At 40.9% G+C, this 72,089-nt stretch overlaps 3 protein-coding genes across 5 annotated transcripts in view; all 3 read left to right on the forward strand.

Moving 5' to 3' along the window:
- Nucleotides 1-621: 621 nt before the first annotated feature.
- On the forward strand, nucleotides 622-1,313 carry LOC122129054 (GTPase IMAP family member 9-like; the record flags this gene model as incomplete). Its single annotated transcript, XM_042704076.1, has 1 exon — nucleotides 622-1,313. A coding segment is annotated over one exon (692 nt), but the record flags the coding sequence as incomplete, so codon positions are not given.
- An 8,872-nt stretch (nucleotides 1,314-10,185) lies between these two features.
- LOC122129051 (GTPase IMAP family member 9-like) lies at nucleotides 10,186-30,679 on the forward strand. Its single transcript, XM_042704071.1, has 6 exons — nucleotides 10,186-10,207; nucleotides 10,482-10,706; nucleotides 26,663-26,752; nucleotides 27,196-27,820; nucleotides 29,135-29,255; nucleotides 30,674-30,679. The coding sequence occupies exons 1-6, from the start codon at nucleotides 10,186-10,188 to the stop codon at nucleotides 30,677-30,679; spliced, it is 1,089 nt and encodes a 362-aa protein (XP_042560005.1).
- Nucleotides 30,680-58,313: 27,634 nt separating this feature from the next.
- Nucleotides 58,314-72,089, forward strand: part of LOC122129052 — a 120,399-nt gene continuing 106,623 nt past the window's right edge. Inside the window, exons 1-15 of one of the 3 annotated variants that reach the window (XM_042704072.1) lie at nucleotides 58,314-58,332; nucleotides 59,450-59,803; nucleotides 60,143-60,292; nucleotides 60,500-60,730; nucleotides 60,968-61,072; nucleotides 61,342-61,581; nucleotides 62,002-62,089; nucleotides 62,410-62,441; nucleotides 63,191-63,517; nucleotides 64,648-64,785; nucleotides 65,799-65,885; nucleotides 66,201-66,431; nucleotides 66,604-66,626; nucleotides 67,041-67,159; nucleotides 67,880-68,409. In XM_042704072.1, coding sequence (XP_042560006.1) covers nucleotides 59,489-59,803; nucleotides 60,143-60,292; nucleotides 60,500-60,730; nucleotides 60,968-61,072; nucleotides 61,342-61,581; nucleotides 62,002-62,089; nucleotides 62,410-62,441; nucleotides 63,191-63,517; nucleotides 64,648-64,785; nucleotides 65,799-65,885; nucleotides 66,201-66,431; nucleotides 66,604-66,626; nucleotides 67,041-67,159; nucleotides 67,880-68,088 — 2,295 coding nt within the window. In that variant the 5' untranslated portion in view covers nucleotides 58,314-58,332; nucleotides 59,450-59,488 and the 3' untranslated portion in view covers nucleotides 68,089-68,409. Of the gene's footprint in view, nucleotides 58,333-58,767; nucleotides 58,967-59,449; nucleotides 59,804-60,142; nucleotides 60,293-60,499; nucleotides 60,731-60,967; nucleotides 61,073-61,341; nucleotides 61,582-62,001; nucleotides 62,090-62,409; nucleotides 62,442-63,190; nucleotides 63,518-64,647; nucleotides 64,786-65,798; nucleotides 65,886-66,200; nucleotides 66,432-66,603; nucleotides 66,627-67,040; nucleotides 67,160-67,879; nucleotides 68,410-72,089 lie in introns of those variants that run through there. The other 2 variants (XM_042704073.1, XM_042704074.1) reach the window with 2 other exon arrangements.

Raw genomic sequence — 72,089 nt, forward strand, 5'->3', positions numbered from 1 at the left:
ACCAAATTCTTGGTTGGATCCACCTTGTGATTCAGATCCACTCCAAAATGTAATGACCCATGCTACACCTTTTTTTCCGTAATCCTGCACCAAAAACATAACCTCATTGGTGGAGATAATACTATTGCTACTACTACTACTACTACTAAAAATAATAATAACTAGTGATGCATTTCTGCAAGAAAAGTGTTATTGCTCAACAGTACCAGACATTTGCCCAGCAAATGACAGATTATACAAACATGAATAAAAAGCAGAAAATATGATTGAAGGGAGTGTTATCTGTGTGTTATGACATTTCTTGTTTTTGCTATTTTCAGTGGACAAACAAATTCACATTTGTCCTCATCATTGGAATATTGCACCGAGACAATGTGTGAAATATTGACAGTTATTGATGGCTTGTTTTATGCAGAAATAATAATAATAATAATAACAGTTATGCACATTATTGAAACAGACAAAGAGAAAATGGAGAAAGAGAAAATTCACTGGCAGTAGGGATACAAATACTTGAATCTGAAATACAAAATCTGTACAATGGTGCGACATGTGTTTGTAAAACTGTTGTCAGATGTTTCCAAAAGCACCAAATATTTGTCTAACTCTTTGCTTTCACAGTGCCTTCATCTCCTGCTGACCTGAGGATGGTGCTGGTGGGGAAGACTGGATCAGGGAAGAGTGCAGCAGGAAACACCATCCTGGGAAGAGAACGCTTTGAATGTGGGGTTTCACCTAACTCTGTGACAAAAGAGTGTCAGATAGATGAGGTCATGTCAGGGGAGAAGACCATCTCAGTTACTGACACACCAGGTGTGTGTGACACAGAAATAGGTGATAAGTCTTTGAGGCATGCGCTGGAAAGCTGTATTTACATGACAGCTCCTGGACCCCATGTGTTCCTGCTAGTGATCAGTCTTGGGGTTAGATACAGCAAGGAAGAGAAGGATGCAGTGCAGTGGATCTGTGAGAACTTTGGGAAGGAAGCTTTACAGCACGCAATCATACTCTTCACCCACACTGATGGGCTCAAAGGCACAACCTTAGAGCAGTATGTTGATGAAAGTGGTTATGATCTCCAGAACCTCATTAGTGAGTGCGAAGGAAGATTTCATGGATTTAACAATAATGACATAAATCCACATCAGGTCACTGAACTGCTGCAGAAAATTGAAGACATGGTGGAGAGCAACAGAGTGAAGGGAAGAAAGCACTTTACCAATGAGATATATGAGAGAGCCCAGAAACATATTGAAAAGGCCAGGAGACTACAGAAGGCAAAAGAAGTCGCACTGAGATGCACTGTGCAGTAGCTGTAGGAGTGATAGTACCTGGAAGTTTTGTTTACAGAGTCACAGAACTCCTGATCCTTCTGTTGATTGGAGAATGTGGTGGGGTTTTTTTGTTGCAAAAATAGAGTAGATAAATAACATTTAAGTAATATCTAGATATAATTCTTCTAGAAACTGAAAGAAAGAAAAACCATGTGTGTTTTTGCAGAATGATATTTGATTTTTCAATGCATTTACAAGAGAGTCCAGAGACAGATTGAAAATGCCATGAAAAAGGACAAAGGCTAAACAAGTAGCTCTGGGTGTGGCTGCAGGTGTAGGAGTGGCAGCAGCAGTATCTGGGGGAGTTGTGATTGTAGTTACAGAACTCCTGGTCCTCCCATGACTGTTGATTGGAGCAGCAGTAGGAGGTGGCGTCACGCTCCTTGGAAAGAAAATATCAAAACAATTATGTGAAGAGAAATAATGTATGACTGGCTTCAAGCAACTTAAAGCAAAGAAAAATCCTGACAGGTTTTTGCAGAATAGTATTTGATTTTTTGTTTTTAGCCGATGGGGTTTTTGTACATCCCATACATAACATCTGTAAGACATTTATAAATACTATGAATAGAAAAAATGTATTTGTGTGATGTTGTTATTTTGGGGGAAGGTAAAAAAAAAAAGAAAATACCAATGATGTGTACAAGAGAGCCCAGAAAAAGATTGAAGATATCAGGAGTCTAGAGGGGACTAAAGAAACCGTTCTGTGTGTGGTTTCAGCTGCAGGAGTGGTAACAGCAGTATCCGGAGCAATTTTGCTCAGTCACAGAATCCCTGATCGTCTCAGGAATGTTGATGGGAGAAGGGCTCGTAGTGGCAGTGGGAGGTGGTGTTGCGTTCCTTGAAAAATTTGCAAATAAATCAGAAAATAAGAAACCAAATAATCAAATGAGAAATAACAAGTAATATAAATATATGTATGTGTACATAATTCTTGTGTATATAATCCTGCATGTTTTTGCAGAATCATTTTCGATTTTTATTTTGTAGCTAATAGGGTTTTTGTTTACTTCCCATACAAAAGGTTCTGGGTATGACTGTGTATACAAAATTGTGTTTCATAAAATAAATAAAGAAAATATTTCACGATAGTATCCTCTGTAAGACATTAATAAATATTATGACTAGAAAAAGGAATTTGTGTGATTTTGTTATTTTGGGGGAAGGTACATAAAAAACCCATCTCACTTCTGTTTCAGCTGCTCAGTGCAAAAAGTCTAAAATGATAATGAAAAAATCTCTGCTATGTTCCATGACTACATACCCACTGTAGGGGCTCTGGTGGGGACAATATGGGGACAATATGACTGCATACCCACAGTAGGGGCTGTGGTGGGGACAATATGGGGACAATATGACTGCATACCCACAGTAGGGGCTGTGGTGGGGACAATATGGCTGCATACCCACAGTAGGGGCTGTGGTGGGGACAATATGGCTGCATACCCACAGTAGGGGCTGTGGTGGGGACAATATGGGGACAATATGACTGCATACCCACAGTAGAGGCTGTGGTGGGGACAATATGGCTGCATATCCACAGTAGGGGCTGTGGTGGGGACAATATGGCTGCATATCCACAGTAGGGGCTGTGGTGGGGACAATATGACTGTATACCCACAGTAGGGGCTGTGGTGGGGACAATATGGGGACAATATGACTGCATACCCACAGTAGAGGCTGTAGTGGGGACAATATCGCTGTAGGACAAAATTACATCATGGTCACACAGCACATGCTGCACAGTCAAGGACAAAAGGGCAGATTGACCCACTGTGGCATTTGTACCATGGAAGGACTTGCTTGTGCTACCACGTTCTGCACTCACCCATATACACTACCGTTCAAAAGTTTGGGGTCACTTAGAAATGTCCTTTTTTTAAAAAAGAAAAGCACTGTTTTTTTCAATGAAGATAACATTACATTAATCAGAAATCCACTCTATACATTGTTAATGTGGTACATTTCTAGGTGGAAACGTCTGGTTTTTAATAAAATATCTACATAGGTGTATAGAGGCCCATTTCCGGCAACTATCACTCCAGTGTTCTAATGGTACATTGTGTTTGCTAATCGCCTTAGATTAGAAGACTAATGGATGATTAGAAAACCCTTGAAAACCCTTGTGCAATTATGTTAGAACAGCTGAAAACTGTTTTGCTGGTGAGAGAAGCTATAAAACTGGCCTTCCTTTGAGCTAGTTGAGTATCTGGAGCATCACATTTGTGGGTTCGATTGTACTCTCAAAATGGCCAGAAAAAGAGAACTTTCATGTGAAACTCGCCAGTCTATTCTTGTTCTTAGAAATGAAGGCTATTCCATGTGAGAAATTGCGAAGAAACTGAACATTTCCAACAACGGTGTGTACTACTTCCTTCAGAGAACAGCACAAACGGGCTCTAACCAGAGTAGAAAGAGAAGTGGGAGGCCCCGGTGCACAACTCAGCAAGAAGAAAAGTATATTAGAGTCTCTAGTTTGAGAAATAGACGCCTCACAGGTCCTCAACTGGCAGCTTCTTTAAATGGTACCCGCAAAACGCCAATGTCAACGTCTACAGTGAAGAGACGCTCCGGGATGCTGGCTTTCTAGGCAGAGTGGCAAAGAATAAGCCATATTTTAGACTGGCCAATAAAAAAAAAAAGATTGATATGGGCAAAAGACCACAGACATTGGACACAGGAAGATTGGAAAAAAGGGTTATGGACAGACAAATCAAAGTTTGAGGTGTTCGGATCACACAGAAGAACATTTGTGGGATGCAGAGCAGGTGAAACGATAATGGAAGAGTGCCTGACGCCATCTGTCAGGCATAGTGGAGGTAATGTGATGGTCTGGGGCTGCTTTGTGAAAGTGGGAGATTTGTACAAGGTAAAAAGGATTTTAAATAAGGAAGGCTATCACTCCATTTTGCAACGCCATGCCATACCCTGTGGACAGCGCTTGATTGGACACACACACACACACACACACACACACACACACACACACACACACACACACATATATACACACACACTCTCTCACACACACACAGAGACAGAGTGTTTGAGAGAGAGAGAGAGAGAGAGATACAACCGGCATGAAATGCCATACTCTTGACACAAGTTAGGGGTTCAGGCAATTCATGAAACTTAAGTTAGTTACAAATACAAAAAAAGACATGAAAAGTAAAGTATGAAGATGTGGAAATATATTTTATGAATAATTCTAAGTACATTATTTTGATGCTGATAAATACATAGATGAAGAAGATAAATAAATACAAATAATTATTTTTAAATGTTCATGGTTCAGTGTTTATAGAATTGGTCAGGTCCAAAGGCTTGTATAAATAGCAGTAAAAGAAAGATGTATTGGGTTTCAAGTAACACAATTACAATAGTGAGTGCTCGCATAGAGGAAAATCATCACAATGTCCCAGTTGTTCTTCATTGGGTCGTCTCATCCAGCGTCTGAGACACAGCAGAGGAGAGAGAGAAAAGTGGCGTGAGGGGTTAGACAACTCTGCCAGTGTCTGCTCCTGCTTCCTCAGGTCTGCTTGGATGCCTTCTCCTCCCTCTTCAGCTTGAGCTTCCTGCTGTCATGTTCTTCCCTTCCTCTCTGTCCAGTAGAGCAGAAAGGGAGAGGAGACATCCAATGAAACAGCAGCATGGCGCTTAAAGGAGAACTAATGGGCTTTTTGGTTTCAAACAGCCTCCTGCTCTGCTGACCTCTGTGCTCACGGACAGCATCTCCTGCTTCTCCTGCTCTGCCTCCTGCTGCTCTCCTGCCCACTAGAGGGAGCTCTATGATGCTGATTCCAAACAGTCACTCAGTCAGTCTGCTCACCCACTACCTTCTCCCGTGAGGGCTTGATTACCTGTAGCTGTGCCAACCCAGTGAGCTTTTTAAACTTGATATGACAATATGATGATTAGTAATAATACATCTGTCTGAAAGTGTACTGCTTGTTCATCAAGGACTTATCTGAGTTCACAAAGGAGCCTCTTTCAGTCATCCACGCATCTGTAACACCAAGTCACAGTAAACATGACCTTTACCTTTACCTACCTTAACCTAATGTACATTAGAGTCAGAAATATGGGTCAAGTACACAAGTACACAACTGACATGATACATTCCAAACAACCATCTTCTCTCTGCATGAAAATGAATACATGGAAGCATATAACTGAAAGCATGAATAATATTTTTCTTAAATCATCATTGCCACTGAATAGCACAATAGTCACACAATAGCCCTCATAATTAAATTGTAAAACATAGGTATGCATTGTACTTTGCAACAAAATAAAAATCCCAGCTCCGACCTTTCATAAGCGTTTTATCTTTATCTTCATCTTTATCGCTTGATCTTGATCACATGCAGTGCGTCACTCAGCAGTGTTTATGGTCACTGCATGAGGTCTCTGCTCTGACTAAATCACATGCTGCTCTTAACACGTATAAACACTCCACTGAATGACAATGGAGAGCATTCAACATATTTATATTATAATGGCTTCTGACACATGCATTCAAGATATTTAATTCTAATGACTATTGCATACACAATGTAACTATACTAGAACTAGTGGCGTGGCAAGAGCAGAGATCAAAACAGATGAACCATGGCTCAGTTCTGGTCATCAGTTCTGGTGTTTCAGTAAATGGCTCTTGAATATGTAACACCAGTATAAAACTGACCATGCTAACATTACTGACTGATAACCCTTCTAGTAGAGTTGGAAGAACACAGCTCCAAACAGATAAATGATGCCTCAGTTTGTCTGGACATGGTGGTCATGTGCTTAAACTCAGAGGACATGAATGGATGCTGCTCCACATCTTGGATGTATTTGATCTTCTTCAAGATTAAAAGAAAGTAGTCTAGAAAATTCTAGCAAACTGCCTGAATATTTAACAAATGAGATCTGCCTTTTCCAAAATAGAACTGTGTCTTAAGATTTACAAGAACAGGTCCACATGTACGTAAGTGTTACTGTTAATATCTAACCAGAAATACTGGTGTTATGAAAACCATCCACAAATGTCAAGGAGGTTGGGAGAGTGACTGCGTGACTGTCTGCTGGTACATTGAGTTATAAAACAGTTGAGGAGACGACTGTGGAGTGGTTTACCAGTACAGCAGCTTGATCATTAACAGAATGGCGTCGTTCAGACTTACTGCTTTTGGAGTTTCAATTCATGGGAGAGAGACTGCGTGACTGTCTGCAGGTACACTGAGTTATAAAACAGTTGAGGAGTCGACCGTGGAGGGGATTACCAGCACAGCAGCTTGATCATTAACAGAATGACGTCGATATATGGAGTCAAAGACTCAAATCAACTTGTGGTTGGCTGTTTGGTCTTCGTAGGGATTGGCCTTTGATTTGTAAATACATTTTATAAAGGAGGAAATTGCACACATCAGGCCACAACTCTGCACACTGCTTCAGAGCAACTGGACATCTGTTGAAGATTAACAATAGGAACCCTTCGTGTGAGTACAATCTAAGTTTTCTTTGTACCTTTTGCATTCCCAAATACAGTTTTATTGCAGAACCTTTTTAACTTACTCAGACAATGTAATCTACATCAGCTGCAAATACATCAACATTGGGGCTATTGCACCTGAGATCATAGAATTCAGAGCTAAATTCTTAAAGGATTTATTTTGTTTTGGCACCATGTCAGAGAATTTCTTATTGTTATTTAATCATTTAAAGTGACAACAGACAGCCCATAAACCAGGGATGGGAAACTTTAATGATGGAGAGAGCCACAATTTTTCTTCATCGCTACCAGAGAGCCGCATAGGACCGCACACTTCCCCTAATCGGATATGAGAAAACTACCATTTTAAATAAGACCAAAATATGTGTATACACATCTCTGTATGTTTATTGAACTAACATACAGTACAGTAGCTTCATATGTTTTTTTTTTTTTTTTTTAAGATTTATTTTTGGGCTTTTTGTGCCTTTAATCGATAGTGCAGTGAAGAGTGGGACAGGAAATGAGAGGGAGAAGAGCTGGGGAGTGGACAGGAGAAATGACATCGGGCCGGATTCGAACCCGTGTCCTCCATGGGCGTCAAGCCCGAATGTGGTCGGGGCTACTGCTTGCGCCACAGTGCCCCCCAGTAGCTTCATATGTTTAATGCTCAAATGCATTTGTATCATTTCTACTCTTCTTTAATCACAAATACAAAACGTTTGTTTTAAGGAAACAAAAATAACCACTCCGCTCTGTTGGAGGACTCCTGCGAAACGGGTGTGTCTCCCCTGCATCGCTGGTGCACCCTCCGAACAGCTGACAGCTTGTCAAGCCACTATACACACTTGCAACACTATTAATGGTGTTGAAAATGTCCATGCCCTTAGTGGTATCATACAAAGACACCAATTTGAATAACTCCTCATGCACTTCAAAAGAACTGGCAATAGTTCTTATAAAAATCAGTAGCTGGCTAACATCTATCATATCTGTACTCTCATTCAAGGCCAAGGAGAAGTACTTGCAGTCATGCATGAATTGTTTCAGCTTCCCCTCGACATGATTGTGAATGTCACTCTGCGAGTCACCGTGCGACCGGACAAGGAGACCGTTTCAAAATTTATAACCAGGTTATCGTCACCAAAAGCTTTGGCCATTTCTACGGTAAACCTCTACGGTAAATTTCTCCATGTGACAAGGGCTTCTTTGATTTGGCAAGCTCAAGTGCAACAGCATAAGATTCCTTGACTGCAGACTCTTGTGTGGTTGTGTTGGTAAAAAGTCGCTGTTGTTGGTGTACTTTTGATTTGAGGTCAACTACGACAGCAGCCCTAAAAGCTGCGGTGTACTTCTTGCGCAAGGTGTTGTAGTGCTGACTTATGTTGAAATCTTTCATGGCTGATAACGTTTCTAAACAAACTAGACACATGGGTTTGCCTTAAAATTCTGTGAACAGATCATCTGCTTCCCATCTCGCCTGAAAGACAGGATTCTCTTTCGAGAAATGTTCTCTTTGCACTGCTCACTTCTCTTTGAGGCTCTATCTCTCTTCCTTGCTGAAGGAAGACTGAATTGTTTTGTTACTGATTCGAAGTGGTAAAGGAAGCATTTTTAAGATTTTTGAAAATGTATCTGCAGGCCGCACTGAGTGAGAAGGCACCAGTTGCCCATCCCTGCCATAAACAGTCATATAGCAAGACAGAGTTGCCAAGCTGCTGGCATAATGCTCACCAATGTTGAAAATCAGTATATTCTCAAATACGAGTAACTTCATATGATGACATTCTTACACCTTTTAGGCATACATATTATATTCAAATGTGCTGTTATGCACAAAATATACAATTTTAAAATGGTTTTCTAATAAACACAACGTAACATAGCCATCTGCATATTCAGTTAAATCAATAAAACATTTTGAATAAGCCAAATGAAAAAAAAAGAAGATTAATAAATTCATGGTTAAATTGATTTTTCTGGCCATTCAGTGCGCTCTGAAAAAAGATACTTAAATCAAAATAAGTGATATTATTATATAAGTTATGAATATAAACCCCCTAGCATAATAATATGTAAATAATAACACAAAAACAATAACACAAATGTTAACAGAAACAACTAAAGCAAATAGAAGGCTTATGCCTTACAGGGTATACAGATATTGTCTTCTTCATTCAGTTGAAACATATTTTGTACATACTTAGTTTCTTTCTGTGTATCTTTTTAACATATAGTCACTTTAAGATATTTGGTTCAGACTACGTTCTCATATTTTGACTTTTTCCAAGATGATAAATGGGAGGACTATTTCTGCAGTGTATGGCTGGGACATAGTTTTTTTTTGTTTTATCTTTGTTTTATTTATTTTATTTTTATATTCATATAACAAAGCATATCAACAAAGCACACTGATGTCAACAGGTCTAACATTCAAATTAGTTATTTTTCATTATAATGTCCTTCAATTTGGAAATGCCATTGTTCCAGGTTGTAAGTGTCCGTGGGGTTGCACCATTTACTTTGGAAGAGGAAAGTTCAAGAAAAAGAATGTCCAAAAGGGTATTCAACCAATGTTCGAATGATACATTGTGGGGTGGCACCCAGACTTGTACAATAACATTGCTGTTAAACCGGCAAGCCAGATTTTCCTAGATTTTTCATTCATACAAGTTAGAGAGTCATCAATGAGAAGGTGTAGAGCAGGGTCTATGGGAAGTTGTATACCGATCAGATCAGACAAACAATCTAGTAGCTGGGACATAGTTGAAGTGATGTGAACCAAATAGGCTACTTCAAAAGAGGGTCCATTCAATATTGCACTAAACAAAATGGAGGTGTGTCTTTGTTGAATTTAGGAGTACTACAAGTCATGTTATACTTTAAGGAATGACAGATTAGATGAGATGCTGAAGTTACATCTGAAGCAGGAGAGATAAGATATAGGCTATGAATAAACCACTCTCTCACCACCTTAAACACTGGCTAGCGTTAGTTTTTTGCCCCAAAGAAAAGACTTGTGAAATGAAATTGAGCCAATAAGATCTTAAGCTTTCAAACATTAGCTAGTTAAATGTTGACATTTCTAGTCAGGTCTGGATCCAGTGTTATGATGTGCTTGACCTTCTAATCGCCTAGTGGGTTCCCCAGAGTGGTGACTCCTAGGGATTCAAGGGGCTTAGGAGCAGGAACTGGAGACCCAGGAATATAGCCTCATGCAAAGGGGGAGCCTTTGCCTAATACCTACTGGGTCATATTCATACCCTAGCCTTTTGTTTATTCTAATGTGATTGCAGAAAAAATAAACCGAAAGCATCTGGAGTGCATCCCACACAGATTACAACTGAAGCTTGTTGTGACTCTAATCACCACGTGATGGCAACAAAGGGAAGCAGAGGTGAGTGCTAAAGTCCAAACACACAAGTCACAGTGATTATGTGTGAAGTTATTTGCAAATGCATAAGAATGTAGCATGTATGACACTGAATTGATCCTTGCAATATGGGCGGCAGTCTGACCATGGTTTCATTGCAATCCAAAGTACCTGCCATATTGTATCATTTGACTAGCCTAGTTGTGACCTCTGTCTGGGGAATTCCCAGATAACCAAAGGGTTGGGGGAGGGAGTATGTCAGCTAGTGACACTAATGCTATTCCACCTCCCCCTACAGGTAGTGATGCTAATGCTATTCCACCACCCCCTACAGGTAGTGATGCTAATGCTATTCTACCTCCCCCTACAGGTAGTGATGCTAATGCTACTCCACCTCCACCCACAGCTAGTGATGCTAATGCTTCTCCTGACGATGCTCCAACTGATATGGACTCAGAGTTTGTCTGCAAAGACTTCTATCCATCCGAGTATAGCTCTGAAGAAGATAGAATTAGAAGGTCCGGTACTGGTTATGAATATGAACATGAACATAGAATGGGGTGACCAGATTTGAGTTTGTGAAAAAGAGGACACTTTGTCGCGGGGGAGGTGGCGGGGTAGTGTATAGCATGCCGGACCCCGCCCCCTGCCAAGTTTTGACAGCTTTTTCAAATGCAAACATGCAGATGACCCCGCCCCCTCCCCGGCAACGAAGTTTTGACAGCTTTTTCAAATACAAACATGCAGATGACCGCGCCCCCTCCTCCCGCGACAAAGTTTACCAAAGGCTCAGAATGATCGTATTTAGAGGATAATTATCGTACATCTGCCAGCACTGACAAGGCTATCGACACAACAATGAATGTAACTTAGAAATGCATGCTGACTGATTTAAAAAAAATACTTAGAATTAGAATACGTTTTGATTTTGCAGAAACTAAAATGTATAGAATGAAGTTATGGCCTGGCAGATTAATTCCTAAATGTTTGTATGCATTATATAAAGTATTAACTTTTTTTAACTGCAATCTTGACATTTCTGAAAACCCGTCACTCAAAGCGCTAAATTCTGCACATGCAAAACCATAAGCTAATTCTCAGCCTTTGGGATAAGTGAGTGAGCTACAGCCACGGAAAGATGGTTGGAATCGGGTTTTTAGATGGCCATGGTCAGGCATATTAGCAAAGCTCACTGATATATAATAAGGCATATTAGTGTTTAGATGGCCATGATCATCTAGACCCCACCTGCCTGTCATTCACACCTCCCATATCCCTTTCCATACACGCCCCACATCACACCTTGATCTAACACCCCCAGACATACCTACACCCTTTCCTTATGCTGTATTTCCTTACACCTTTACAACTATCCAACTACACTCAAGTAGACCTATTGTCTACATTCTCTTCTCCCACGGAAAGAGTGATACATTTATCCCTGACATGCCCCCCAAAAAATAATGTTACCAAAGGAAGATGGCTGAGAAAGAAGACAGCGGTGAACGACAGCGGAAGACAACGACAAAGAGTATTCCTGTGACTTGTAACTTTACGATCTGAGATTACTGTGTTGTGCATTAGAAATTCTGAGGCTAAACTTTGTTGGAATAAACAGATTCTTTCTCTAAGCCGCCTTCCCGAGTTCTCTTACTTACTATCAGCTAACTTGAACAAAGAAAACAACTTTGCCATTTTATCAAAGATTCAAAGACTCTTATTTGTGATGTTGATGTGTTACTGTTACGGGACTTCAATAGGAGGCTGGATACGATCACACAGTCTCTTTTTATATAATCATGTCAAAGGGTCCAGTTTGTTTTTCTATACTTCTTACATAGCCCACTATAAAATACTGTGTATGATGTGTTTCCATACTGAACAATCTGAAATGCTGTTTTGGTAATACACTGGACTGTAAACCGTATGTGCTGCAGTACTGTTACAGCCCTGGCCTAGCATTTATATGTTGACTACTGAAATACATTTCAGATTGCTGTAATCACCTTTTTCAGACAAACAATTTTTATATTTTGTACATTCTAGCACTGAAAATGAAAAAGGCAACACAGTGTTTTTGAAAATGGGAAAAGGTACTGAAATTTGTGAAACTTATCTATTTGTGTTTAATTTTGAAGTGTTTCATTTTGAAGGAGAAAATTGCGTTTGAGTCATCCAATATGTTTTACGGTCTAAAGGGGCTATGGAAGACGCTGCTCCTGCTGCACCTCTCTCTACTGTTCTCCACCAGCCATCCTACAGACTCCCTCTCTCCACCTGCTAGGTCATAAAAAATTGTGTTCCATACTTCCATAAAAGAAAAAAAAAGAAATATTATGCTCTAAACATAGTGTTAGGCCTCAGCTGGAAAAGGACCCAATCGCAGACCAGATGTAGACAAACTTAGGATTTATTCACAAAAACACAGAAGATCCGGGTAAAAACTCAGTATTCCAAAAGCACCACAAAGACAGAGTCTCTCACCATATTAACTTAACAGGACTGAAGACTAACATTCAAGTTACAAACCGACAGGGGACACAAGACAGACTGAACTAGACAGGCACCTGAAAGCGCACAAGACAACCCTGACATTTATGCCAAGGTAAATTAGCTAGTAACTGTCAATGATAATTAGCTAATGTTAACTAGTTATTAGAATATATTAGCCAACGTTAAGTTAACTTCAAAGGGGCAGTCGAGTGTATAGGTTGTGTCAGCTTGGATAACTAGCTAGTCATTTTTGATTGAAACCTCCCGTTTGGCTTGGCAAATGAGTTACAAAACTTTTAGCTGGCTAACGTTAGCTAACTATGAGGTAGCATAGCTAAGTTATACTACCTATCGATAGCTAGCTAAGTTATACTAGCTATCGATAGCTAGATAGTAAACGCATTGCAGAATGGACTATAGGACAGGCCACACATGACATTAATCAAGAAAAAAAGAAATGAATATGTGATTAGATATGCAGAGATAAGATACTAGATAAATAAATACAAATAAGTATTTTTTAATTTTCATGGTTCAGTGGTGACTGTTTATAGGTCCAAAGGCTTGTATAAATAGCAGTAAAAGAAAGATGTATTGGGTTTCAAGTAACACACTTCCAATAGTTGGTGCTCGCCTTGAGGATGAGGCTAGTGAAATCATCCCAGTTGTTCTTCATTGGGTCGTCTCATCCAGTGTCTGAGATACAGCAGAGGAGAGAGAGAAAAGTGGGGTGAGGGGTTAGACAACTCTGCCAGTGTCTGCTCCTGCTTCCTCAGGTCTGCTGGGAGGCCTTCTCCACCGTCTTCAGCTTGAGCTTCCTGCTGGCATGTTCCTGCCTTCCTCTCTGTCCAGTAGAGCAGAAAGGGACAGGACACATCCAATGAAACAGCAGCATGGCGCTTAAAGGAGAACTAATAGGCGTTTTGGTTCCAAACAGCCTCCTGCTCAGCTGGCCTCTGTGCTCACGGACAGCATCTCCTGCTTCTCCTGCTCTGCCTCCTGCTGCCCTCATGTCCTCTAGAGGCTGACTTCAAACAGCCAACAGCAGAGTCTGCTCACCAACTTTCTTCTCTTTAGACTGCTTGATGACCTGCAGTAGTGCCAACCCATTTATAATACCAATAGGCTTTTTACACTTGATCATGTGTAGCTCAATAGCCCACAGGAGAGTCTGCTCACCCACCACCCACTACCTTCTCCTGAGACTGATAGATGACCTGCAGCTGTGCCAACCCATTTCTCACATCAGTAGGCTTTTTCAGCTTGACATGGCAATATGATGATTAGTAATAATACATCTGTCTGAAAATGTTCTACTTGTTCATCAAGGACTTATCTGAGTTCACAAAGGAGCCCCTTTCACTCATCCACGCATCTGTAACACCAAGTCACAGTAAACATGATCTTTACCAATGACCTACCTTAACCTAAAGTACATTTTAATCAGAAATATGGCTCAAGTATACACAAATGCCATGGTACATTTCAAACAACCATCTTGTCTCTGCATGAAAATGAATAGATGAAAGCATATATCTGAAAGCATGAATAATATTCATGTTAAATCATCATTGCCACTGACACAACAATAGCACTTCTACCCTCATAATTACATTCTAAAACACAGCTATGCATTGAACTTTGCAACAAAATAAAAATCCCAGCTCTGACCTTTCATAGCTGTTTTATCTTTGTCTTCAAATGTATCTTTATCTCCTGATCTTGATGAGTCACTATGCAATGAGTCACTCAGCAGTGTAAATGGATACACAATGAAACTGAATACTAGAACTACTGGCGTAGCAAGAGCACAGGTCTGGGGATGGGGAAGAACGTGCAGGAGACGTGCAGGAGATTTGGATTTTCATATAAAAATATATACATTTATTTACAAGGGCCTCTAGGTTGACCCCACAATGCCCACACAATGAACAAAGAAATCAAAATACAAACAGTACTTACAGTAACTCAGGTCACTAGGCAGCCAAGGCACCTGCTTGGCCCATTTAGGCCAAATACCGGCACACTCAGGGCACAAGCTAGGCCCCAAACTAGGCCCAGAAACTAAGTACATACACTAGCGGCACAAAACAAGGCATAACACAAGGCAAACAGTGTCCACACAGCTAGATACACACTTAACCTCACAGTAGGTCAGCACTACACCTTCAGGCCTCTCTAAAGTTCTCTCCCATGCTTGCATGAGTTATTGCGTTAATTTAGTGTGTGGTCTCAGATGTATGAGTGTACTTGATGCAAATGTGTCACTCTCTCTCTGGGGGAGAGGATGTGGACAACAAAGCATATGTGAAGAGATGAAGATGTGTCTGGGGGTCTTAGATGAAGGTGTGAGGTGGGGCCGTGTAAGAAAAGGGATATGGGAGATGTGAATGGGTATATTGGCAGTTCACCACTAGGTGGCGCCTGTAGGTTACTGGAGAGAGGGATTCCATGGGAACAGGAGGCCATGACAAGTGGGGTCATGGACTTCACTTGGAGTTTAACTTCTGGCTCAGTTACAAACAAAAAAACAAATAAACAAAACTGATTGTCGTATGATGGAATATAAATGACAAAATATTGAAATATGTCACACTGACACTAGTGGTGCAGTTCAGTTACCCTCTTTTCATTCATTCATTACAGCTTGACATATCACCATGACAACACCAGTCACAAGGCACTATTGGCATCTGATTTCATATCATTTGTGACACTGATTTACTGCTGTAACAAACCAAGGAGCAGTAGGTTACATATCATGAATATTTCTAATGTCTAATAAATGTCAACAGAGGCATTCCCAAAGGGGGGACAATTTAAAAGAAAGAATCATGTACAATTCATGACTGCATTTGGCAAATGTGTAGTTCACTCAGTGTGCAGCTGTGCTGTATGAAACTAAATAATCTACTTTCAGATGAAAATGATTAGAGGTATTTTGCCATAACATGCCATACTATAACAAATGAGGTAAACACAGATACATATAAAATATATATAAAATTGATTATGAGCTACAAGTGAAGCCTGTAAACAAATGACAACATGGCTGCCTGTCCATCTAGGCCGACCAGATTTCACTAATCTGTTTCTCTGGTGGATACCTGTGGTAATGCAGGCACACTCAGACACACATACACAAACACACACACACACACACACACACACACATACATACTAATGCACACACATATAAATACATACACACATACTAATGCATAGACACACACACACACACACACACACACACACACACACCACACACACACACACACACACACACACACATAGAAATACACACACACACATACAAATACACAGACAGACACACGTACAAATACACACACACACACATACTAATGTTCAGACACACACACACACACACACACACATAGAAATACACTCACACATACAGTATTAATAAACACACACACATACTAATGCACACACACAACTACGACCTCTGGCAGGACTGCTACTATAACAGCAGATTTGCCCAGTAGCAAGAAAGAGGAAACAGATGACCATCTACGGCAACAGCAGGATTCCACCAAAGCTCCCTGACTTTAAAATATCTTGATGTACAGTAATATTCTTTCATATTGTAACATTTTTATTTGTAATCTTTTGCATATGTGTTCGCTGTTAAGCATCCCTGTACGTGAAACAGATTGTCTACGCATTGTGCACCCGCCTATGTATCTATATTACGCTACTATCTTTATAATATTCCTTTAAAATAACAGTGAAATAATTAAATAATAACGTTTGTCAATTGCTTTTTGCTGCCTCAAGGTGGCAATGTGCCAACGTGTCTGAACAAGCCTAATTTTAAGACCAACAAGCCCATGGGCGCTCAGATGGTGTAAGATAAATTCAGTTCAGTACAAATTGTATTTGTATAAGCGCCATAACAATACAATTTGTCTCTAGGCCTTTTACAGAGACCAGAGCCTAAAGAAGAGCAGTCAGTCAGAGACAGTCAGCGAAGTCAAGCATGGGCCGAATGCACTGTGCTAAAGGGAGTTGAAACTAAGTTTCAAGAGAAACATTGTTGACAGCAAGAAGTTCTGATAATGGACAAGGCTAGCATTTACAAGAAATCATGTGTTATTACTGAACCTGGATTGGACGAGATGATCATGCCACCAGCTCGTGGTCAGCTCATGGGTACCTTGTGGGTACCTCGTGGACCCAGAGTGACAACATGGATACATCACTGGGCTGGGCCTTAAAAGACTGAACAATTTCTGAAGCTGGCAGAACGCGCGTTCTCCAGCTTTCAATGTACTTGACTGTACTATACACTGCTGTATTTGTGTTGCTATTTGCCAGTAAAAACGTATCTTGTAACAACCAAATGCTTCGTATGGTGGTTCCTCTCTAAACCAACACGCAAGAGTGAAAAACTCTTACAATGGGCACACCTGTATTTGCTATTTAAACAATGTGGGCGCTGAACAAGGAAATGACAACTGTGTCAGTCTGAAACAAGCAGACACTCACTCCGCGCTTGCGCCGCTTTGCACCAGATTAAAAGAGGCAATGCAACCCAGGCAACACGTTTTTCACATTATCTTACATTTGCTCTCATGTTCTTCAATGCTAACATGTGTGTCCACCTTCTCTTTCTATGAAGAGGAGCAGTTTACAGGAAATAAGTGTGATAACATCCCATTTGCATTTCCATGTGACATGCAAAGTATTTCTGTTTTTGTCAGCCAAAGGAACAAGTGCATTAGTGTGACAGTGACCAAAGCTGACTTGACAGGCTCACTCTCCCATGTGGAACAACAGTATCTTGATCCATAGTTGGTGACAATAATAATAAATATAATCACCAAACACAGAAAGGATCCCTTGTCAGCAAGAAGACTCACCATTGGAAGGCTATGGGATAATTCATTTCGAAGGTGCCGTCTTGTCAGGGCAACTACATTCTTGTAACTTAGGCCAATTATCCAAATGATACTATGACTTAACCCTCCTATTATCTTTGGGGTCAATTTGGGCCCATTCAATGTTAACGTCTCTAAATAAATGATTGACATCATTTTTTTTGCTTCATATTTAATTACTTTTCCTAATTTAATGGGGACAACTGGGTAAACACAAAATTAACATGATGATATGTTTTCAATGTCCTGTACACATGCTTTACGCATAGGTGTTGTTTGGAGTCAATTTGACCCCAGGCTGTTTTAATTGTATAAAATATATAAGAAATATCTACATTTTACAAACATTGTTACTATTCTTGATAACAGAAATAGTTTTTCATTCCAAATGTTATAGATAACAACAACATGTACTATGTAATATTAAGCCATGAAAACACCAAAAGGTTATCTCTTTCCAATTTTAGGTCAATCAGTGAGATTTTATGGTGATCTGCATGTTTCTCTATAGTCGCGTAATAGGTATTCTGGATGTATAAGGGGGGTGGGTGGGGGTATTGTTTTATTTAAAGGGATATTTAGGCAGCAAACAAACAAACATGAAGTACCTACTTAAGTACCATAAGTACCCACAGTGGCCAATCCTCTCACTATCACATGCAAGTACTCATAGCCAACAACCTAACCTAACTTATATAACAACTGCCCAACCACTGATGATGAGCTCTGCTCTGATTGGCTGATTTACTGCGAGGCACCGTGATTGCTCACACAGACAGTAACCTGTAGAAATAAATGCCAAGTACTGTGAGAGTTGAACCATTGACCGTTTTGGGCATCTAACTGTGCATGTTTGAGCTTTCACCAGAAGAGGAAACAGAAGAACAGCCAGTTGCTCAGAGATTGGAAATTAACGCTTCTGAGTGGTAAGTTTTGTCATTCAGTTTTTCCAGTAACAATCTGCGCCACATTCATTTGCTGTAATACCGTCACTTCAGCATATCCACAACAACGAATTTAAGGATATTCACAACTTTGTTTTTAGCATTGTAACAAGAACTTTGTAAATATTTTGCAGCTCTGTCAACAATGATTTGGCGATGCTAGTTTGGACATGCAGTTTTCATTGAGAACTCTGGTATACCCAGTAATAATCTGTCATATTGTAATATTTTAATTTTTTAATCTTTAATTTTAATTTGCGCTCTGTTAGGCGTCCTTGTATGTGTAACAGAGTGTTTACACATTGTGCACCCGCCTATGTTGGTGCATATTAGGCTACTATCTTTATTATGTGCCTTTAAAATAAAAAAAACACTGAAATAATGTGCAAATAACTTCAGACTAAGTTTGTGTTGGTCAATCATGCAATTGCTGTCTGCTGCCTGAATATATGTGCCAACTGCCAACGTGTCTGAACAAACCTAATTTTAAGACCAACAAGGGCGTGAGTGCTCAGATGGGCACACCTGTATTTGCTATTCAAATAATGTTGGCGCCGGACAAGGAAATGACCACTGTGTCAGTCTGAAACTAGCGAAGATACTCGCTTCACTCTTGCACTGCTTTGCACCAGGTGCAAGATAAGTCCCAAATGATTAAAAGACACAATGCACACACAGGCTAAACTAGTTTTTCATCCATACTGATTTTTCTGTCATGTTCTTCAATACATATATTGGAAGGGGTTTACTGGCACATAATGCAACCAAGATTTGTTGCAAGTGCATTAGTGTGACAGTGACCAAAGGTGACCTGACATTTTGCAGCTCTGTCAACAATGATTTGACGATGCTAGATTGGACATGCAGTTTCCATTAAGAACTCTGGTATACTCAATAGTCATATTGTAATATTTACATTTGTAATGTTTTTATTTTAATTTGCACGCTGTTAAGTGACCCTGTATGTATAACAGAGTGTGTTTTGCACCTGCCTATGTAGGCCCATAGTAGGCTACTATCTTTATAATGTGCCTTTAAAGTAAGAGTGAAATATTGTGCAATTAACCATTGACCAACAAAAATTGACCAACAAGAAATTGCTTCCTGCTGCATCAAAAAAGCAATGCGCCAACGTGCCTGACCACACCTCATTTTAAAACCAACAAGCGGTTTACAGGAAATAATTGTGATGTTATGACAGATAATGTTCCATTGGAGTTTCCATAGAATCACCCTTAGCTGTGCACTCTGTTCCTTTTGTCTTTTCTCACTCACTCGCATCTCACTCTACCAGTTTAGCCAAAGGAACAAGTGCATTAGTGTGACAGTGACTAAAGGTGAACCGACAGGCTCAAAGAACAGTATCAACTCATACAAATAAATGATTTATATAAAACCTCAAAATACACAAACAATATTTCTCACCCCAACACCAGAAATGTATCGTAGTCACAGGAAAACCTTAACATCCTATACAGACACAATTCTATTATAATATGTCATTTTAAAGTACATCTGTCCACTACACTGACTGTGTAGTGTTTTACTGAACCCTTCAGAAAGATTAAACATATTTACATTTACATTTAGCAGATGCTTTTATCCAAAGCGACTTAAAAGGATGTATACACATTTTTACATTTACACTGATGGCACACTGCACATCAGGAGCAATTAGGGGTTCAGTGTCTTGCTCAAGGATGCTTCGACAGGGAATTGAACTGAACAACAGAACAACCTTCTGATTACTAAACACCTTCTCTACCTCCTGTACCACTGTCGCCCAAGTATAGAGAATATACATGCAAGCATGTGGTTTTCCCCAAGCAACAGGAACCCCATGGCCAAACATTTGCTTGAAACAAGTAAAGCACACACACCTATCTTAAACAAATACCACGACCAAACTAACACAGTCACAACAGGTTGCAGTGAGGGCTACAGTCTCAGAAAAGATGCTTACTTTGGCTCTGTGTAACGGCCTTCATGCTTCATGCATACAGGTTAAACAGGTTAAGCATGTGGTTTTCCCCAAGCAACAGGAACCCCATGGCCAAACATTTGCTTGAAACAAGTAAAGCACACACACCTATCTTAAACAAATACCACGACCAAACTAACACAGTCACAACAGGTTGCAGTGAGGGCTACAGTCTCAGAAAAGATGCTTACTTTGGCTCTGTGTAACGGCCTTCATGCTTCATGCATACAGGTTAAACAGGTTTAGTATTCATGTGAGTGAAAATGGGAGTTCTTATCATAGCATCAGATGACAGGATGGTCACACCCAAGGTGCATCCTTAGGGTTTAAATAGCGTCTCAGTAATATTAATCACCAAACACAGAAAGGAACCCTTGCCAGCAAGAAAGACTCACCATTGAAAGGCTGTGGGTGCATTTATTTAGAAGGTGCCATCTTGTCAGGACAACTACATTCTTGTAAGGCCAATTATGCAAATGGTGATATGAAGGAAATAGTCTACACAGGAAAGCAGAATATCACAACACAAGATTGCTATATTGGTTCAGGAGGATCAAAAATATGGAAGCATTCTTACTTGGTATCTTTTTAGCTTTTTAGCCCCTTTTATCAGACGCTGAAACCTGCCTTATTTTAGATAGATAGGTTTATTTTAGTTATATAGATAGATGTATAGATATATAGATAGATAGATAGATAGGTTGTCAGATGCTGAAACTTACCAGAGATAGGTAGATAGATAGATGTGTAAGTGATTGAGGGAGGAGAGGAGGAGGATGACCCAGCAGGTGGAGAGAGGGAGTCTGCAGGATGGCATTGTAACTAGAACATTGTAAATATTTTGCAGCTCTGTCAACAATGATTTGACAATTTGTACATGCAGTTTTCATTAAGAACTCTGGTATACTCAGTAATAATGTGTCATATTGTAATTTTTTTTAATTTGCGCGCTGTTAGGCGTCCCTTTATGTGTAACAAAGTGTCTATGTTGTGCACCCGCCTATGTATATGCATATTAGGCTACTATCTTTATAACGTGCCTTTAAAATAACAGTGAAATAATGTGCAACTTCAGACTACGTTTTTGTTGGTCAATCACGCTATTGCTTCCCACTGCCTCAAGATGACAATGTGCCAACGTGTCTCAACAAACCTCATTTTAAGACAAACAAGCCAGTGGGCGCTCAGATGGGCTTAAGTTTATTTTGCTACTCAAATAATGTTGGAGCAATGACAACTGTGTCAGTCTGAAACTAGCAAATACACTTGCTTCACGCTTGGCCTCTTTGCACCAGGGAAACCAGGCGCTGGCAGAGGACTGGACTTGACTTACTCTCTATCCATGATACTGGAATACAGGCACTCTTGACCACTGTGAAGCCTTAATGGTCTTGTTCTCTCAACCATTTCTTCCACCTTTGTGTGGTTTTATATAGAGAGCTGGAGACCGGAACTACTGGACAAGTGGAGAAGAGTAGAGCTCAGCCACCCAAGAACCGTAAGAAAAATGACCTTTACCACAGCTCTAACTTGCAATATATGTGTAAAGTCTTTTTACTGTTGTTTTTTTATTTTAGTTATACACAGACATGTTCTATTGTTACACAAATGCAAAATACTGTGCGCCAGGGCTGGAACAGTACTGCAGCACATATGGTTTACAGTCCAGTGTATTACCAAAACAGCATTTCAAAGTGTTCAGTATGGAAACACATCATACACAATATTTTATAATAGGCTATGTAAGAAGTATAGAAAAACACCTGACCCTTTTTACACGATTATATAAAAAGAGACCCTGTGACCGTAGCAACACATCAACATCACAACTACTATGTCCTCCTTATGAACTGGTATCTGTCTTGCATTTTGAAGGTCAGTGCCTGAAAAGGCACACAAGTGTTTAAGGTTGGTTCACTGTGTCTTAGAAAGTGAACTTTGTGTGTAATGTTTTGCAAAACATATTTGATGAAATTGTAAAAACTGAGTCAAAGGCTGTAAAAGTCAAAGGTGAAATCCCCCCTTCTCACCGCTTCACACTCCTGCCAGAATGGACACTCGGGCACACACATGCTCATATGTCCGTCCATAGACTGGATAATTCATGTCCACATATTCAGTTAACCACCCTTTCCATACTGCTATGGACATTTGAACTAAGTGAGGGTTGGTGTGAGTTCAGGTGCTGATGCCATTACATGGTTGTAACGTGGTTTTCCCCGCGGTATCACAGAAAACACTTTAAAAACAATGGTCACTGTTCACTGTCACTGTTATGATGCTCACCATCCATGGTATGTAGTGTGGTACCCACTATGTCATGCCCCGTTTACTCCCTGTTCCCATATAAAACCCTGATTACTTCACACATACTTCTTCACTCATCAATCCCGTCCTGCTGGTCGTATGCGGTAGTGCGCCCCGCTGAGGAGCAGTATTTCTCCACGTCCCACAGGGGAGGGAGCCGGGAATTCAGTTTGTTATGCATGTATGTTAATAATACGTGTTGTGTGCATAATGTGTGTAATGGGTGCATTGGCTTAACTTGGTGGTGGTGTAATGTATATGTTAATGCCATTTATTGTGTTGTCTATGTGACTTATGTGTGGAGGGCTCCCCCACTTCAATGGTTGGGTCCAACTAGGGCTGATTGGACCAATTTAGCTCAAAGGGCGGGATTATTTAAAGGGTGCCTCATTCCTTTATGGGGGGGGGGGGGGGGGGGGGGCTTTCAGAGAAGTAAATACTGCATAGACTGTGTTGCTAGTTTTGAGCACTTTTGAATTTTTATTTATTTTTCGTTGGTTTACATGTTTGGGTCTTTGGGAGTGATCCCCTGGTACATAAATTATTATAAATTTTATATTTCGCTTGCACCTTTTTTCCCGCCTTCACAACCTACTCCAGTTAGCCCCCATCCCAACACGTGGGGTGGTCTCCTTAGTCCCTCACAGGCTGAGAATTAGCTCATGGTTTTTGCAGGTGTGGAATTTTGATCTTTGGTCACATAAAGATTGTAGTTAAAATATGTTTTAAACAAAAATGAAAATATTTAATACAATGCATACAAACATTGAGCAATTCCTGCTACGGTGGTATATTGAAATCTGAAAAAGAAGTAACATTCAAACCCAATTTCACACGTCAGTATCGTTGTATTTGCTGAAGATTTGTTGCTACTGATAAATACCTCCTCTAATCTGAGATTCCACTCAGTCGAATTTCATTTAACCTTTGAAATGAAATTGAATAGAAAATTACAATCATACACATTATTTGGAAAATTATTTGGAAAATATGAATTCTGGCTTTTAGTAAAAGAAACATCCTTTTCATCATTATTTATTACATAACTTATATATTATAGTTACATTTACTTTACTAATATTAAACTGTTTTCCATTAGTGATCTCTTTGCACCACCATTCAATCTGTGTCTGTGTGCGTGTGTTAAAATCCAAACATATTCTAATTATCAAGTATTTTTTTTTCTAAGTAACATTCATTGTTGTACTTTGCTGATCTCTTAGGAACACGAAGCAGAAGCCTTTCTCAACCTCCCAACAGTGAGTACATTTTTATTTAGAATTTATCTTAATTTTATTTAATTCATGATGTAACCTGCTGACTCACGGTGGGTATCAGACCAAAGACCTTATGTGCATGTTACAACTTGTAGTTTTGTAAATAAATTAATTAATCAAGGCAGGAAGCTTAAAGAACAGTGATTCCTATAGCCTAGGCAAGCCTATATTCTAGACAAGCAAGCAAGCAAGCAAGGTCAAAAGCTGTGTGCTCCGAGTCAGCCGCACCTCCAACAGGTCGCTATCCTACTTAATGGCCTTTTGACCTGTAGAGGGCACAAATTATCCAAAAATAGAAACAAAAGCAAGCATTAGAATAACATTAAAGTAACACTATGAAACAATTTGACACTTTTTGAGATATGGCTTTATAGGAAACTAGTTTTGGTACCATCCTCAAATTCATTTTGATAGCATATGGTCATGTGAAGGACAGATAAACACCTTTAATAAACAACTGAGAAATGGCTCCTACACAGTTAAAAAATAAATATATAATCAATGAAGATACTTGATTCAAGGGTATGATAGGTTAGGAATTCCTACTATGAGGGTACATTTGAAATCTGAAAAAAAAAATCAGATTGCATGAAAATCCAACTTGACACGTCATTATCGCCGTAATTGTTGAAGATTGTTGGAACTGCGGAAGTCTTGTCCGGACCTTTAGGCACTTTGACATGGAATGACACACTAATGTGCTATTGATAAACACCTCCTTTAATCTGAGATTCTACACACTCAGTCCAATGTTATTTAACCTTTGAATTGAAATTGAATTGAAAATTACAACCATATACACATTATTTGGCAAACTATTTGGAAAACATGAATTCTGGCTCTTTGTAAAAAAAGAAATGATGTATAACTTCATAATGCATATAATTGGTCGACTTAATTCACATTTGATCAATTCAGAAACACTGTCATCATTTTCAATATTATTTATGATATATATTATAATTACATTAACTTTACTTATATTAAACTGTTTTCCATTAGTGATCTCTTTGCGCCACCATGCAATGTGCGTGTGTGTGTTTGTCTGTGTGCGTGTGTGTTGCAGCTGTTTGCATTTAGTGCTTTCTTTGACAGTTCAGTGACTTGGTAAAGGCACTTCATCTGATCGTCAAGAGGAGATAAATAACTTGTGTTTGGCCAGGCTTATGGCATCATTCTATACATTTTTGTTTCTGCAAAATCAAAACATATTGTATTTATCAAAAAAAAATGTAAGTATTTTTTTTTACATCTGTCAGGCTTTTCTCGGGGATTGGACCCGAGATGCTGGATGTGGGGAACCAGCGCTTAGCCCAGTGTGCTAATGAGAGGACCCAGTTGCAGGATGTTGAAAAGGATGGTTTATTGCAAAACAGTGGTAATCCAAAACACAGGAAAGCAGTGGAAAATCCAAAAACACAGGAGATACGAAACGAGGGCAAAAGGCCATAAACTAAAGCAGCTACTAAAAGTGTAGCTATGAGCGGAACTACGCCCTAGCAGCGAGAGGCGATGCTTGAGAGCAACGCAACAAAAAGCAGTACGAGAACTGCACAGTGAACGAACCTTAAACTCGCGCTAGGCATCGCTAGGCATAGCAAGGAAAACACTAACGACCCGATGAGGGCCACAGAGATTAGCCAGGTATTTATACCCTGGCTAATAGAGAGAAGTGACAATCACAAAAAACGCCAGACAGGTGAGAGCACACAATGGGGAACAGGTGAGAACACAAATCACAATGGGGAACAGGTGAGGGCACACAAAGACAACAAAGGCACATGTGGACACAAATAAGTCCATGATGTCCTTTGGCCACCAGAGGCCGCCAATGTGCCAAATGGTTGCCCGAAGTCGTGACAACATCGGTCAGCATGCGTTTCTAAGTAACATTCATTGTTGTACTCTGATCTCTTAGGAACACGGAGAAACAGCATTACAACATCTCTCACCAGTGAGTATATTTATTTTGTTACTTTGTTACTTTCAGTAATATGGCAAAACCATACCACTATATACAACATGAATATTAAATGGCACGGAAAGATCATAGTAGACCCCATTCTACTTTTCATGCCACAAAAGTAAGTATGGAAATATGTTGGCCTAAGACATCTATTACATTGACAGAATTACTTTTGTCTATGAAATGACTTAATTTTAGTCCACAAAGTTAGAAGTGCTTCATCCTTTTGTACCCAAAATGAAAAGCACAACAGACATCATTCGTTTTGTGTTCTGTGCATGACAGAATGTACACTCTTTATACTTTTGTGGACGCAATACTGACGCATTTGTGTTTCTTGTGGACAAAAGGCATTACAGTGTTACATGGTTTCATGATGAATGAATGCCTGCCATGCTGCCTCATACCAAAATACAGTGATATATTCTATCATTCCCAGGCTTAGTTACTTGGGATCAAGCATCATGTAAATATATAGAAGATGACAATGGAATACGGTTTTGGATCTACAAGATCCTAACAAATGTTCCATTGCCGTTATACCATTCCAAATTAAATTAGACTATACCATTGTTACGACCCCCTGTGCCCCAGCACACCCCGCCTGCAGTCCCTGTACTGGCCATATGGAGGCAGCAGGCTGTGGGCCTGCAGCAGAAAGTGATAAGCGGTGATTATCCACACCTGACGCCAGGCGTGGGTATGAAAGCACTGCAAGGTCTTGTGACCGGCCTCTTTCAGCTTCCGCTCCTCTCTCACATACTTTTTGGCAAACACTCCTACTCACCAACATACTTGCTTCACGCATCCATGCATCTTTGAACCCCCAAGACTTTTGCCTTGGAACTACCTTGTGTGTAAATAACTTTTACTTTAAAGGTCACTTTTCGTAATAATTGCCTCCTCCTTTTTATGTTTAGACCCCACGAGCCGGTCGTAACACCATGAATAGTGTTCCTCATGACAGCATCTCCGTGTTCTTAAGAACTTTAAGCAGAGTAAATGTTGTTACCCTGTAACCCAAAATCCTCTTGTGTTGATGACTTATGTGGAGGAGGTCCTGTAGATATACGTAGATCCTGTCTTTTTCTACAATTACAGCTCATTTCACATTGTTAAGAGTTTTGACTGTTTCCTCCACAGTGTCTCCTCTAAATGTCGTGCTGCTGGGGAAAACTGGTTCTGGAAAGAGTGCCTCAGGAAACACCATCCTGGGGAGGGAAGCTTTTACAGTGGATTACTCATTTGAATCTGTGACTGAAACATGCAGTAATCAACATACTTTAGTGAACGGTAGAGAAATTACAGTGATTGATACACCAGGATTATTTGCTATAGGACAGCCTCTAGAAGAGCTGAAACGTGAGATAGTGAAGTGTGTTGAGATGTCTCTCCCTGGGCCTCATGCCTTCCTGCTGGTGATTAGATTAGGTGTCAGGTTCACAGAGGAGGAGAGGAATGCTGTTCAGTGGATCCAGGAGAACTTTGGTGAGGGGGCGCTGAGGTACACTATAGTGCTCTTCACTCATGGGGATGTGCTGGAGGGGACAGTGGAGGATTTTCTGTGCAGAAGTGCTGCTCTCTCATCACTTATTGAACATTTTGGGGGTAGATATCACGTCTTCAACAATAGGAGTGAAGGCAGGACTCAAGTCAGAGAGCTAAAGGATAAAATTGAGGCCATGGTGGAGGAGAATGGGGGAGCAAACTACACCAATGAGATGTACCAGGAGGCACAGAGAAAAATAAGAGAAAAACAGTTGTTAGGGTTAGCAGTTGGGTTAGTAGTAACATGTGGAATTGGAGCTGCAGCAGGAGCAGTACCAGCAGTAGTAGGAGCAGTAAAAGGAGCAGCAGCAGCAGCAGTGGGAGCAGCAGAAGGATCAGCAGTAGTAGCAGAAGCAGTACAAATATTAGGAGCAGTAACAACAGGAGTTATAGGGAAATTTTTGGGGAGATGAAGATAATGCTAATTAACAAGAGCAAGATCCAGATGAGGGAGCATCTGAGTTTATTTTATGTTTTTATCTTTTAACTCCCTGTCTTTAAATGCACTCTACTACTCTCCTGCCTATGCCCTATGCCCATTTGTTTGCTTGCTTTTGGACTGCCTACCTGTGTTCCTAAGTACAACGTTTACCCTTTATTCAACTGCTGAGTTCTGAGTCGTGCGTTTGAGTTATGCACATCACCTCCACTTCGTAACAGTTATGAGTGCATTGATAGATATGTGTAGGAATCTTGTTGTTTGTACTGCACATATTCATTGTGTTTATTTACTGCTAATAGTAATGTAATGTAAAGAAGAGGTTCTACACTTTCCAAATCAGGAATGTTTAAATATTTACTCATTTTATCAAAATAAAGAACTGTCTCCCTCTACATTTCATATATCCCATTATAACTCGATAGCTATGGTTATAGTCGACAGCCAAGATAATTATTTCAAGATATTCTCACATGTAGTGGTTGTGTAAATCTTGTATTTGTATGCTCTTTGAGTGCAAACATAGAACATAACAAAGGTTGCCAAACACTAAGTTATTGGTGATGACCGTGGCAGACTCAGGCTGTCTGAAGGGCAGGGGAGAACAGATAAAAAGGGCTCCTACTGCACAACATGGGGCCCCACCTCGGCTCAGAAAGATATGATGCATCATGTATGAGAAAATAGCCTTCATCCTTGATTAAGATTAGCATTACGTTATCAGGTGATCCGGATTAAATGTATAACCACAGCTCCATGATTAAAAAAACCAAACAGGGAACTAAACATAGCACAAAAAGTAAGGACATTTTTGTTTGGTAGATTATTTCTTTGTTGTAACAATGCTTATTGGCAATAAATATTATACCATTGGAAAGCCTGGTTATTTCCCTTTTAAATTGGGCCACATTTGTAAGGAACTAGGGGTTTTGTGGGATGAGCAGCATGTTGGGGGTTTCACATCTTCTACAATGAGAGTGAAGACAGAACTATAGTGCTCCTCACTCATGGGGATGTGCTGGAGGGGAAACCAGTGGAGGATTTTCTGTGCAAAAATCCTGAACTCTCATCTGTTATTGAAGATTGTGGGGGTAGATATCACATCTTCAACAATAAGAGTAAAAACAGCACCCGGGTCAGAGAGCTAAAGGAGAAAATTGAGGCCATGGAGAAGGAGAATGGGGGAGCAAACTACACCAATGAGATGTACAAGGAGGCACAGAGAAAAATAAGAGAAAAGAAGGAGAGGGAAAGAGAAGAGGAAGATAGAAAGTAAAAAGAAGAAATAGACAGGGAGGTGAAGAAGTTATTGGAAGCGCAGAGAATAAAAAGTGAAAAGGAAGAGAGGGGGGAGATACAATACAAACATAATGGCATGGCTGAAGTCTTCATGGGGAAGGTACACAAGAAACCACCACTGTTTAACGGGTTACAAGTTGGATTACTATTAGTAGCAGGAGCACAAGCAGTATTAGTGGCAGGAGCAGTATGCGGAGCAGCAGCAGCATTAGGAACAGCATTACGAAAATGAATAGCAAGAAAAAAAATCAGGTAAACTTGTGTTCAGAATCAGAGAATCAGAGGATGATGCTAATTAACAAGAGCATGATCCAGATGAGTCTTTTAATGCACTGTACCTTTAAAATCTATTATGTCTCTGTTTAATCGATTATGTATCTGCTTAATGTGCTGTTGAATGTTATTAAGGCAATGTAAAAAAGTGATTATGCACATTCTAAATCAGGAATGTTTAAATATTTACACATTTTATCCAAATAATGAACGTTTCCCTCTACATTTCATATATACCAATATAACTCTATGATCTTCAGCCAATAATCTGTAGCTATGATTATAGTTTACAGAATTTCAAGATATTCTAAGGCTGTTTGAAGGGCAGGGGAGATCGAATGAAAAGTTGCAACCAGGGGCGTAGCCAGGACATTATTTCTGGGGGGGCCAGCTCTGGCCAGTCTTTTATTTGGGGTGGCACTTGATTGTCAAAAACGACTATTTTAAAACTCACACACTGCATTACTCAGAGGAGCAGTTTTCTAACGGCTCATCTAGCCATAAACAATGGATTGAACCTTCTTATGGACACTAATGATGTGTTATTGATAATCATATGTTATTGGAATGGGTGCTTAGATAATGTGCGAGTGCGATGTGTCATGATTATGTGAAGGGGTTCGGGACCTTAACATGAGACGGGGATGTTTTTAGTGCAAGTGACAGACACGATATGAATTGTCATTTTAGGCGATAATTTATTTAGGTAAACTGTAGCATTTTAAGTGCAATATTCCATTAATTTGCGATAATATATACATATACATATGTATATATAAAGAGAAAGAAAAGCAAAAACATTACATCACATGCACATGTCCCATAATACATAAAGAAAAAAAATATCAACAATATGTATAATGTACATTGAACAGTATCACTACAAACAGTGAACAATAGAGCAGATTGTGGTGCTGAATGAAAACAGAGCACTGACAAACCAGGTCTACAAGGGGCACTCTTTGTTTGCTTGTGTGGGTGTGAGTGTGTGAGTGAGTGTGTGAGTGAGTGTAGGTAGATCCATGTAAATCATTTTACATAATTGTCTTTTTTGTTTGTTAGAGGTAGAGTCTTCACTTATGGAGTATTCTAACCAGGGGTGGACTGCATACCACTCACCATTGAAGCTCCTGTTTCGGTTTCCCTGGAGTGTCTTGGGGAAATTTAGTGGAGGTTGCGCTGGAGCTTCACCCCTGGACTTGGAAATGTCTGTTAAACACCAAAGAATCCCATTAGTACAGCTTTTAACATAAGTGCTACCCACTTCCAATTACATGTTGTTCTTTAGTTGTTTTTTAAGACTAAACATGCAATCCTTAACATTTTACAGATTGAGTAAATATATGTTTATTATATGGCCAGCCTTAAAATAATTTTTGTTTGCCATAACCCGACCGACCCTGTCCCATTCTTCAGCTACGCGTGCTGGCAAAATAAGCATGGATTTTCCTGTCTCCCCCTGAGGCACTTATCCTTTTCATTGTGTCATCTTTAAAGAAAAGTTTTACACAACATTAACTATAGACTGCTTTTATTTCAATTTCAAGTGTAAACTAGCGACAGTGTGTTATCTATGACTAAGTGACACCTGGGAATGGACTTAAGCTAACTAGCTAGCGCTAGCTCGCTAGCCAGAGATAATCTTACAAGTTTGCAAAAATAACAGCAGCAGCCTAACTCAACTCACTCTGCCACAATTCCTCAATGTTGACACATTCTTACACATTAAATTGAGTGTGAAGATAACTTTATGATCTTATCATTTCAATGATCCTTTCAAGTATCACCAACTTACTCACCTGTTAGTTACAGTGGTATCCAGTGGTTAGCTGCTAGTCTCCATTGAAGCGCTGTCAGAATGCAGGCACGTTGGTTTGTGTCTTGCGCTGTTGATGGGGGCGTGGCCCAACATGTTGCGAATATGGGCAAATGACAATATAAGACGACTTGATAAAAAAAAATACTAATGCATTTATTTCAGCTTTATACCGTTTCTGTTCAGGTGGGTTTTTTGTATTTTTTTTTTTTTTTTGCCGTGCCGTGCCGTGAGGTTGGGGGGGCCAGCAGGGTGGCCATTCTCTGACCAATGGTGGCCGTGGCCCCCCCTGGCCACCACGTGGCCACGCCCCTGTGTAAACCGTATGTGCTGCAGTACTGTTACAGCCCTGGCCTAGCATTTATATGTTGACTACTGAAATACATTTCAGATTGCTGTAATCACCTTTTTCAGACAAACAATTTTTATATTTTGTACATTCTAGCACTGAAAATGAAAAAGGCAACACAGTGTTTTTGAAAATGGGAAAAGGTACTGAAATTTGTGAAACTTATCTATTTGTGTTTAATTTTGAAGTGTTTCATTTTGAAGGAGAAAATTGTGTTTGAGCCATCCAATATGTTTTACGGTCTAAAGGGGCTGTGAAGGACCCTGCTCCTGCCGCACCTCTCTCTACTGTTCTCCACCAGCCATCCTACAGACTCCCTCTCTCCACCTGCTAGGTCATAAAAAATTGTGTTCCATACTTCCATAAAAGAAAAAAAATAAATATTATGCTCTAAACATAGTGTTAGGCTTCAGCTGGAAAAGGACCCAATCGCAGACCAGATGTAGACAAACTTAGGATTTATTCACAAAAACACAGAAGATCCGGGTAAAAACTCAGTATTCCAAAAGCACCACAAAGACAGAGTCTCTCACCATATTAACTTAACAGGACTGAAGACTAACATTCAAGTTACAAACCGACAGGGGACACAAGACAGACTGAACTAGACAGGCACCTGAAAGCGCACAAGACAACCCTGACATTTATGCCAAGGTAAATTAGCTAGTAACTGTCAATGATAATTAGCTAATGTTAACTAGTTATTAGAATATATTAGCCAACGTTAAGTTAACTTCAAAGGGGCAGTCAAGTGTATAGGTTGTGTCAGCTTGGATAACTAGCTAGTCATTTTTGTTTGAAACCTCCCGTTTGGCTTGGCAAATGAGTTCCAAAACGTTTAGCTAGCTAACGTTAGCTAACTATGAGCTAGCATAGCTAAGTTATACTACCTATCGATAGCTAGATAGTAAACGCATTGCAGAATGGACTATAGGACAGGCCACGCATGACATTAATCAAGAAAAAAAGAAATTAATATGTGATTAGATATGCAGAGATAGGATACTAGATAAATAAATACAAATAAGTATTTTTTAATTTTCATGGTTCAGTGGTGACTGTTTATAGGTCCAAAGGCTTGTATAAATAGCAGTAAAAGAAAGATGTATTGGGTTTCAAGTAACACACTTCCAATAGTTGGTGCTCGCCTTGAGGATGAGGCTAGTGAAATCATCCCAGTGGTTCTTCATTGGGTCGTCTCATCCAGTGTCTGAGACACAGCAGAGGCGAGAGAAAAGTGGGGTGAGGGGTTGGACAACTCTGCCAGTGTCTGCTCCTGCTTCCTCAGGTCTGCTGGGAGGCCTTCTCTTCCCTCTTCAGCTTGAACTTCCTGCTGTCATGGTCCTCCCTTCCTCTCTGTCCAGTAGAGCAGAAAGGGAGAGGAGGCATCCAATGAAACAGCAGCATGGCGCTTAAAGGAGAACTAATAGGGGTTTTGGTTCCAAACAGCCTCCTGCTCAGCTGGCCTCTGTGCTCACGGACAGCATCTGCTGCTTCTCCTGCTCTGCCTCCTGCTGCCCTCCTGTCCTCTAGAGCAGTGGTTCTCAAACTGGGGTACCCCTTGGGGTCCGCGACGCCTTGCCTGGGGGTCCGCGAAAAAGTCTGGCTTCCAACGGTTTTTTAATTTATTGCAATACAGTATACAAAACATATAGACTAATGTTGGACGGTGTACCTGTACTAGAAAGGTACCGCGGAAACATTACGTAAAAAACGATACGGATTTGCATATTTTTAGTATAGGTACTTCATTAAAATAGCACGCAATCAGAGCGCACTCACTGTTCCGCTCCCTGTCAGTGTCAGGCTACCTGCACGCATTGACTGCAAGGGCGGGGCTTCCCAGCTCTCACACACTGCGAGTGATCTCAGGGGAGACATGGCCTCATGTGCAGGAGCTCTTGCCGACCGTCCTAGGCTTGTGTTAAAAAAAATGTCAGAAATAAGATCTGGAAGTTCTTCGGATACGAAGCAGAATGTGAAGGAAAGCCCATCGAATAAACAGAGACCCATCTGTAAAACATGCTTCAAAGTCACTCTGGCAAAGGGAGGCAACACGTCAAATATGGCTAAGCACCTCTCAGACAGACACCCGAACTTTTCAGAGAGTTCAAAGAACGACAGGTTAGCAAATGTGATTATAAACATGAACACCCATAAGCTCACCCATATACAGCCTAACACTAGTAGTTTTAGTCTAGTTTAGCGACAAGCGATTTTCCCCATCACAGAATTTTGACGATGCGTAGTACAATGATCATAATGCAGTGTGGCTAACGTAACTAAACCACATTTTTCACGCTAGTAATGTTAACTGCGATAATCTGCAAGTGATGTATTTAATCTTCCATCAGTACGGGTCGTGTTTATCGTTGCAGAAGGCCCTTTTTAAAAGATAGGTTAGCCGAAGGCATATCGGATGGCCCTATTGCATGTATTCTCGTTAAAGACGTTGATAGCTTTCAATTTGGCTGCAAGAACGTAGCCCAGTTCATTGTCAAAATAAACTCTAGAAAGAAAACGCTATACGTGTATAATCAATGCTATAATGTCACCATGTAGTTTTCATTAAAATCTTGCTGGAGGCTAATACTAATATGAATGCCATTTGTTAAGTGTTCGTGACAACCCTAATACAGACAAGTGCTCATCACATCAACCATAAACCAACAGCAGATATCTGGCTTCCAAAGGTTGCCATCGTTCAAGACGGGGTAAATAAACTGGACTGGACAAACTATGAACATTAAGTAGCTTCTCAGCACATTTTACAAAAATATAATTTAAAAATCTATCCTACATACTGTCAAGTAATGCCAAATGTAATAAAATGACTATCTAAAACTCTTGTGATATTAGTACTATATGATTTTAGAGTAAAAGAGTCCAAAAGCATATAACATTATAAATAGCTATAAGCCTATATGGTTTAATTTGGGATGCGATTATGAGGGGGTCCTCGGAAAATGTTCTGCCCTTTGAGGGGTCCCTGGCCCCATAAAGTTTGAGAACCCCTGCTCTAGAGGCTGACTTCAAACAGCCAACAGCAGAGTCTGCTCACCAACTTTCTTCTCTTTAGACTGCTTGATGACCTGCAGTAGTGCCAACCCATTTATAATACCAATAGGCTTTTTACACTTGATCATGTGTAGCTCAATAGCCCACAGGAGAGTCTGCTCACCCACCACCCACTACCTTCTCCTGAGACTGATAGATGACCTGCAGCTGTGCCAACCCATTTCTCACATCAGTAGGCTTTTTCAGCTTGACATGGCAATATGATGATTAGTAATAATACATCTGTCTGAAAATGTTCTACTTGTTCATCAAGGACTTATCTGAGTTCTAAAAGGAGCCCCTTTCACTCATCCACACATCTGTAACACCAAGTCACAGTAAACATGATTTTTACCAATGACCTACCTTAACCTAATGTACATTATAATCAGAAATATGGCTCAAGTATACACAAATGCCATGATACATTTCAAACAACCATCTTGTCTCTGCATGAAAATGAATAGATGGAAGCATATATCTGAAAACATGAATAATATTTATGTTAAATCATCATTGCCACTGCCACAACAATAGCACTTCTACCCTCATAATTACATTCTAAAACATAGCTATGCATTGAAATTTGCAACAAAAAAAAAATCCCAGCTCTGATCTTACATAGCTGTTTTATCTTTGTCTTCAAATGTATCTTTATCTCCTGATCTTGATGAGTCACTATGCAATGAGTCACTCAGCAGTGTAAATGGATACACAATGAAACTGAATACTAGAACTAGTGGCGTGCCAAGAGCACAGGTCCAAACAGATGAACCGTGGCTCAGTTCTGGTCCTTAGTTCTGGTGATTCGGTAAATGACACACACATTGTATAACCAGTGTACAACTGACCATGCTAACATTACTGACTGATAACCCTTCTAGTGGAGTGGGAAGAACACAGCTCCAAACAGATAAATGATGCCTCAGTTGGGCTGGACATGAGGTGTGTTTTAAAACTCAGAGGACATGAAGGGGTGATGCTCCACACCTCGCATATGTTTCATCTGGAATGTGAGGGACCGAGCAGTCACCCCACGTTATTGGGATGTGGACGACTGGACTTGGAGGTGAAGATGGGGAAGAACGTGCAGGAGATGGTGGATTTTCATATAAAAATATATACATTTATTTACAAAGGCCTGTATGTTGACCCCTCAATGCCCACACAATGAACAAAGAAATCAAAATACAAACAGTACTTACAGTAACTCAGGTCACTAGGCACCCAAGGCACCTGCTTGGCCCATTTAGGCCCAATACCGGCACACTCAGGGCACAAGCTAGGCCCCAAACTAGGCCCAGAAACTAAGTACATACACTAGTGGCACAAAACAAGGCACAAAAACAGGGCAAACAGTGTCCACACAGCTAGGTACAGTACACACTTAACCTCACAGTAGGTCAGCACTACACCTTCAGGCCGCTCTAAAGTTCTATCCCATGCTTGCATGAGTTATTGCGTTAATTTAGTGTGTGGTCTCAGATGTATGGGTGTACTTGATGCAAATGTGTCACTCTCTCTCTGGGGGAGAGGATGTGGACAACAAAGCATATGTGAAGAGATGAAGCTGTGTCTGGGGGTCTTAGATGAAGGTGTGAGGTGGGGCCATGTAAGAAAAGAGATATGGGAGATGTGAATGGGTATATTGGTGCAGTTCACCACTAGGTGGCGCCTGTAGGTCACTGGAGAGAGGGATTCCATGGGAACAGGAGGCCCTGACAAGTGGGGTCACAGACTTCACTTGGAGGTTAACTTCTGGCTCATTTACAAACAAACAAACAAATAAACACAACTGATTGTTGTATGATGAAATTTATATGACAAAATATTTAAATATGTCACACTGACACAAGTGGTGCAGTTCAGTTACCCTATTGTCTTTCATTTATTACAGCAGGACATATCACCATGACGACACCAGTCACAAGGCACTATTGGCGTCTGATTTCATATAATTTTTTGACACTGATTTACTGCTGTAACAAACCAAGGAGCAGTAGGTTACATATCTGAATATTTCTAATGTCTAATAAATGTCAACAGAGGCATTCCCAAAGGGGAAACAATTAAAAAGAAAGAATCATGTACAATTCATGACTGCATTTGGCAAATGCGTAGTTCACTCAGTGTGCAGCTGTGCTGTATGAAACTAAATAATCTACTTTCAGATGAAAATGATTAGAGGTATTCTGCCATAACATGCCATACTATAACAAATGAGGTAAACACAGATATATATAAAATTGATTATGAGCTACAAGTGAAGCCTGCATACAAATGACAACATGGCTGCCTGTCCATCTAGGCCGACCAGATTTCACTAATCTGTTTCTCTGGTGGATTCCTGTGGTAATGCAGGCACACGCAGATACACATACACACACACACACACACACACACACACACACATACAAATACACAGACACAGACACACACACATACAAATACACACACACACACACACACACACACATACTAATGTTCAGACACACACACACACATATAAATACACACACACATACAGTATTAATAAACACACACATACTAATGCACACACACAACTACGACCTCTGGCAGGACTGCTACTATAACAGCAGATTTGCCCAGTAGCAAGAAAGAGGAAACAGATGACCATCTACGGCAACAGCAGGATTCCACCAAAGCTCCCTGACTTTAAAATATCTTGATGTACAGTAGAATTCTATCATATTGTAACATTTTTATTTGTAATCTTTTGCATATTTGTTTGCTGTTAAGCATCCCTGTACGTGAAACAGATTGTCAACGCATTGTGCACCCGCCTATGTATCTATATTTATGCTACTATCTTTATGATATTCCTTTAAAATAATAGTGAAATAATGAAATAATAAAGTTTGTAGTGGTCAATTGCTTTTTGCTGCCTCAAGATGGCAATGTGCCAACGTGTCTCAACTAACCTCATTTTAAGAACAACAAGCCCGTGGGCGCTCAGATGGGCACAAATGTATTTGCTATTAACAGTAAACAATGTGGGCGCTGGACAAGGAAATGATAACTGTGTCAGTCTGAAACAAGCAGACACTCACTCCGTGCTTGCGCCGCTTTGCACCAGATTAAAAGAGGCAATGCAACCCAGGCAACACGTTTTTCACATTATCTTACATTTGCTCTCATGTTCTTCAATGCTAACATGTGTGTCCACCTTCTCTTTCTATGAAGAGGAGCAGTTTACAGGAAAGAAGTGTGATAACATTCCATTTGCATTTCCATGTGACATGCAAAGTATTTCTGTTTTTGTCAGCCAAAGGAACAAGTGCATTAGTGTGACAGTGACCAAAGGTGACCTGACAGGCTCTCTCTCCCGTGTGGAACAACAGTGTCTTGATCCACAGCTGGTGACAATAATAATAAATATAATCACCAAACACAGAAAGGATCCCTTGTCAGCAAGAAGACTCACCATTGGAAGGCTATGGGATAATTAATTTCGAAGGTGCCGTCTTGTCAGGGCAACTACATTCTTGTAACTAAGGCCAATTATCCAAATGATACTATGACTTAACCCTCCTATTATGTTTGGGGTCAATTTGGGCCCATTCAATGTTAAAGTCTCTAAATAAAGGATTGACATCATTTTTTTTGCTTCATATTTAATTACTTTTCCTAATTTAATGGGGACAACTGGGTAAACACAAAATTAACATGATGATACGTTTTCAATGTCCGGTACATGCTGTACGCATATGTGTTCTTTGGAGTCAATTTGACCCCAGGCTGTTTTAATTTAATATCTAAATTTTACAAACATTGTTACTATTCTTGATAACAGAAATTGTTTTTCATTCCAAATGTTATAGATAACAACAATATGTACTATGTAATATTAAGCCATGAAAACACCAAAAGGTTATCTCTTTCCAATTTTAGGTCAATCAGTGAGATTTTATGGTGATCTGCATGTTTCTCTATAGTCGCGTAATAGGTATTCTGGATGTATAAGGGGGGTGGGTGGGGGTATTGTTTTATTTAAAGGTATATTTAGGCAGCAAACAAACAAACATGAAGTACCTACTTAAGTACCATAAGTACCCACAGTGGCCAATCCTCTCACTATCACATGCAAGTACTCATAGCCAACAACCTAACCTTACCAATATAACAACTGCCCAACCACAGATGATGAGCTCTGCTCTGATTGGCTGATTTACTGCGAGGCACCGTGATTGCTCACACAGACAGTAACCTGTCGAAATAAATGCCAAGTACTGTGAGAGTTGAACCATTGACCGTTTTGGGCATCTAACCGTGCATGTTTGAGCTTTCACCAGAAGAGGAAACAGAGGAACAGCCTGTTGTTTGGAGATTGGAAATTGACGCTTCTGAGTGGTAAGTTTTGTCATTCAGTTTTTCCAGTAACAATCTGCGCCACATTCATTTGCTGTAATACCGTCACTTCAGCATATCCACAACAACGAATTTAAGGATATTCACAACTTTGTTTTTAGCATTGTAACAAGAACTTTGTAAATATTTTGCAGCTCTGTCAACAATGATTTGGCGATGCTAGTTTGGACATGCAGTTTTCATTGAGAACTCTGGTATACCCAGTAATAATCTGTCATATTGTAATATTTTAATTTTTAATCTTTAATTTTAATTTGCACGCTGTTAAGCGCCCATGTATGTGTAACAGAGTGTTTACACGTTGTGCACCCGCCTAGGTAGGTGCATATTAGGCTACTATCTTTATTATGTGCCTTTAAAAAAAAAAAAACACTGAAATAATGTGCAAATAACTTCAGACTAAGTTTGTGTTGGTCAATCATGCAATTGCTGTCTGCTGCCTGAATATATGTGCCAACTGCCAACGTGTCTGAACAAACCTTATTTTAAGACCAACAAGCCCGTGAGTGCTCAGATGGGCACACCTGTATTTGCTATTCAAATAATGTTGGCGCCGGACAAGGAAATGACCACTGTGTCAGTCTGAAACTAGCGAAGATACTCGCTTCACTCTTGCACTGCTTTGCACCAGGTGCAAGATAAGTCCCAAATGATTAAAAGACACAATGCACACACAGGCTAAACTAGTTTTTCATCCATACTGATTTTTCTGTCATGTTCTTCAATACATATATTGGAAGGGGTTTACTGGCACATAATGCAACCAAGATTTGTTGCAAGTGCATTAGTGTGACAGTGACCAAAGGTGACCTGACATTTTGCAGCTCTGTCAACAATGATTTGACGATGCTAGATTGGACATGCAGTTTCCATTAGGAACTCTGGTATACTCAATATAGTCATATTGTAATATTTACATTTGTAATCTTTTTTATTTTAATTTGCACGCTGTTAAGTGACCCTGTATGTCATAACAGAGTGTGTTTTGCACCCGCCTATGTAGGCGCATAGTAGGCTACTATCTTTATAATGTGCCTTTAAAGTAAGAGTGAAATATTGTGCAATTAACCATTGACCAACAAAAATTGACCAACAAGAAATTGCTTCCTGCTGCATCAAAAAAGCAATGCGCCAACGTGCCTGACCACACCTCATTTTAAAACCAACAAGCGGTTTACAGGAAATAATTGTGATGTTTTGACAGATAATGTTCCATTGGAGTTTCCATAGAATCACCCTTAGCTGTGCACTCTGTTCCTTTTGTCTTTTCTCACTCACTCGCATCTCACTCTACCAGTTTAGCCAAAGGAACAAGTGCATTAGTGTGACAGTGACTAAAGGTGAACCGACAGGCTCAAAGAACAGTATCAACTCATACAAATAAATGATTTATATAAAACCTCAAAATACACAAACAATATTTCTCACCCCAACACCAGAAATGTATCGTAGTCACAGGAAAACCTTAACATCCTATACAGACACAATTCTATTATGATATGTCATTTTAAAGTACATCTGTCCACTACACTGACTGTGTAGTGTTTTACTGAACCCTTCAGAAAGATTAAACATATTTACATTTACATTTAGCAGATGCTTTTATCCAAAGCGACTTAAAAGGATATATACACATTTTTACATTTACACTGATGGCACACTGCACATCAGGAGCAATTAGGGGTTCAGTGTCTTGCTCAAGGATGCTTCGACAGGGAATTGAACTGAACAACAGAACAACCTTCTGATTACTAAACACCTTCTCTACCTCCTGTACCACTGTCGCCCAAGTATAGAGAATATACATGCAAGCATGTGGTTTTCCCCAAGCAACAGGAACCCCATGGCCAAACATTTGCTTGAAACAAGTAAAGCACACACACCTATCTTAAACAAATACCACGACCAAACTAACACAGTCACAACAGGTTGCAATGAGGGCTACAGTTTCAGAAAAGATGCTTACTTTGGCTCTGTGTAACGGCCTTCATGCTTCATGCATACAGGTTAAACAGGTTTAGTATTCATGTGAGTGAAAATGGGAGTTCTTATCATAGCATCAGATGACAGGATGGTCACACCCAAGGTGCATCCTTAGGGTTTAAATAGCGTCTCAGTAATATTAATCACCAAACACAGAAAGGAACCCTTGCCAGCGAAAGGCTGTGGGTGCATTTATTTAGAAGGTGCCGTCTTGTCAGGACAACTACATTCTTGTTAGGCCAATTATGCAAATGGTGATATGAAGGAAATAGTCTACACAGGAAAGCAGAATATCACAACACAAGATTGCTATATTGGTTCAGGAGGATGGAAAATATGGAAGCATTCTTACTTGGTATATTTTTATCAGAGAGGTGCACTGCAGTAGTGGGATCCTTCATAGCCCCCTTTATCAGACGCTGAAACCTGCCTTATTTTAGATAGATAGGTTTATTTTAGTTATATAGATAGATGTATAGATATATAGATAGATAGATAGGTTGTCAGATGCTGAAACTTACCATAGATAGGTAGATAGATAGATGTGTGAGTGATTGAGGGAGGAGAGGAGGAGGATGACCCAGCAGGTGGAGAGAGGGAGTCTGCAGGATGGCATTGTAACTAGAACATTGTAAATATTTTGCAGCTCTGTCAACAATGATTTGACAATTTGTACATGCAGTTTTCGTTAAGAACTCTGGTATACTCAGTAATAATGTGTCATATTGTAATTTTTTTTAATTTGCGCGCTGTTAGGCGTCCCTTTATGTGTAACAAAGTGTCTACGTTGTGCACCCGCCTATGTATATGCATATTAGGCTACTATCTTTATAACGTGCCTTTAAAATAACAGTGAAATAATGTGCAACTTCAGACTACGTTTTTGTGGGTCAATCACGCTATTGCCTCCCACTGCCTCATAATTGCAATGTGCCAACGTGTCTGAACAAACCTCATTTTAAGACCAACAAGCCTGTGGGCGCTCAGATGGGCTTAAGTGCATTTTACTACTCAAATAATGTTGGAGCAATGACAACTGTGTCAGTCTGAAACTAGCTAATACACTTGCGTCACGCTTGGCCTCTTTGCACCAGGGAACCCAGGCGATGGCAGAGGACTGGACTTGACTTACTCTCTATCCATGCTACTGAATACAGGCACTCTTGACCACTGTGAAGCCTTAATGGTCTTGTTCTCTCAACCATTTCTTCCACCTTTGTGTGGTTTTATATAGAGAGCTGGAGACCGGAACTACTGGACAAGTGGAGAAGAGTAGAGCTCAGCCACCCAAGAACCGTAAGAAAAATGACCTTTACCACAGCTCTAACTTGCAATATATGTGTAAAGTCTTTTTACTGTTGTTTTTTTATTTTAGTTATACACAGACATGTTCTATTGTTACACAAATGCAAAACACTGTGTGCCAGGGCTGGAACAGTGCTGCAGCACATATGGTTTACAGTCCAGTGTATTACCAAAACAGCATTTCAAAGTGTTCAGTATGGAAACCTATCATACACAATATTTTATAATAGGCTATGTAAGAAGTATAGAAAAACACCTGACCCTTTTTACACGATTATATAAAAAGAGACCCTGTGACCGTAGCAACACATCAACATCACAACTACTATGTCCTCCTTATGAACTGGTATCTGTCTTGCATTTTGAAGGTCAGTGCCTGAAAAGGCACACAAGTGTTTAAGGTTGGTTCACTGTGTCTTAGAAAGTGAACTTTGTGTGTAATGTTTTGCAAAACATATTTGATGAAATTGTAAAAACTGAGTCAAAGGCTGTAAAAGGCGAAGGTGAAATCCCCCCTTCTCACCGCTTCACACTCCTGCCAGAATGGACACTCGCGCACACACATGCTCATATGTCCATCCATAGACTGGAGAATTCATGTCCACATATTCAGTTAGCCACCCTTTCCATACTGCTATGGACATTTGAACTAAGTGAGGGTTGGTGTGAGTTCAGGTGCTGATGCCATTACATGGTTGTAACGTGGTTTTCCCCGCGGTATCACAGAAAACACTTTAAAAACAATGGTCACTGTCACTGTTATGATGCTCACCATCCATGGTATGTTGTGTGGTACCCACTATGTCATGCCCCGTTTACTCCCTGTTCCCATATAAAACCCTGATTACTACACACATACTTCTTCACTCATCAATCCCGTCCTGCTGGTCGTATGCGGTAGTGCGCCCCGCTGAGGAGCAGTATTTCTCCACGTCCCACAGGGGAGGGAGCCGGGAATTCAGTTTGTTATGCATGTATGTTAATAATACGTGTTGTGTGCATAATGTGTGTAATGGGTGCATTGGCTTAACTTGGTGGTGGTGTAATGTATATGTTAATGCCATTTATTGTGTTGTCTATGTGACTTATGTGGGGAGGGCTCCCCCACTTCAATGGTTGGGTCCAACTAGGGCTGATTGGACCAATTTAGCTCAAAGGGCGGGATTATTTAAAGGGTGCCTCATTCCTTTATGGGGGGGGGGGGGGGGGGGCTTTCAGAGAAGTAAATACTGCATAGACTGTGTGGCTGGTTCTGGGCACTTTTTAATTTGTATTTATTTTTCGTTGGTTTACATGTTTGGGTGTTTGGGAGTGATCCCCTGGTACATAAATTATTATAAATTTTATATTTCGCTTGCACCTTTTTTCCCGCCTTCACAACCTACTCCAGTTAGCCCACATCCCAACACGTAGGGTGGTCTCCTTAGTCCCTCACAGGCTGAGAATTAGCTCATGGTTTTTGCAGGTGTGGAATTTTGATCTTTGGTCACATAAAGATTGTAGTTAAAATATGTTTTAAACAAAAATGAAAATATTTAATACAATGCATACAAACATTGAGCAATTCCTGCTACGGTGGTATATTGAAATCTGAAAAAGAAGTAACATTCAAACCCAATTTCACACGTCAGTATCGTTGTATTTGCTGAAGATTTGTTGCTACTGATAAATACCTCCTCTAATCTGAGATTCCACTCAGTCGAATTTCATTTAACCTAAGAAAATTACAATCATACACATTATTTGGAAAATTATTTGGAAAATATGAATTCTGGCTTTTAGTAAAATAAACATCCTTTTCATCATTATTTATTACATAACTTATATATTATAGTTACATTTACTTTACTAATATTAAACTGTTTTCCATTAGTGATCTCTTTGCACCACCATTCAATCTGTGTCTGTGTGTGTGTGTTAAAATCAAAACATATTCTAATTATCAAGTATTTTTTTTTCTAAGTAACATTCATTGTTGTACTTTGCTGATCTCTTAGGAACACGAAGCAGAAGCCTTTCTCAACCTCCCAACAGTGAGTACATTTTTATTTAGAATTTATCTTAATTTTATTTAATTCATGATGTAACCTGCTGACTCACGGTGGGTATCAGACCAAAGACCTTATGTGCATGTTACAACTTGTAGTTTTGTAAATAAATTAATTAATCAAGGCAGGAAGCTTAAAGAACAGTGATTCCTATAGCCTAGGCAAGCCTATATTCTAGACAAGCAAGCAAGCAAGCAAGCAAGGTCAAAAGCTGTGTGCTCCGAGTCAGCCGCACCTCCAACAGGTCGCTATCCTACTTAATGGCCTTTTGACCTGTAGAGGGCACAAATTATCCAAAAATAGAAACAAAAGCAAGCATTAGAATAACATTAAAGTAACACTATGAAACAATTTGACACTTTTTGAGATATGGCTTTATAGGAAACTAGTTTTGGTACCATCCTCAAATTCATTTTGATAGCATATGGTCATGTGAAGGACAGATAAACACCTTTAATAAACAACTGAGAAATGGCTCCTACACAGTTAAAAAATAAATATATAATCAATGAAGATACTTGATTCAAGGGTATGATAGGTTAGGAATTCCTACTATGAGGGTACATTTGAAATCTGAAAAAAAAAATCAGATTGCATGAAAATCCAACTTGACACGTCATTATCGCCGTAATTGTTGAAGATTGTTGGAACTGCGGAAGTCTTGTCCGGACCTTTAGGCACTTTGACATGGAATGACACACTAATGTGCTATTGATAAACACCTCCTTTAATCTGAGATTCTACACACTCAGTCCAATGTTATTTAACCTTTGAATTGAAATTGAATTGAAAATTACAACCATATACACATTATTTGGCAAACTATTTGGAAAACATGAATTCTGGCTCTTTGTAAAAAAAGAAATAATGTATAACTTGATAATGCATATAATTGGTCGACTTAATTCACATTTGATCAATTCAGAAACACTGTCATCATTTTCAATATTATTTATGATATATATTATAATTACATTAACTTTACTTATATTAAACTGTTTTCCATTAGTGATCTCTTTGCGCCACCATGCAATGTGCGTGTGTGTGTTTGTCTGTGTGCGTGTGTGTTGCAGCTGTTTGCATTTAGTGCTTTCTTTGACAGTTCAGTGACTTGGTAAAGGCACTTCATCTGATCGTCAAGAGGAGATAAATAACTTGTGTTTGGCCAGGCTTATGGCATCATTCTATACATTTTTGTTTCTGCAAAATCAAAACATATTGTATTTATCAAAAAAAAATGTAAGTATTTTTTTTTACATCTGTCAGGCTTTTCTCGGGGATTGGACCCGAGATGCTGGATGTGGGGAACCAGCGCTTAGCCCAGTGTGCTAATGAGAGGACCCAGTTGCAGGATGTTGAAAAGGATGGTTTATTGCAAAACAGTGGTAATCCAAAACACAGGACAGCAGTGGAAAATCCAAAAACACAGGAGATACGAAACGAGGGCAAAAGGCCATAAACTAAAGCAGCTACTAAAAGTGTAGCTATGAGCGGAACTACGCCCTAGCAGCGAGAGGCGATGCTTGAGAGCAACGCAACAAAAAGCAGTACGAGAACTGCACAGTGAACAAACCTTAAACTCACGCTAGGCATAGCAAGGAAAACACTAACGACCCGATGAGGGCCACAGAGATTAGCCAGGTATTTATACCCTGGCTAATAGAGAGAAGTGACAATCACAAAAAACGCCAGACAGGTGAGAGCACACAATGGGGAACAGGTGAGAACACAAATCACAATGGGGAACAGGTGAGGGCACACAAAGACAACAAAGGCACATGTGGACACAAATAAGTCCATGATGTCCTTTGGCCACCAGAGGCCGCCAATGTGCCAAATGGTTGCCCGAAGTCGTGACAACATCGGTCAGCATGCGTTTCTAAGTAACATTCATTGTTGTACTCTGATCTCTTAGGAACACGGAGAAACAGCATTACAACACCTCTCACCAGTGAGTATATTTATTTTGTTACTTTGTTACTTTCAGTAATATGGCAAAACCATACCACTATATACAACATGAATATTAAATGGCACGGAAAGATCATAGTAGACCCCATTCTACTTTTCATGCCACAAAAGTAAGTATGGAAATATGTTGGCCTAAGACATCTATTACATTGACAGAATTACTTTTGTCTATGAAATGACTTAATTTTAGTCCACAAAGTTAGAAGTGCTTCATCCTTTTGTACCCAAAATGAAAAGCACAACAGACATCATTCGTTTTGTGTTCTGTGCATGACAGAATGTACACTCTTTATACTTTTGTGGACGCAATACTGACGCATTTGTGTTTCTTGTGGACAAAAGGCATTACAATGTTACATGGTTTCATGATGAATGAATGCCTGCCATGCTGCCTCATACCAAAATACAGTGTTATATTCTATCATTCCCAGGCTTAGTTACTTGGGATCAAGCATCATGTACATATATAGAAGATGACAATGGAATACGGTTTTGGATCTGCAAGATTCTAACTAATTCTAGAATCAAACATGTTCCATTTCCGTTATCCCATTCCAAATTAAATTAGACTATACCATTGTTACAACCCCCTGTGCCCCTGCACACCCCGCCTGCAGTCCCTGTACTGGCCATATGGAGGCAGCAGGCTGTGGGCCTGCAGTGGAAAGTGATCAGCGGTGATTATCCACACCTGACGCCAGGCGTGGGTATAAAAGCACTTTCAGCCCCTTTCAGCTTCCGCTCCTCTCTCACATACTTTTTGGCAAACACTCCTACTCACCAACATACTCGCTTCACACATCCATGCATCTTTGAACCCCCAAGACTTTTGCCTTGGAACTACCTTGTGTGTAAATAACTTTTACTTTAAAGGTCACTTTTCGTAATAATTGCCTCCTCCTTTTTATGTTTAGACCCCACGAGCCGGTCGTAACACCATGAATAGTGTTCCTCATGACAGCATCTCCATGTTCTTAAGAACTTTAAGCAGAGTAAATGTTGTTACCCTGTAACCCAATATCCTGTTGTGTTGATTACTTATGTGGAGGAGGTCCTGTAGATATACGTAGATCCTGTCTTTTTCTAAAATTACAGCTCATTTCACATTGTTAAAGAGTTTTGACTGTTTCATCCACAGTGTCTCCTCTAAATGTCGTGATGCTGGGGAAAACTGGTTCTGGAAAGAGTGCCTCAGCAAACACCATCCTGGGGAGGGAAGCTTTTAAAGAGGACGTCTCATCTGAATCTGTGACTGAAACCTGCAGTAATCAACATACTGTAGTGAATGGCAGAGAAATTACAGTGATTGATACACCAGGATTATTTGCTATAGAACAGCCTCCAGAAGAGCTGAAACGTGAGATAGTGAAGTGTGTTGAGATGTCTCTCCCTGGGCCTCATGCCTTCCTGCTGGTGATGAGATTAGATGTGAGGTACACAGAGGAGGAGAGGAATGCTGTTCAGTGGATCCAGGAGAACTTTGGTGAGGGGGCGCTGAGGTACACTATAGTGCTCCTCACTCATGGGGATGTGCTGAAGGGGAAACCAGTAGAGAATGTTCTGTGCAGAAGTGCTGCTCTCTCATCTCTTACTGAACATTTTGGGGGTAGATATCACGTCTTCAACAATGAGAGTGAAGACAGAACTCAGGTCAGAGAGCTAAAGGAGAAAATTGAGGCCATGGTGGAGGAGAATGGGGGAGCAAACTACACCAATGAGATGTACCAGGAGGCACAGAGAAAAATAAGAGAAAAACAGTTGTTAGGGTTAGCAGTTGGGTTAGTAGTAACATGTGGAATTGGAGCTGCAGCAGGAGCAGTACCAGCAGTAGTAGGAGCAGTAAAAGGAGCAGCAGCAGCAGCAGTGGGAGCAGCAGAAGGATCAGCAGTAGTAGCAGAAGCAGTACAAATATTAGGAGCAGTAACAACAGGAGTTATAGGGAAATTTTTGGGGAGATGAGGATAATGCTAATTAACAAGAGCAAGATCCAGATGAGGGAGCATCTGAGTTTATTTTATGTTTTTATCTTTTAACTCCCTGTCTTTAAATGCACTCTACTACTCTCCTGCCTATGCCCTATGCCCATTTGTTTGCTTGCTTTTGGACTGCCTACCTGTGTTCCTAAGTACAACGTTTACCCTTTATTCAACTGCTGAGTTCTGAGTCGTGCGTTTGAGTTATGCACATCACCTCCACTTCGTAACAGTTATGAGTGCATTGATAGATATGTGTAGGAATCTTGTTGTTTGTACTGCACATATTCATTGTGTTTATTTACTGCTAATAGTAATGTAATGTAAAGAAGAGGTTCTACACTTTCCAAATCAGGAATGTTTAAATATTTACTCATTTTATCAAAATAAAGAACTGTCTCCCTCTACATTTCATATATCCCATTATAACTCGATAGCTATGGTTATAGTCGACAGCCAAGATAATTATTTCAAGATATTCTCACATGTAGTGGTTGTGTAAATCTTGTATTTGTATGCTCTTTGAGTGCAAACATAGAACATAACAAAGGTTGCCAAACACTAAGTTATTGGTTATGACCGTGGCAGACTCAGGCTGTCTGAAGGGCAGGGGAGAACAGATAAAAAGGGCTCCTACTGCACAACATGGGGCCCCACCTCGGCTCAGAAAGATATGATGCATCATGTATGAGAAAATAGCCTTCATCCTTGATTAAGATTAGCATTACGTTATCAGGTGATCCGGATTAAATGTATAACCACAGCTCCATGATTAAAAAAACCAAACAGGGAACTAAACATAGCACAAAAAGTAAGGACATTTTTGTTTGGTAGATTATTTCTTTGTTGTAACAATGCTTATTGGCAATAAATATTATACCATTGGAAAGCCTGGTTATTTCCCTTTTAAATTGGGCCACATTTGTAAGGAACTAGGGGTTTTGTGGGATGAGCAGCATGTTGGGGGTTTCACATCTTCTACAATGAGAGTGAAGACAGAACTATAGTGCTCCTCACTCATGGGGATGTGCTGGAGGGGAAACCAGTGGAGGATTTTCTGTGCAAAAATCCTGAACTCTCATCTGTTATTGAAGATTGTGGGGGTAGATATCACATCTTCAACAATAAGAGTAAAAACAGCACCCGGGTCAGAGAGCTAAAGGAGAAAATTGAGGCCATGGAGAAGGAGAATGGGGGAGCAAACTACACCAATGAGATGTACAAGGAGGCACAGAGAAAAATAAGAGAAAAGAAGGAGAGGGAAAGAGAAGAGGAAGATAGAAAGTAAAAAGAAGAAATAGACAGGGAGGTGAAGAAGTTATTGGAAGCGCAGAGAATAAAAAGTGAAAAGGAAGAGAGGGGGGAGATACAATACAAACATAATGGCATGGCTGAAGTCTTCATGGGGAAGGTACACAAGAAACCACCACTGTTTAACGGGTTACAAGTTGGATTACTATTAGTAGCAGGAGCACAAGCAGTATTAGTGGCAGGAGCAGTATGCGGAGCAGCAGCAGCATTAGGAACAGCATTACGAAAATGAATAGCAAGAAAAAAAGGGCAGGGGAGATCGAATGAAAAGGGGCAACTTCCCCTGAGGAATGTTTTAGATTCTAAATGCCCCATTTTCACAGCCTGAGCCTAAAGACGGCCCATGGCATGCAGGGCCCATCGTCTGTCTGTCTGACTCACATGAACATTAGCCCATCCGGTATATCACTCTGCTTGTCTACATGAAAACACCTTTAGGCTAAGTCAGACTGACACGGACATCACCATAGGTTACCCATAGAAAACATTGATGAGGTTTTTATAGACAGAAATTATATTATACATACTGCTTGAATATCAGAAAACAATACATCTGCCTTTAAGGTTTAAATGGGTCTCTAAATAGTGCTGCCTGGGTCGACTTTGAACTGCAAGATATTCCTTGTTGCCCATCCCTCTTTTTTTTTTTTTTTGAAAAAGCTTCTCATATCCATAGCCTTCAAGTCTTGCATTGGTGAATTAACTAGCTAGCTGCCACCAGATGCCAACAATGACAAGCCCTTTAACCAGTGTGCTCTCTGTCTCTTTAGTCAAAATGTCAACTTACCAAGTACTATGAAGTAGGTTCGCTGCATTACACGTTTTTGATCAACGATATCATATAATTTTCAAGGGCCTTAATACAGTATAGTCGGTGGGTTTAATAAAAGTATAGGCTGTGTCTATCAACTGTCTTTATATACCACGCAACTACATTGCAGACATACAGTGGAGGGCACTGATATTAAAACTCCCCAATACACCATTTACTTCCACCAGTCACCTAACAGTTGATCTCTGTCAGTAAAGGCCATACCAGTTATAGAGGGTTTTCCTTCTCTCAATCATATCAATAGTAGTGTGTAAAATCATCCAATGAAAATAAATGTACTAGATATGAAATACCATAAACATTACCAGTACAGACCATTAGGCTACAGTGTTACATAATTATAATCACTAAAACATTCAAGATTTGTCTGAACAGAAACACCAACGTTTGTAGGTGACGTTCTTTTAATTTGTTCGCCATTTACGTCATTTGTATACAATACAACAATAACTAAAGAGCGATATCAAAACATCCACGGAAGAAGAAGAAAAATGTAGTGGTTTGAAAGGGTTAATAAGCCACTTTACCTAACTCCTCCTTTATGAGTGTCAGCAGCCGAGACATATGTCATCGCTATAGCCAACGGTACACAGCCCTTTGAGGGAGGAGGTAAGAAAATGACTTGGGCATTTTTTTTTAAGTGACTGTTATTAGTTGTCGTATCAGTTGCCCTGTAGAACAAAGGTCTGCATCAGGTTGAATTGTCTATTTCGTGTGGGCCGACGAGACGAGAGTCGACGAGAGCCATGCAAGATAGTTTAAGTAGAAGGGGAAGCTACAGTGGTAGCCGTGTGTGTGTGTGTGTGTGTGTTTGCAGCAGCGACGTTGTTGTTCCGACTTAGTTCCTCATGTAACTCAAACGTTAGATTCAAATTTAGTTCAATAGTCCTACGATATCTGAATTAGGATACTTCAGAGTTATCACAGATAACTTATGTTATATATTTGTCGGATGTTAAGCAGGCTTGTTGGCTGCACGTTAAGTATCGTTTCTTCCAAAGTGAAAGTAAGGCTGCGTCAGCTGCTGTGACGTCGGATGTAAACACGGAAAGCAGGCGACGTTCGTTCGATTTAGTATGACATTAAATAAGCTCACTTGCTGATAGTAGGTATTATTTACCAAATTTAAATGACAACATGATAAAATACGCATCAGTGTATCCTTTCATTGGCTGAAACACTGATCTCTGTGATCAGATTGGTGAAGAAGGCACTGGACTGGTGAGTAATTACTAAACGATGACAGTGAGGGGAAAACAAACATCTTCCTTGTATCAATCAAGACGCATCCATCTTCTGGTGTCTGTGTTTCTGTGTCTCATTCTCTCTGTCACTTTCTGCTTCTTCTTCTTCTTCTTCTTCTTCTTCTTCTTCTTCTTCTACTTCTCCTATTCTTCTTCTACTTCTCTCTCTCTCTCTCTCTCTCTCTCTCTCTGTCTGAGCAATAGTTAATGTTAGTTATACTACACATAGACATAGGGTATTCCATGCGTTACTAACCATTTTACTCCTCTAACTTGGCACTGTGATGACACGGATTGCGCACAGCCTACGTTGGCCTTAACATAGCCACACACACGGAAAGAAAACTCTAACTTTGTGCTTTGTCTAGTAACCATTACCATATAATATCTCTTTACAGGTCCTGTACATACTCAAGTACAGAATGAAAAGCAAGCCAATGAATACTATGGTAAGTGTTACATTTCCAGTAATCATATGGTAGAGGCTTTTATCCGAAGTGTCTTACCAGTAAAATACGACATAATGAGCAAATGTGAACACTTGGAAGCATACTTTGTAATGTAATACAATTAATAAGTATTACATTTCCAATAATCATATGGTAGAGATACTTTGTAATGTAATACAATTAATAAGTATTACATTTCCAATAATCATATGGTAGAGATACTTTGTAATGTGAGACATGTTTAGATTTGAGAGACATGTTGAAAGGTGGCGAGGGTTGGAAAGACTTGTTGCGGTGGATGGTGATCTCACATCACGGCTTTTCGGAAAACATTTGGGTCTAAGCCACATCATGCAATAGTTAATGTTAGTCATACTACCCATGGACATAGGGTCTCCCATGCATTACTAACCATTTTCCTCCTCTAGCTTGGCCCCGTGATCACACAGATTACACACAGCGTATGTGTGACCACACACACGGAGAGAATAATAATAATACACATTATTGCATAATATGCAATCATAATATACTATTTATAATAATACTACTACTAATAATACTACTAATAACAATAATAATAATACTAATAATAAATATGCATTATTGAAACAGACAAATAGAAAGTGAACAAATTCAATGGCAGTAGGAATTTAAAACATATTTTTAAAAGGACCAAGTAATGGTGCAACACATGTTTGTAAAACTGTCCCAAAAGCACTGAATATTTTTTTAACTCTTTGCTTCCACAGTGCCTTCATCTCCTGCTGACCTGAGGATGGTGCTGGTGGGGAAGACTGGATCAGGGAAGAGTGCAGCAGGAAACACCATCCTGGGAAGAGAATGCTTTGAATCTGAGGTGTCACCTAACTCTGTGACGAAAGAGTGTCAGATTGTGGTCATGTCAGGGGAGAAGACCATCTCAGTTACTGACACACCGGGTGTGTATGAGACAGTTTTAGGTGAGGAGGATGTGAGGCGTGAGCTGGAAGGCTGTATTTACCTGACAACTCCTGGACCCCATGTGTTCCTGCTAGTGATCAGTCTTGGGGTTCGATACAACGGGGAAGAGCAGGATGTAGTTCAGTGGATCTGTGATAATTTTGGGAGGGAAGCTTTACAGCATGCAATAGTACTCTTCACTCACACTGATGAGCTCAAAGATGCACCCTTAAAGCAGTATGTTAATAAGAGCACTCAGCTAAAGAAGCTCATTAGTGACTGTGGAGGCAGATTGCATGGATTTAACAATAATGACAGAAATCCAAATCAGGTCACTCAACTGCTGCAGAAAATTGAACGCATGGTGGAGAGCAACAGAGTGAATGGAAGAGAGCACTATACCAATGATGCGTACAAGAGAGCCCAGAAACAGATAGAAGATGCCAGGAGACTAGAGGGGACTAAAGAAACAGTTCTGGGTGTGGTTTCAGCTGCAGGAGTGGTAACAGCAGTATCCGGAGCAATTTTGCTCGGAGTCACACAATCCCTGATCGTCTCAGGAATGTTGATGGGAGCAGGGCTCGCAGTAGCAGTGGGAGGTGGTGTTGCATTCCTTGAAAAATTAGCAAATAAATCAGAAAATATGAAACCAAATAACCAAATGAGAAATAACAAGTAATATAAATGTATGTATATGTGTATATAATTCTTGTGTATATAATCCTGCATGTTTTTGCAGAATCGTATTCGATCTTTATTTTGTAGCTGATAGGGATTTTGTTTACTTCCCAAACAAAAGGCTCTGGGTATGACTTTGTATACAAAGTTGTGTTTCATACTTCCAAACGAGAATAAATAAATAAATACAAATATTATCCTTTAAATATAATACTGTATACTCTGTAAGACATTACTAAATATTATGAATAGAAAAAAGGAATATGTGTGATGATGTTATTTTGGGGGAAGGTACATAAAACCAACCCAGTTCACACCACCATACACTTGTTATGTTAAGTCCTTCCCTTATGTGACTAGGCATATGTTCACTATATAGTCTGACATTGCTCCGTTTGGTATCCTACTGGCCACTGAAAGGGACTGAATCTAAAGTGACTGGATAGTAACTCAGTCCTCCTCCATCCACTAGCTGGCTGGTTGCAGTGATCCAGTCTACAAGTGTCCCTTCTTTTCTCTCGTGACCTGGATAATGAAAACAGTCACTGTTTCTCCTGGGCTACTTGACACCTGGTCATTAGAATCACTTCAAAACCAGACTAAATCAGTGTTGTCAGCAGGGGGTGCCAATCTCACTTCTGTTTCAGATGCTCAATGCAAAAAGTCTAAAAGCCTGGATAATGAAAACATCTCTGCTATGTTCCATGACTGCATACCCACAGTAGGGGCTGTGGTGGTGTCAATATGGCTGTAGGAAAAAATGACATTATGGCTAAACAGCACATGCTGCACAGTCAAGGGCAAAAGGGCAGATTGACTCACTGTGGCATTTATACACACACACACATGCACTGTGGTGCCCCAAGCTGCGTTTGGGTCCCACCTAATTTAAACACCGGTGAATTCCCTACCAGGCCTATACAAGGCAGACTTTAGGACCGTGGGGAGGTGTCCTGGGGACTAGGCAGGTCGGGCTTTCCCAAATTGAAAGCTTACCTGCAGATTGTTTGACTAGTTGCTGATTAGTGCCAATCTACTCAAACAAAAGGGTTTAAAGAGTCAGTAAGAAGGACTGACGGTAGAGAGAGACAGAGGGGAAGGTGCCGGTAGCCAGTGTTGTGCATGAACGCGTTCAAAAGAACACGTTCATTTTTATGAGAACGATGAACTGAACGCAACTTCATGACAAATAATGAATTTGAACGGTGAACACGTTCATATTATTAACCTTTTACCATGTACATGGTATACCAAACTAAATAATGTAACATGAACTAAAGGCAGGGATGTTGCTAGGTGTTGAAAACATTCAGGGTTTATCCAAGCTCTGTAGGGAGGTCAGAGGGCATCTTCCCCCTGGACAATGTTTTAGATTCTGGCAGCTAAATGCCCCATTTCCACACAGTTTGAGCCTAAAGACGGCCCATGGCACGCAGGGCCCATCGTCTGTCTGTTTGACTCACATGAACATTAGCCCATCTGTCGATTGGTGAAGAAGGCACTAAACTGGTAAGTAATTACTAAACGATGACAGTGAGGGAAAAACATCTTCCTTGTAACAATCAAGATGCATCCATATTCTGTGTCTGTGTCTCATTCTCTCTGACACTTTCTGCTTCTTCTTCTTCTACTTCTCCTTATCTCTCTCTTCTACTTCTCTCTCTCTCTCTCTCTCTCTCTGTTTGAGCGACCTATAATGAACTGATTGATGTAAATGTTTTGTTTTGACTTAAAACGTATCCTTCATATGGAGGTCCATATCCTAGTTGTCCGAGGGATTAATTAAGATCGCTGTGTGTGTATGTGTGTATGTGTATGTGTGTGTGTGTGTATGTGTGTGTGTGTGTGTGTGTGTGTGTGTGTGTGTGTGTGTGTGTGTGTGTGTGTGTGTGTGTGTGTGTGTGTGTGTGTTTGTGTGTGTGTGTGAACATACACCAGTGATGTGTATGAGGAGGCTCAGGAAAAATCGCTGTGTGTGTACATGTGTATGCTGACATGAAATGTCAAAAAACAGAAATCTTCAAGTAAACAATCAGGCTGAGGAGGAAACAAACAAACAAACAAACAAACAAAAAGGCTTAAAGCATTGGTGAAACCAACACATGACATCAGAAACAGGCCTGAGCAAAGACACAAACTGAATGGCGGAGGCCCCCACATGGCCAAAAGAGGTATGGCACTCTCCACGAGGACACGCTTATAATAACATTTCTGACAAAACAGAACACTGATGACGCAGAATGTTTAGAAGTCAGTGAGTTGATTTGAGAATAGTTATGCTTTTAGTAACATATGGGCATACAGTTCATCAGCAGCACCATGAATAAAACAGAAAACTGAAAAAAAGATGATTGAAACAATGTTCTAAAAGCTCTATTTACTTATATGAATACAGTCATATAAATATATACATATATACATACATGCACACACACACACTTTTTGCAGAGAACTGTATATTCTCTGTGGGTTTAATAAATGTATAGGCTGTGTGCAGGGCCGGAGTGGGGCCACTTTTCAGCCCGGGAATTTCAGGCCAAAGACCGGCCCAATTTTTCCATGGTAGTGGAAATTGGATAAATGAAGCAACAGTTCAGCTCTTACTATCCTGTAGTTTTTTTTAATTAATACCATGGTTCAATAAATAATGTAAAGGTTAAATAATAATCCACTTAAGCTGAGAAGTTAACAAAAAATATTCCACTATTCCACAAGGATAGGTTGATAAATTAACAAAAGCAGAAATAAATAAATAAAGCATTTAAACGTATCACACTCTTCAACAAAGAGGCATATTGAACTAATGTTTACAGTTCAACTCACAGTACAGTATACAGTTACATTGCGAATAGCACCAACAGCATCTACAGCATCAGTAACCGCCTAAGCAGTGCACTGGTTTCAGCCACTTTATCTATAACTGTGTCGTTGCTTACAGACATGAGGATTTCCTTCTCTGTGCACATTAACATGAAAGCCTCCAAGTTGTCCTGACTCAATGAGCTTCGTAGCCTTTTCTTCACAGATTTTAAGGTTGAGAAGCTTCTCTCACATGCAACCTGTGTGCTGGACAAAGTCAACAGAAACTTATATGCTAACCCAATGACATGATACGCATCTGTGAGGAGGTTGTACTGTGAGAGTATTAAATGGACACAAATGGCACAGTTTTTGCAGGAGGAACAGGTCCTGCTTTCAAGCTCCATCTCTGGTAATATTTTGCTTGCGAATAGGTTGACAACGCTACAACGATATTAACCAACGCTACAACGTTAGTCTAATAGTTACGTTGCTAATCATTAGGCCTATGTCTCTCTTTACCAGTTGCCACTTGTGTTTGTCCTCTTGAAAATAAATCGGTAAGCTTGGCACATTTGGCAGCATCCTCCTCCAATGCCTTTCTTTTTTTCAACCTGGCTTTTTCAGACCCTCTTCCTCTCATCCATCCTCTCTGACGCGTATAGTTGGGGTAGGGCCGACCCAGCTATCAGTAGTCTGAGAAAACTTTTTGGAAAAGACGGGCTATGGACCCAACCAACTCTATTTGGGAGGGGAGAACTCCCTCGCATGGTACAACCCATGCAGAGGCTGCGGTGTCAGAATGCGGAACGTGTGTAGCCTACTTTAAAAGAAGATGGACTAACTTGACAAATGTCAAAAAATTAAATTTCGACCGGCCCAGAAGTGAAGCGGCCCACCGGGAACTCTCCGGATTCTCCCGGTTACCCACCCCGGGCCTGGCTGTGTGTGTCAACTGTCTTTATATACCACACAACTACATTGCAGCAATACAGTGGAGGGCACTGATATTAAAACTCCCCAGTACACCATTTACTTCCACCGGTCACCTAACAGTTGATCTCTGTCAGTTAAAGCCATACCATTTTTTAGAGGGTTTTCCTTCTCTCAATCAAATCAATAGTGGTGCTTAAAATCATCCAATGAAAATACATGTACTAGATACGAAATACCAAAAACATTACCAGTACAGAATATTAGGCTACAGTGTTAATTAAAAACTATATTATGTATATATTTGTATATATATATATATAGAGAGAGAGAGAGAGAGAAAGAGTTATATAATATAATAAATGGTTACATAATTAGAATCACTAAAACCTTCAAGATTGGTATGATCAGAAACACCAATGTTTGTAGGTGACATTCTTTTAATTTGTTCGCCATTTACGTAATTTGTATACAATACAACAATAACTAAATAGCGATATCAAAACATCCACGGAAGAAGTAGGAGTGTGTGGTTTGAAAGGGTTAATATGCCAGTTTACCTAACTCCGCCTATATGAGTGTCGGCAGCCGAGACATATGTCATAGCCATAGCCTACGGTACACAGCCCTTTGAGGGAGGAGGTAAGAAAATGACTTGGGCATTTTTTTTAAGTGACTGTTATTAGTTGTCGTATCAGTTGCCCTGTAGAACAAAGGCAGCTTGGTCTGCATCAGGTTGAATTGTCTATTTCGTGTGGGCCGACGAGACGAGAGTCGACGAGAGACATTCAAGATAGTTTAAATAAAAGGGGAAGCTACAGTGGTAGCCGTGTGTGTGTGTGTGTGTGTGTGTGGGTTTGCAGCAGCGACGTTGTTGTTCCGACTTAGTTCCTCATGTAACTCAAACGTTAGATTCAAATTTAGTTCAATAGTCCTACGATTTCTGAATTAGGATACTTCAGAGTTATCACAGATAACTATGTTATATATTTGTCGGATGTTAAGCAAGCTGTTGGCTGCACGTTAAGTATCGTTTCTTCCAAAGTGAAAGTAAGGCTGCGTCTGCTGCTGTGACGTCGGATGTAAACACGGAAAGCAGGCGACGTTCGTTCGATTTAGTATGATATTAAATAATAGCCTATAGCTCACTTGCTGATAGCTGTAGATATTATTTACCAAATTTAAATGACAACATGATAAATACGCATCAGTTTATCCTTTCATTGGCTGAAACACTGATTCATGTGATCAGATTGGTGAAGAAGGCACTGGACAGGTGAGTAATTACTAAACGATGACAGTGAGGGGAAAACATCTTCCTTGTAACAATCAAGATGCATCCATCTTCTGGTGTCTGTGTTTCTGTGTCTCATTCTCTCTGTCACTTCTTCTTCTTCTTCTTCTTCTTCTTCTCCTTCTCCTCCTCCTCCTCCTCCTCCTCCTCCTCCTCCTCCTCTCTCTCTCTCTCTCTCTCTCTCTCTCTCTCTCTCTCTCTCTCTCTCTCTGTCTGAGCGACATATAATGAACTGATTTATGTAAATGTTCTGTTTTGACTTAACACGTATCCTTCATATGGAGGTCCATATCTTAGTTGTATCATTATTATTATAATTATTATTATTAATAATAATTTGTATTTTTCCCTTTCGGTTATGAAGTTTCACCAGTTGCTTTTGGCAACATGTTAAACATGACCAATAATGTTTTGCTGTTGGAATACAGATTCTCTCTCTGTCCTCTCCCTGTCGTTCTCGTTCAGAAGGTTCGTGGAAGGCGCCATTGAAGGTCACTGAAGGTCATGGCCAGCGGCAGAGCAGACATGCAGCTCAGGCGAGCGGAGAAGCCCTGGAAGCCGCAGCGTCGCCGTGGTGACCCAGAGGAAGGGGGGAACGACCCCCAGGAGAGTCAGACCCAGGAGCTGCTGCTGCGCGTACGGATCGTGCTCAATAAACTCACCCCACAGAGGTTCCAGCCACTCATGCAGCGGCTGGCAGAGATGCCAATCAACTCCGAGCACCGCCTCAAGGGCGTGGTTGAGATGGTGTTCCAGAGGGCCGTGTCAGAGCCACAGATTAGTGTGGTCTATGCCAACGTGTGTCACTGCCTTAAAAGGGTGAGTCTGTGTGTGGTCTATGCCAACGTGTGTCACTGCCTTAAAAGGGTGAGTCTGTGTGTGTGTGTGGTCTCTGGCAACATTTGTCGCTGTGTGTGTGTGTGTGTGTGTGTGTGTTTGTGTGTGTGTGTGTGTGTGTGTGTGTGTGTGTGTGTGTGTGTGTGTGTGTGTCCTATGCCAACATGTTTCACAGAGAAAGTGATCTTGTGCTCATTGAATATGTAATCTCAGAAGCCAACACAAACCCAAGCATGTCAAACATAAGCTGATGTTTATCAGTGTTTATGTGTGTGCGCGTGTGTTTATGTTTATGTTTGTGTGTGTCTCTCTACTCCTTAGCTGAAAGTGCCCATGGCACATGATCACAGCATGACTACGAACTTCCGGAAACTTTTGCTAAACCGCTGCCAGACAGAGTTTCAGAGGAACCTGGATGTTGACATCTTGGAGAGGAAGCAAATTGAGTTTCAAATCTATGCCTGCATCGGGGTATTTATGTGTGCGTGTGTGTGTGTGTGTCTGTGTGTGTGAGTGTGAGTGTGTGCGAGTGTCATACAGTGTTTGTATGTGCAAGACCGGATGTGTGTGTGTGTACCTAAATTCTCAAAACTCATACTCGTAGCTTTTGGCTCATGTTACCTCATTTCCTGTCTTCTGTCCTCATATCCTCTCTTGTCTGACATCATTCCATGTCAGGGGGAGAAGCAACCGCGCCTGAAGGAGGTACTGGAAGAAATTCAGGGAAAAGTTCGACAACGGTCGCTGGGCGTTGTTAAGTTCATGGGTGAGCTGTTTAAGCTGAAGATGCTGACTGAGGGCATCATCGATGTTTGCATCGTCAGTCTGCTGCAAAGGCAGAGGGAAGAGAGCCTGGAGTGTCTCTGTGTGCTGCTCTCTTCAACAGGCAAGGACCTGGACAACGAGAAGGTCAGTGTGTGTGTGTGTGTGTGTGTGTGTGTGTGTGTGTGTGTGTGTGTGTGTGTGTGTGTGTGTGTGTGTGTGTGTGTGTGTGTGTGTGTGTGTGTGTGTGTGTGTGTGTGTGTGTGTGTGTCCAAAGGATCCTTAAGAGGTGTACATTCCCCATATTAACAAAAAAATCTTGGTTTATAAAATATCAATAGCAGGTGTGTGTGTGTGTGTGTGTGTCTAAACATGCCCCTGCAGATTCAACTGGACCAGCATTTCAACCAAATAGAGAAGATCATGAAGGATAGGAAAACCCCCAACAGGATCCGTTTCATGCTGCAAGACGTGGTTGACCTGAGACGGGTAAACACACACACACACACACACACACACACACGAACACACCCACACACACACACACACACGCACATACACAATCTCTCTCTCTCTCTCTCTCTCACACACACACACCCACACACACTCACTCTCTCTCTCTCTCTCTCACTCTGTCTCTTTCTCTCTTTCTCTCTCTCTCTCTCTCTCTTACACACACACACACAAACACATAATTTTACTCTCTCTGAAATGTACCCCACCCCCCTCTCTCTCTTCCTTTCTCTGTCAATCTCCAGACACACTGGATTCCCAGACACAGTGATCCCGGTCCACAAACCATCGATGCTATCCGTGAGCAGGCGACGGCGGAGAAGGTGTGTGTGCGTGAGCAGGCGACGGTGGAGAAGTTGTGTGTGCGTGAGCAGGCGACGGCGGAGAAGATGCAGAAGCCGTCCAAAAAGAAGAAGAAGGCACCCAAGGGCCGCGGGGCCAGTGTGTGTGTGCCTGACACTCTTCCCAACATCCAGATCCCTAAGGTGTGTGTGTGTGTGTGTGTGTGTGTGTGTGTGTGTGTGTGTGTGTGCCTGACACTCTTCCCAACATCCAGATCCCTAAGGTGTGTGTGTGTGTGTGTGTGTGTGTGTGTCTGACACTCCTCCCAACATCCAGATCCCTAAGATGTGTCTGTGTGTGTGTGTGTGTCTGTGTGTGTGTGTGTGTGTGTGTGTGTGTGTGTGTGTGTGTGTGTGTGTGTGTGTCTGACACTCTTCCCAACATCCAGATCCCTAAGGTGTGTGTGTGTGTGTGTGTGTGTGTGTGTCTGACACTCTTCCCAACATCCAGATCCCTAAGGTGTGTGTGTGTGTGTGTGTGTGTGAGCCTGACACTCATCCCAATGTCCTGATCCCTAAGGTGTGTGTGTATGTGTGTTTGTTTGTGTGTGTGTGTGTGTGTAGCCTGGCACTCTGGACTTAATTACCCATCTGTTGGTGTTGGGGGCAGAGGGCAACAGTGGAGGATCAGGAGCCAAACCCAACAACTCTGGTAAGCGTGTGAGAGAGAAAAAGTGTGTGTGTGTGTGTGTTTTACTGTGTGTGCGTGTTTATATATATATATATATATGTGGTGTGTGTGTGTGTGTGTGTGTGTGTGTGTGTGTGTGTGTGTGTGTGTGTGTTTCTGGTTAGATTTTAGAGGTGTAGCCTTGTATGTGTTTTCCGTGTCTCTCATCACTGTTGCCCAGCAACGCTACACATCAACACGCATCACAACAGCATCCACTGCCCTCAAAGCCTGCATGTTTACCTGCATTAGCTGAAGATTGTGTTTGTGTTTGTGTGTGTGTGTGTGTTTGTGTTCCACAGTGAAGAAAGGCTCTGTCCTAACTCAGAAGAAGGTAATACCCACAGACAAGCTGAATCAGTTTAAGAGTCTGATGATTGTTCATGAGCTTATCAAAATGCACTTGAATAATCACATTTGACTATTTTACTCGCTGGATGAGCAACTAACTGAAATTTGCAGTATTGACAATAACCATCCACTTTATGAATGAATTTAGGTGTATAATCCCATATAATCAAGTCATTTGGTGGTGCTGAAATCTATGGTAGTGCCCTTGGCTCTAATCGCAATTTTTTTTTTTTTGCGCTTTCTGTTTCTACTTGGCAAATCTTGCGGAGATATCTATTATGGCACCTTTTACATCTTTTTCTGTTCAACACTGGAATACAGTCGTATATAATGAGACGTCCCCACCTCTCTCAGGGCTTCCCTCCAGCAGCAGCTGTGGCTGTTATATTAATGTGTCTACAGTATTATCATATTTTTCCCTATTTATGTTTCATGATTGAATACCTTCCTAGTGCTGAAAGTGATTATTTCCTTCTTATCTCTTAGTTCTTGTCACCAGCAGCTGTGGATATTACATTAATGTGTCTTTTATCAAATGTTTCCCTCTTTGTGTTGCATAATTGAATACCGTGCTGGAAGTTCCTCTCTCCCTCTCCTCTTTTAGTTCCTGTCAGCAGCAGCAGCTGTGGTTATTATTATATTAATGTGTCTACAGTATTATCACATTGTCCCTTTTTGTGTTGCATAATTGAATACAGTGCTGGAAGTTCCTCTCTCCCTCTCCTCCTTCAGTTCCTGTCTCCACCAGCAGCAGCAGCAGCAGCAGCAGCAGTGGCTGTCGTTTCGCCTCTGGAGGAAGACCTGTCCTGCCCCGTGTGCTGTGACATCTACACCGACCCCGTGGTCCTTCCCTGCAGCCACAGCTTCTGCAGGCCCTGCCTCGAGAAGAGCTGGAGGCAGTGCGTCCGACAGGAGTGCCTCATCTGCAGACAGAAGTCCTCCTCCAACAACCCCACCCCGAACCGGGCCCTGAGGAACGTCTGTGAGTCCTTCCTGAAGGAGAAGAGCTCTGGGGCTATGGCGGTGGAGTCCTCGGTTGACACAGCAGAGACCCATTCAGTAGGTTTTATAGGGGGCGAATAGCGTATATATAGTACATTTCCATTGAGTCTCTTCCTGGTGTTGAATTCTAAAACATTGCCAATCGTAGTGCCCTTAGCTTTCATCACGTTTTATATTTTGTACTTTCCACTAGGGCTGAACGATTTGGGAAAATAATGTAATTGCGATTTTTTTCCCCCAAATATTGCGATTGCGATTTAATATGCGATTTTTTTTATTTTATTCAAACTTTTTTCCCAACAAATCGTAATGAATGATTTCAATATGACCAACACAATATTAGATACATTTAGGGTAAAATATTATTTCCCACATTTAAAATTTTTATTTAACGGCTCATTACAGAATCAAGAACAACAAATCGCTGGCGTTGCCACTGTGCATTTAAGTAATTCAAACAAAGTCATTGTAAGAATAAACACAAGGCATGCACTTTTTAAACACTGTGTGCAAAATGTACCATCTTTTTTTAGACCACGTTTTTAATCGCGAACGTTGCGGTTAGAAAATCGCATTATATCATATCGCGATTAAATCGCAAATGCAATTAATCGCTCAGCCCTACTTTCCACATCTAGCATAGATCTGCACACCTAGCACTTTCTGATTCTTCTTTGTAAGCCTCAGACAACTGTATGTACTGTATACCTCTCTGTATAGCTAGCACAAGTCTGTATACCTATCATCTGTATACCTCTCTGTATAGCTAGCACAAATCTGTATACCTATCATCTGTATACCTCTCTGTATAGCTAGCACAAATCTGTATACCTATCATCTGTATACCTCTCTGTATAGCTAGCACAAATCTGTATACCTATCATGTGTATACCTATCATCTGTATACCTCTCTGTATAGCTAGCACAAATCTGTATATCTATCATCTGCATACCTATCATGTGTATACCTATCATGTGTATAACTATCATGTGTATACCTCTCTGTATAGCTAGTCATGTGTATACCTATCATGTGTATACCTATCTTCTGTATACCTATTTTCTGTATACCTATCTTCTGTATACCTATCTTCTGTATAGCTAGCACAAATCTGTATACCTATCATCTGTATACCTATCATGTGTATACCTATCATGTGTTTGTGTCTCTTGCTGTGACGCCCCAGGCCCTGTGCCCAGAGCACGAGGAGAAGCTCCAGTTCTACTGCCAGGATGAGGATCAGCTGGGCTGTGTGGAATGTGTGATGCAGCGGCACAAGACGCACAATGTGTACTCGGCCAGGAGAGCCGCGAGTGAGCGCAGGGTGAGAGTGCTTTCCAAATGAGTGGAGTAGGACACACAGAGTGGAGTAGGACACAGAGGACACAGAGTGGAGTAGGACACAGAGTGGAGTAGGAGACACAGAGTGGAGTAGGACACAGAGTGGAGTAGGACACAGAGGACACAGAGTGGAGTAAGACACAGAGGACACAGAGTGGAGTAGGACACAGAGGACACAGAGTGGAGTAGGACACAGAGTGGAGTAGGACACAGAGGACACAGAGTGGAGTAGGAGACACAGAGTGGAGTAGGACACAGAGGACACAGAGTGGAGTAGGACACAGAGTGGAGTAGGACACAGAGGACACAGAGTGGAGTAGGACACAGAGGACACAGAGTGGAGTAGGACACAGAGGACACAGAGTGGAGTAGGACACAGAGTGGAGTAGGACACAGAGGACACAGAGTGGAGTAGGACACAGAGGACACAGAGTGGAGTAGGACACAGAGGACACAGAGTGGAGTAGGACACAGAGTGGAGTAGGACACAGAGGACACAGAGTGGAGTAGGACACAGAGGACACAGAGTGGAGTAGGAGACACAGAGTGGAGTAGGACACAGAGGACACAGAGGACACAGAGTGGAGTAGGACACAGAGTGGAGTAGGACACAGAGGAACCTGAGTGGAGTAGGACACAGAGGACACAGAGTGGAGTAGGACACAGAGGACACAGAGTGGAGTAGGACACAGAGGACACAGAGTGGAGTAGGACACAGAGGACACAGAGTAGGACACAGAGGACACAGAGTGGAGTAGGACACAGAGGTCTTGATTGTTAGTAAACGAGATGCATCACTGTTTGATTGGTGATTGTAGCAGATGTCTAATCTGTATCTGTAATCCTGTTCTTTTTGTTTTGTTGTTGTTGACTTCCCAAGGGGCTTTTCTAAACAAGTAGTAAATTGTCTGATGTGGGCAATCTTCTTGAAACTCATTTTCGAGTCTTCTCTGAGTAAGAAGTTCAGATGTGAGTAAATGATCATTGTCTCCGTAGGATGAGCTGAAATGTCTAATAAAATCCCTGGAGGACGACGTGAAGACAAATAAAACTTTGCTTGAAGGAGTGATGACACACGTCAAGGTGAGTTTAGGCCCTTTTGAACGCTAGTGTATACAGCATGTATAAGTATATATTTAAATATCACCTCAGCTAAAGATTATATGAAGATTATACATATTTATCTACATGCGGAAGAAAGGAGCTCATAGTAAATGACGAAAAAATATCTAAATATCTCAATTAAAATGTTATGATTCACTCAAAAAATCTGTTACATATTACTTAAACTCAGTACTCATAAAGCATTATAAACACATTCGTAAATGTTTAGAAAGCATTTATAATGTATTATAGCGACTACAATGTCCATTGCGTGTGTTGTGTTGCCTAATGCAGGCCCAGGCTAATCAGACGGAGACGCAGATAAAGGAGGAGTTTGAGAAGCTGCACCGGTTCCTGAGGGGAGAAGAGGAGGTGCGGATAGCCGCCCTGAGGAAGGAGGAGAGGGATAAAACCGCCGACCTGGAGGAGAAAATTGAGGCTATAGAGAGGGTGATGTCATCCCTCTCTGAAAGGATGAGACCCATCCAGGAGTTGATGGAGACGGATGAGGTGTCCTTCATACAGGTGGGCATCTCTGATGGTGTGAGGAATATTAATAATTAATAAATAATAATAATAATAAATAATTAAATTTTTTTTTTTTTCATGAAGTTGCCTCCATCATTCTTTAACATGATGTATTGGAAATCAAAAACAGAAATGACCGTTATTTTTTTTGCTTTTTGTCCTTCTGCAGACATTTTCAGAAACAAAAGAAAGGTACAGTTTCCTACCCTACCACACTCAAAAGCCATTCAAAAGTTTGAGGTCACTGAGAAACGTCCCTGTTTTTGTATGAAATGCAAATGGTGTATTCTGTGACGAAAGCCAAGTTTGATCATTATTTCTAACCTTGTCAGTGACTATATTTCCTATTCAATCTCATTTCATATACGGTATGTTTTCATACATCACAGGGACATTTCCAAGTGACTTTTGAACGACAATGTATATGTATATATTTATATATATATATATATATATCCAGTATATATCAGGTCAGCTAAAGAATGTATAAAGAGTATAAGTGTCTCTCTACCCCTCCCTCCCTCGCTCCCTCCCTCCCTCCCTCGCTCCCTCTCTCCCTCGCTCCCTCCCTCCCTCCCTCTCTCCCTCGCTCCCTCGCTCCCCAAGAGTCCAAGATGCCTTTCTGCATCCTCAGCCAGGGTTCTGGCTGCTCCTGGACGTGTCCAAGTATGTGGACAACCTGAGCTACAGGGTGTGGGACCGAATGAAGAAGATGGTTGCAAACAGTGAGTAGATAATAAACAGTTTGTTTACGGCGCGGATTTAGATTTAAGTCGAGAGTAAGTGGAGAAGTAATTTGAGCGTGTTCATGTATGAGTTTTTTTTACGTGGGTGAATTATAATTCCACTCATTATCGATTTAAAAGACTGTGTGTTTAGAAAGCATTCATAATGCATTATAGCGACTGACATAAGTCTATACAACTATTTAGGAATAGACATAACTGCACACATACAGCATTTGGTGAATAAATAGCATTTGACATCAGCATAGGGCAATGATGTCATCAGTGCCATTATTACCTCAAGCTGTAAGTACCTATACTATAACCTTGCATCGCTTTATGAGGTCAATCATTACTACAGTATTGTATAAATCATTATCTAGACCGTTATATAGTAATAATTATATAGACTTATCGGTACTTATATATACTGTATGTGTACCGTCGGTGCTTATCGGTACCTGTCCTTGTGGCTCACTGGTATAGAAACAGGCAGAGCAAGGCTCTAACAACACAAGGGGGGTCAATACCCAGGGAACACACACGCCAATTAAACTGTACATCTGTACTGTTCTGTAAGTCGCTTTGGTCTGGTAAATGAGTTAAGTTAAATTCATGTATATTATATTATATCAATGTATTTATCTCGTATTGGATGGCCTGCATTATAGCGACTACAATGTCCATTGCGTGTGTTGTGGTGCCTGTTCCTCTTTTCAGGTCCTGTCATGGTGGATTCAAACACTTCCCAGGCGCAGCCAGACATCTTCCTTCCTGAACACCTGGCCAGCTTTCCGGCTTTTTTTCTAGAACCTTCTGCCAAATGTGATTCAGGGGAGGTTGCTCGTAGCCCAGAGAGGATTGCTCCTAGTTCAGGGGACAGAAGGTTCACTTCCAGATGGATGCTGGAGGTGGATGATGATTGGTGATCGCTGACGGGAGGTGGATGATGATTGGTGATCGCTGACGGGAGGTGGATGATGATTGGTGATCGCTGACTGGAGGTGGATGATGATTGGTGATCGCTGACGGGAGGTGGATGATGATTGGTGATCGCTGACGGGAGGTGGATGATGATTGGTGATCGCTGACTGGAAGTGGATGATGATTTGGTGATCGCTGACTGAACAGAAAAGACTTTAGTTGGATGTTTTTGTTCAGTTAAAGAACATGGTTGCTGCATAGCACAACTATCAGATAGTGTACTGCAACTACATTGTAAAAATGCATGGGAAGACACAAACTAATTTGATCTGTAATCAGTGCTATGTTACTAATGGTCCATAACATTTTCTATGAATCACATTTTGTTTGTGGAGTACGTTATTTTAACAACCAATCAGAGAATGTTGTGCTGAGAACTTGATTGTGACCTCGTAACACCGTTCTACTGTTAGTAGAACGTCACAGTGTACAGAGTATTCACATAAACAGATACTAGAGCTCCCCCTAGTGTTTATGTACAGTGTGTTTGTGTAAAATGGCATATTTCTCACATAAACATATACTAAACCTCACCTGACTGAGTATGTACAGTGTGTGTGTGTGTGTGTGTGTGTGTGTGTGTGAGTGTCTCTCTGTGTGTGTGTGTGTGTGTGTGTGTAAAATGCCATTTGCTTCACAGCCTTTGTCTGCATGGTGTGTTTTCCTCTTGTGAAGACGGGGACACATCCCCAAAGAGCTCTCCTAACTGCCTTTGGCTCTAGTTTTACAGTCACCACACAGACTTTAAAAGTACCCTTAAGAACACTTAAAACCTAAAACAGGGCCGGGAAAACTTTCCAATGCAACCATGTGCCAAAAGTAGATGCAGAGTCTGCAGTGCAGGACGAGATTGTCTCTGTCTCTCTGTCTCTCTGTATCACTCTCTCTGTATCAGTCTCTCTGTCTCTCTGTCTCTGTCTCTGTATCTCTGTCTCTGTATCACTCTCTCTGTATCAGTCTCTCTCTGTATCAGTCTCTCTGTCTCTGTCTCAGTCTCTGTCTCTGTCTCTCTGTCTCTGTCTCTGTATCAGTCTCTCAGTCTCAGTCTCAGTCTCTGTCTCTGTCTCTGTCTCTGTCTAAGTATCAGTCTCTGTCTCTGTCTAAGTCTCAGTCTTTGTCTCTCTGTCTCTCTGCCTCTCTGTCTCAGTCTCTCTGTCTCTGTCTCACTCTGTCTCTGTCTTGGTCCTGCTAATATGTTTTTCATGTTCCTCATTAGGACAAGGAGTTTGTGTATGCACCAAAATGCATATTGCAGTCATAAGACCTCAGGAGCAGAAAAGAGTATCTTTCACACTTACACACAGTCAAAAGAAAACTCATCTCCATCAAGTAGTGTATGCAGGTCGAGAGGGTCTCAGTCTCAGTCTCAGTCTCAGTCTCAGTCTCAGTCTCAGTCTCAGTCTCAGTCTCAGTCTCAGTCTCTGTCTCTGTGCACTCTTATCCCCTGCAGTCATCCAGCCAGGCAGTGGAGACTCGTAGTAGTTCTAATAAGCTACAGATAGCCCCCTCCTTGGTCAACTAAGGGAAGACCTTGGGCTGGTTAGAACTGTGTGGTAGGGTGAAGACACATGTTTTTCTGTAAGTAGATTTTTATACATGAAGGTGTCCCCAAAATACCGTGTGTGTGTGTGTGTGTGTGTGTGTGTATGTGTGTGTGTGTGTGTGTGTGTGTGTGTGTGTGTGTGTGTGTGTGTGTGTGTGTAAAATACCATGTCTCACATAAACAGATAGTAGACCTCCTATCATATCATGTGTCATCAAGTCAAGCAGTAGAGACTTGTAGTAGTTCTACAGTACGTGCAGCATGAGTCTCTGCCAATGCACACACACACACTCTTATCTCATTGGACATGTTGCCATGGGGGCCACTGAGAACCTCCTGATAAGCTACGGATAGCCTTCAGGCGTGGTTGGGTGACATGGAAGACATGAAAACAAACGCTTCGTTCAGCTGTTCGTCCTGAAGAGGCATCATAGGGAAATAGACACATTAAAATACAAAAAATGTTGTCAGTAGATTTTTGTACATCAAGATGTCCCCAAAATTGACGTGTTGGATTTGAAAGCAGGGGTGAGTTGGGAAACTGCCAAACTTAGTGTATGTCTATGGCTGGGTGTGTGTTTTAGTGTGTGTGCTTCTTTCATGCATATCTGCACTTATTTTGTGTGTTTTGGTGTGTGTGTGTGTGTGTGTGTGTGTGTGTGTGTGTGTGTACATATGTGTGTAGTGACTTGGAGGGCAAACAATATTCAAAAAACATTACTATTCTTACTTAAGTGCATTTCCTGCAGGTCAATGTGGCCTTAGTTAAAGTGCAAAGATAAATAGCTCCCTTCATGTATACGTGTTGTGCTTGTTTTGTGCAGCCCCTGGGGTTGATCTGCCTTGTTGTTTTGGTGTGTGTGTGTGTGGGGGGGGGTGTAAAATGCCATATGCCTCACATGATTGTACACACACACACACACACACACACACACACATATATATATATATATACACACAAACAAACACACACACAGTCACACAAATATCTGGATTCATGTGTGTCCAACAGGTTGCCATGGCGTCCCTGGAGGTTGACCTGTCATGCCCCGTGTGCCTGGGGCTCTTCCGGGACCCACTGCTTCTCTCCTGTGGCCACAGCTTCTGCCGCTCGTGCCTGGAGGAGAGCTGGAGGGAGCGGGGGGAGGAGGAACAGCGGTGCCCCCTCTGCAGACGCCGGAGCTCCAGAGTGCCCACCCCTCAACGTGGCTCTGAGGAACATCTCCGAGGCCTTCCGGAAGGACTGGCACTCCACTGATGACTTACACAACATCACAGATGGTTAGATGTTTATGTGAGAGAGAGAGAGAGAGAGAGAGAGAGAGAGAGAGTGTGTGTGTGTGTGTTTCTATTCCAATGTGTAATAACATTGTATAAATGTGTAATAACTAGGGCTGTGAAATGATTACAAATTTTAATCAAATTAATCACAGGTTTAGACTTATTTTAGATATTTTTCACAATATTCAATAATCTGGAAATGTGTTGAAATATCAAAGCGAATTTATAAAAAAAAAAAAATTAAATGGTGAACTGATAGGCTCATGTCGCGGACCCCCTGCAATGCCGTTGCGGACCACCAGGGGGCCGTGGATCCCCGATTGAAAACCCCTGCTGTAACCCAATAGCCTCTTGTGTTGATTACTTATGTGGAGGAGGTCATGTAGATTTGGATCCTGTCTTTTTCTACAATTACTGCTCATTTCAAATTGTTAAAGAGTTTTGACTGTTTTCTCCACAGTGTCTCCTCTAAATGTCGTGCTGCTGGGGAAAACTGGTTCTGGAAAGAGTGCCTCAGGAAACACCATCCTGGGGAGGGAAGCTTTTAAAGAGGACGTCTCATTTGAATCTGTGACTGAAACCTGCAGTGATCAACATACTGTAGTGGATGGTAGAGAAATTACAGTGATTGATACACCAGGATTGTGTGATACAAAGATGTCTGCAGAAGAGCTGAAGGGTGAGCTGGATAAGTGTGTTGAGATGTCTCTCCCTGGGCCTCATGCCTTCCTGCTGGTGATCAGATTAGATGTGAGGTTCACAGAGGAGGAGAGGAATGTTGTGAAGTGGATCCAGGAGAACTTTGGTGAGGGGGCGCTGAAGTACACTATAGTGCTCTTCACTCATGGGGATGTGCTGGAGGGGACACCAGTGAAGGATGTTCTGCGCAGAAGTGCTGCTCTCTCATTTCTTACTGAACATTATGGGGGTAGATATCATGTCTTCAACAATCAGAGTAATGACAGCACTCAGGTCAGAGAGCTAAAGGAGAAAATTGAGGCCATGGTGGAGAAGAATGGGGGAACAAACTACACCAGTGAGATGTACAAGGAGGCGCAGAGAAGAATAAGAGAAAAGGAGGAGATAAGGAAGGCAGAGGAAGAGAGACAGAAGGCAGAGGAA

The sequence above is a fragment of the Clupea harengus genome, unplaced genomic scaffold (genome assembly GCF_900700415.2).
Source record: "Clupea harengus unplaced genomic scaffold, Ch_v2.0.2, whole genome shotgun sequence".
NCBI lineage: Eukaryota > Metazoa > Chordata > Actinopteri > Clupeiformes > Clupeidae > Clupea > Clupea harengus.

Excerpts from the sequence above, each read along its gene's own strand:
- LOC122129051 (XM_042704071.1), top strand. The coding sequence starts at position 10,186 with ATGGCAACAAAGGGAAGCAGAG. Across the intron at positions 10,707-26,662 it reads AGATAGAATTAGAAGGTCCG|TCCCTGTACTGGCCATATGG; the intron begins GTACTGGTTATG and ends CCCCGCCTGCAG. Across the intron at positions 26,753-27,195 it reads ACACCTGACGCCAGGCGTGG|TGTCTCCTCTAAATGTCGTG; the intron begins GTATGAAAGCAC and ends TTTCCTCCACAG.